The sequence below is a fragment of the Larimichthys crocea genome, chromosome XIV (assembly GCF_000972845.2).
Source record: "Larimichthys crocea isolate SSNF chromosome XIV, L_crocea_2.0, whole genome shotgun sequence".
Lineage (NCBI taxonomy): Eukaryota > Metazoa > Chordata > Actinopteri > Sciaenidae > Larimichthys > Larimichthys crocea.
In genome coordinates, this window is record NC_040024.1 from 1,333,500 (window position 1) to 1,394,447 (window position 60,948).

General features: G+C 42.5%; 5 protein-coding genes across 10 annotated transcripts; 3 read left to right on the forward strand and 2 right to left on the reverse strand.

The window, feature by feature from the left end:
• The first annotated feature begins 4,003 nt into the window (after window positions 1-4,003).
• LOC104919668 (equilibrative nucleoside transporter 2) lies at window positions 4,004-14,864 on the forward strand. 3 transcript variants are annotated; one of them, XM_027288007.1, is made up of 15 exons: window positions 4,004-4,270; window positions 4,871-4,980; window positions 5,243-5,407; window positions 7,621-7,674; window positions 8,388-8,469; window positions 10,067-10,212; window positions 10,374-10,513; window positions 10,608-10,742; window positions 10,987-11,084; window positions 11,390-11,459; window positions 11,835-12,010; window positions 12,112-12,214; window positions 12,317-12,402; window positions 12,557-12,756; window positions 13,075-14,864. In XM_027288007.1, the coding sequence occupies exons 3-15, from the start codon at window positions 5,346-5,348 to the stop codon at window positions 13,184-13,186; spliced, it is 1,464 nt and encodes a 487-aa protein (XP_027143808.1). In that variant the 5' UTR covers window positions 4,004-4,270; window positions 4,871-4,980; window positions 5,243-5,345; the 3' UTR covers window positions 13,187-14,864. The 3 variants fall into 3 exon arrangements, with proteins under 3 accessions (XP_027143808.1, XP_027143809.1, XP_010730035.3); XM_027288008.1 differs by lacking the exon at window positions 5,243-5,407; XM_010731733.3 differs by lacking the exons at window positions 4,871-4,980; window positions 5,243-5,407.
• A 715-nt stretch (window positions 14,865-15,579) lies between these two features.
• On the reverse strand, window positions 15,580-34,635 carry LOC104919667 (serine/threonine-protein phosphatase PP1-beta catalytic subunit). The gene is made up of 8 exons (XM_027288017.1): window positions 34,489-34,635; window positions 20,942-21,073; window positions 20,627-20,857; window positions 19,115-19,219; window positions 18,827-18,898; window positions 17,560-17,711; window positions 17,334-17,468; window positions 15,580-16,155 (listed from the first exon to the last, which is right to left on the reverse strand). Exons 1-8 carry the CDS (start codon window positions 34,538-34,540, stop codon window positions 16,051-16,053), a joined length of 984 nt encoding a protein of 327 aa, XP_027143818.1. The 5' UTR covers window positions 34,541-34,635; the 3' UTR covers window positions 15,580-16,050.
• A 2,671-nt stretch (window positions 34,636-37,306) lies between these two features.
• Window positions 37,307-50,682, forward strand: rela (v-rel avian reticuloendotheliosis viral oncogene homolog A). 2 transcript variants are annotated; one of them, XM_027288016.1, is made up of 11 exons: window positions 37,307-37,487; window positions 39,374-39,409; window positions 39,665-39,810; window positions 41,649-41,794; window positions 43,760-43,851; window positions 45,271-45,405; window positions 46,063-46,167; window positions 48,070-48,285; window positions 48,396-48,476; window positions 48,580-48,663; window positions 48,809-50,682. In XM_027288016.1, the coding sequence occupies exons 1-11, from the start codon at window positions 37,481-37,483 to the stop codon at window positions 49,630-49,632; spliced, it is 1,872 nt and encodes a 623-aa protein (XP_027143817.1). In that variant the 5' UTR covers window positions 37,307-37,480; the 3' UTR covers window positions 49,633-50,682. The 2 variants fall into 2 exon arrangements, with proteins under 2 accessions (XP_027143817.1, XP_019126229.2); XM_019270684.2 differs by having other exon boundaries at window positions 37,308-37,487; window positions 48,806-50,682.
• A 6-nt stretch (window positions 50,683-50,688) lies between these two features.
• cxivh11orf68 (chromosome XIV C11orf68 homolog) lies at window positions 50,689-53,461 on the reverse strand. 3 transcript variants are annotated; one of them, XM_027288018.1, is made up of 2 exons: window positions 53,370-53,461; window positions 50,689-51,948 (listed from the first exon to the last, which is right to left on the reverse strand). In XM_027288018.1, the coding sequence occupies exon 2, from the start codon at window positions 51,902-51,904 to the stop codon at window positions 51,161-51,163; it is 744 nt and encodes a 247-aa protein (XP_027143819.1). In that variant the 5' UTR covers window positions 51,905-51,948; window positions 53,370-53,461; the 3' UTR covers window positions 50,689-51,160. The 3 variants fall into 3 exon arrangements, with proteins under 3 accessions (XP_027143819.1, XP_010730032.1, XP_019126230.1); XM_010731730.3 differs by lacking the exon at window positions 53,370-53,461 and adding an exon at window positions 52,431-52,581; XM_019270685.2 differs by lacking the exon at window positions 53,370-53,461 and adding an exon at window positions 52,033-52,410.
• On the forward strand, window positions 52,831-60,717 carry drap1 (DR1-associated protein 1 (negative cofactor 2 alpha)). Its single transcript, XM_019268039.2, has 7 exons — window positions 52,831-53,070; window positions 53,696-53,768; window positions 54,105-54,198; window positions 54,467-54,592; window positions 56,472-56,562; window positions 56,931-57,019; window positions 59,455-60,717. Exons 1-7 carry the CDS (start codon window positions 53,029-53,031, stop codon window positions 59,630-59,632), a joined length of 693 nt encoding a protein of 230 aa, XP_019123584.1. The 5' UTR covers window positions 52,831-53,028; the 3' UTR covers window positions 59,633-60,717.
• Window positions 60,718-60,948: the final 231 nt, after the last annotated feature.

The window sequence follows — 60,948 nt, forward strand, 5'->3', positions numbered from 1 at the left end:
ACTCCAGTCAGCATCAGATTAGCATGGTCTCACAGCAGCAATGACTTGCATACTCATTGTTCTTGCAAAATCTGTTAATACTAAATCTACCTCAATATATCCTCCACATGTCTGAAATTTTAATGTCCAATACATTTATACAATTTGATGAATTTAAATGGTGTTTATTTCCTCCCACAAAGACAATGATTGATATGTCAAACTGTGTGTAATTCTTCGTAAGTGGGTCAGGTGACTTTTCCTGTTGATAACTATTTACATTTAACAATACCATTGACATGCATTATTTTCATAGCTCAGCCATTGTACACAGGACAATGATATTTAAAAAGCTGGATTCTGCTTGAGGTTGCCTCTTAAAGGAAGTTTTATCTTGCTACTGTCGCCAAGTGCTTGCTTATGGTGGGAATTGTTGAGCCACCTGTTTTATATGTAAAGTATCAGGAGATAACTTATGTTATGATTTGGCACTACATAAATAAAACTGAACTGCATAATGCATAAATGTCTGTGACATTTCACAGATCCATAAGTTCGTCAGGGTTAAGACTGACACACTTTATTTCTTTTGGGTGAGTCATTGCTCACTAAATGCTAACGCCCTTCCTCTGCTTTCCTCTGTGCCATTTTAAACTCTGCTGTTTGAAGCTGTCTTTCACACATTGCCTCTGTTGTGAGAACAAATATGTTCCACCGATGATGTATTGCATGTTGAAGCATTTTCATTACATTCTCCAAGACTCTTCTTGTCTTGAAACATTTGCTGAGCCCTCATTTGGAGTGTGATTTTTCTAGGATACTTTTTAAAATTAAAATAGGCTCTTTGAAGATTGTTTTAATATATGGGAGTTCAGTGTTTTACAGGATTATATATTATTATATATCAAATCAGTGAATAGTATTGGTGTATTATTATTGCTCCAGTTGTGGTCTAAGCATGAGCTCTTTGTTTCAACAGTTGTAATTGCGGATAGGATTACACAATATCTGGCTCTGACTACTCTTCACAGACCCCAGAGGTAACATCGTTGGCCAAGAAAGCGTCTGTAATTCAAACATGTGTTGCAGATACACTGCAGACATTGAGGAAATAGCTTGAACACAGGCTTGATGAACTCAACCATTTGAGTTTACTGCACCTGTACAACCCCTGCCTGTAGCTGGTGGTAACAGCCACAATAATGACTATAGCTAACTATGACATGATCACAATAAAAATAAACCACAGCACAGATACAAACTTTTCCAGCCACCACATCCAGACAAGAGTATAAAATGTTGTGCATCAGGCTTAACACAATGTTACAGCAGCAAACAAACCAGCTGTCTATTATCAAGCTAATATCTAGAACAAACATACTAGGACTATTGAACCGTTTTTATCAAAGTCATTTAGACCAACTGATAATAACTGCAATCATGGCAGAGATATGACATGTCATAGCATAATAATAATGTGTTATTAATAACTGTTAGCCGTGTTCCATAGGCCTTGTTTACCTAAAGCTAAAATACCCACAATGAGCTGATGACCTGATATGACATTGCACTATATTTTACTGGCTGCAAACATAAAATGAATCATTTATATGCACCAGAAGGCGTTTAGTTTCAGTAACCGAATCAATGTTTCGAGATAATGTAGCTGTTCAGTGACTCATCACATTCACATGTCGACTACCTTCAGCCAAGATCTACAACAATACGTCATGTTATGTACATTGCATAACAATAACAGGACAGAACAACTGACAAACTGCAATTACCCCAAACAGTGAACGCAAACAAGAAAGTTTTGTAAAATGATTTCGATGAATTTTGAGAAGATCATTGCTTTAGAGATGAGTTTTCCAGATAGATTTAGGAACGTTTTGTTCAATTCTCTGCCTGTTAATCAAGACAAAAGTGTTTTCTTTTTTCCTGATACTTGTTCTATGAACTCTGTTGTTGGTTGTTTAAATTCAGCTCTGTGTATATAGTTTGTGTTCTGCTCTTCATCATGTGACATTTATTTCACTTTATATCTTAAATAATAATCCAAACTTTAAAAACGATAATTTCACTTAGTTCTTAATCACAGAAGTTATTAAATGCTGACTGCTAGACTAGGTGTATAATTTTGAAAAAAATAAACTTTGGCGACCCCTAATGGCTGTGTATGGTGGTGAACCAGTGGTCTAGAAAAGAGCTCACAATAACAGTTCAGTTCCCACGTTGTACCAGTAGGGGGCAGAGAAGACCAGCAATTCAGTGTCCTCCCTTCCTTCCTAGAAGTACTAGAAGTACCCTCTTCTACTGCTACTTGCAAGAAGTTGAAATGTTGTATAACTCATGTAAATACTCATCACAGGTATTATATTTAGATTTTCACACTACATTGTGAAATCTAAAGTAATCGAGGCTGTCAAGGCAGTTCTCTGCTTTAAATTACTTATTTATGTAACTCTGCAATTACAGTGTAGAACCATAAGAGTGAGACAATAAAATAACTTTTATAACAACTCCTACTACTACTACTGTCTGGACTGCATTGTAAATTGTACTTATCAGTGAATAGTCGTCTACAGTTCTACTGGTGACTCAGACTGGATTATTGTGAGGATTGATAATCTGCTCGGACTCAGTAGTGAAACAGACGCCGTCAGGGTTTATATGTAAAGTGGTGACCTGTTGTTACCCGGTACAAAAGCAGCAGCCGTCTGGAGGTGTTATTCTTAAATGAAAAGAGACACAAACACAGAAAGTGTTCTGGGCAAACCATTTTCAGATTTGGGTAGCTGGTTATCCACTGCAGACTTTGTCTCCTACCTACATGCCCTCTTAGGAACCATGTAGTTAAACAACCGGTGTCTGTCAAACAACAAGAATGTGATAGGTGATTGGTGATAGAAGATAGTACATTTATTTTTCAGCCCGCATGGACTGTTAGACAGTAAACATGATAAGAGCGAAAGATAATTTTTAACAAAATAATACACCATACATGTCAAACAATGCAGAACAGAATTATAAACACAACCTCGCGCTTTAGAAAGTCAGCCTAACAAACAATAGAGTGTATATAAAATGCTGTGATGTTTTTCTTTGTTTGAATGACTTTCTACATTGTAAATTAACACTGAAGACATCCATCCATCCATCCAACCATTATCTGTAACCACTAACCCTCATCAGGGTCACTGTGGAGCTGGAGACTACACTCAAAACATTTTTTTGGCCACTTATACATTTTGATTACATAAAAAATGTCAAAAACACAGTTTCACTATAAATTAACTAACAAACTTAATGTGAAGCAAGTAATAAGAATTATGTAATAGTACTAATAAACTCAAAATGACTGCATTCATTTTCACTGTTGGGTCTGGACAAACAATTTGGCTTTATTAATAGTGAATGCATAAACCGGGCTACTACTACACTTCAGTGTAGTGGAAGCACATTGAGTTTATCAATACTATTACATAAATCTTATTACTTGCCTCGCATTAAGTTTATTAGTTAGTTCATATTAAACCTATGTCATTCAAATGGATGGGAATTTTCTATGTACCGGTAATTGAAATGCATAAAATTAACTTTTGGCCAAAAAAAAAAAAAAAATGTTTTGAATGTATCCCACCTCACTGAAGACATCAAATTATGAAATAACATATACTTTATGTATAGATACGCACACTTATGTGTGTGTATATGCTGATAAGATATAAACTGATACTTATGGATAAGTAAAAGAACAAAATAAACAAACACAGTGGCTATTGTTTTTTTCAATAAATATTAATGAGTCTTTTTCACAGCAGCAGCCGTTTCGACATGAAATGGCACAGTAAGCACAGGTCAAAATAGCTGCTGCTGCTGTGACAGGGCTCTGTTGTTGAATGTTTTTGGACTCGTCGCCTCGCCTTCGCTGTCAAATGCCCGCGAAAACCAAACAAAAGTGGCGGGTGCAGGTTGGTTGGACCTCAGACTACGTAACTACGTAATGCGGAAGTAGTTTTTTTTGTTTTTTTCTCGCTCGAGGGGGGGTGCCAGGGAGCTGCCACACACGCGCGAGCTCCTGAACGAGCCGTGATGACGAGCTAACACCTCCTCGCGCTGGCTCATAATTAAACCATCGCTCGCGCCACGTGGATGTAACGAGGAGGACGCGCGGCTGTAGCTTTGTCTCCCTCGTTGGAGGCTTTTGCAGCGCTTGGACATCACGGGAGCTTGTGTAGACGGCGGGGACATGAAATTACTGTAACAAAGAGACCGCGTCTTATCCGAGGTGAGACTGCCTGTCTCTGTTAGCTAGCACGGGCTGCTGGTTGACGTTAGCGTCAGTGTTACATGATGGTCAGGATGAGTTACACTGAACTACTGTGTCCTAAACCTGCTCCTCTTAACACCTTGACAAACGTGGTGTTGTTCATTTAATTTAATACGGTTTGTTTACATTTTCTTTACTGAACAGAACAGGTGTGGTGGTGGTGGTGTTGTTGTTGTGTTGTGGCAACATAGTGTGTTTGACGTAGTAAGCTATAACTTGACGTCACTCTCCACGTCGTGACGTGTGGTCCTCATTAGAAGAGACTTGGTCATAGCCTCATGCACCTGTGCTGTAGTCTACAGTGTGGCGAACACATGGTCAGTGTGTGTCAGACTGGATTATGGTGAGGAACAATAATCTGCCGTGACTCAGTAGTGAAACAGAAGCCCTCTGTGGGGGGGGGGTGTACAGGTAAAGTGGTGGCCTGTTGTTACCTGAAACAGAAGCAGCAGATAAACACTAAGTCCAGAGGGTTTTTCATGTGGCCTCGTGGATGAGCGTGTGTAGTTACAGGAAATGATAACTGAATTTTTTTTTTCCCCCCCGTGGGACGTGCAGCTTTGCGTACCATCAGGAAAAGAAAGGAGACACTCCAGTGGTTGAGATTTGGAAAACATGAGCCAGAGTGATTGGAGCATGTTTGAACTTGAGTAGTCAGCTGTCTGAAGGTGAACACACACACATACACACACACACACAGTGTTTTAGGTGAATCAGTTTATCCTCTGTCACCCTGTCAAACAGCCGGTGTCTGATAAGATGTGGATGTGCGTAAACATCTTAATTGCACTGCTGGATTTGAATTAGATAGACGTCAGTGTCGTAATTAGCCTGCAAAAGCAAATGTTCATTCATGATGTAAAGATGTTTCACATGTTCTGGGATGTGTTTTTTTTACAAACAATGAGGCTTTTGATGTCTTTCTGACAGAGCAGGGAGACCTGGATAATAACCAAGATGAAGAAACGGCTTGGAACAAGTTCCAATCCATCAGAATCGCCTTCCTCCAAAGTTTAGCAATTCCTGTTTACGGATGTCGGCATGTTCTGATGCCAGTGTTCATATGCTCGTAGTAATCAGGCCAAACTGCTACAGGCAAGTAACAGGCGCTTAATAAGCACATTCCTAGAGAGTCTGAGAGCTCTAAGAGTGTTCAGGTCACTTCCATGAGTATCCTGTACTAGTACTAAAAACAGCCTGGTCAAATAAGGTGACGACAGACTGGACAGGTCGTATTCAGGCTACCTTTTTTCTGCTGTTTCTACACTGCTCAGACTCCGGTAATGAAACCGTTGCACTGAGAGTTCATCAGAAATCCACAAGGCGTCTGATAAAGAAACTGAACAGTAAACCAGGGTGGATAATGGCATCGGTATCACTAAAATCTTCCTAGTTCCAGCATGATTTTGTGATGTCAGTAGTTCAGGAGCTTCTCATGGTCAAAGAGCTTAAAGGTCTGCTCTCAGTGCACGTACACAGAGTACTCCACCAGTTTAGCATTGCACACCTTTCACACTGTCAGACTCACAATGGACAAAAAGATTCAAAATCAATAATAATACTGCAGTGCCCACATTCCAACTCGGCATGTTTGTTATGCTATTAATGGTTAAAGTATTATTCCTAAACTCAAGCAGAGATGAGGAGGTCCGGTAAGCTCCACGCCCACAGATCAAGTGTCATCACTTGAGGCAGTTTCTCAGATTTCACACGGCTCTCTCTGGATACACTAAAGCGTGAAACTCCCTGGAAGTGGACTCTGATGTGTAAGATTGAAGGAGAAGTCAGCTGTTGTGTTCTTGTTTCCATCCACACATTTAACTGTACGCAGAGGTTGCATTCTGACATCTTTTCCTTTGCCCCAGGGTGGTAACCTTTTGAAATCACCCTGTCCTAAAGACTGGGCTCTCTGGATAACCAACCAGTTTGTTTCCTGGTTTAGAAAGGAATTCAGAGACACAAGATCTGTTCTCTGCTCATAATACTTTAAGAAAAACAAGATTGTTCGCATTTTTTTTAACTCTTATGTCTGACCTTGTCCTTGTTATGAACACTCAAAAACTTCCTGTAGTTGGCCTGCTTTCCATTAGCGGTCGGTTAGCATATATGTGACATGTTTTTGTCCACGTCAGACTGAGGACGGTGTAATATTAATTCTCCCGCTGCTTTGCTCTCATATTAAGCAGAGGAACAAAGCTTTGAAGCTGCAGCAGGCAGTTCTAATTGAATTGTAGCCGAGCACCGAAACTATATGACCATGAGAGTCATCCTGCCTTTTATTCTCTTTGATAACGTTTGATGAAATAAACCACGTTCACATCACTTTGCCTTTGTACATGATTTACTAGCTAGCGCTAATTAGTTCTGCTCGGCTGCCTCAAACATGCTTTCTGGTCTGACTGTAATGACTTTGGACTGAGCAGGCCGCCTTTGAAAACCACGTTGAGTCCTGTCTCACCGAGGCTGTGCAACCAGCCGTCTCACCGGGCCGAGGACAGGCTATCATAAGTGGTAACATTGTGTGCCGACCTGTGTGCCGTGGAAAATGAAGGGTGTTCATTACGTGTGAAGGATGTTGACCTAACTGAGTGTTTTTTAACAGTAAATGACGTTTTGCTGCGCTCTGAGAGTGACGCATGTTTGTGTGTCTGTGTTACACCTGCTTTTGTGTTGTAGGTTCTTTTGGCAAGTATCAGGAAGTGGGCCACGCACTGGCAAACAAATGGAGACCAAAAAACAGCTGAGTCAGTGCAAAAAGAGAATGAGTCTATCAGGCCACATCCTCCTCCACAGCTGCTAAACACACACAAACAGTTTCTACATGCGAGTGTAGCTCTGTTCTGTGTCTAGCCCGATCCTCCCAACACGTCCAAACAAGCAGAGCACACATATCCGATAGTGGCAGTGCTGTGGATGGGGCGAACAGCGTCCTGTGACTGGGTCAGCTTCTTCTCAGTATTGTTGGGTTTTCTTCCCTGAGTGGTTGTGTGTACACAGGGATCAGAGCTCCGCCCCCTGCATTCTGAGATTTTTAGTTTCCCCTAATACTCAAAGGTCTGTAACATACCAGGAGTCGAGGATTAAAGACCTGATTATCCATACATGTTTCCCACACACACCTCAGAGTGAGCTGAAGGATTTCCTTTGAGCGGCCTCTTGCCAGCTCCTCGCGGCCTCTTGCTAGAATGTAAATGGATTCCTGCATCTCTAAGCAGTGAGACCTTGGCAGGAGGAGTGCCGGCACACAACAAACATCCTTCTCTCTAACGTTTGAAGATGTTGTTGACCTGTCTTCTCTCTTGTTGCAGTTTCACCAGGACCTCCTACATCAGGATGAAGGGAACAGGTGCCCCTCAGGACCGGTGAGTAAAAATCCAGTTGAACTCTCACTTCTGTTGTTTGCTCTCGATCACAGTTCATCAGACTTTTTGTTTTGTCCCACACAGTTTCGCTGTGGGAAAGTTACTGACAAAGTTTCATTTCAGTAAAGTTTCATTTTAAGTCTAAAATAAGCTCCCTTTGTACCATACTTAATATTCCTTGATTTCTTTTGATTGACACAATTACTGATGTGGTTCAGTACTGAAAGAAATGCTGCTTGAGCAGCTGGTGAATTCAGAAGTGCACCCATCAGCTAAATTCATGCTTTTAGTGCGGTACAGTGATGTTTGTGCACCGCGGCTGCTCCTTGTTTCTGCAGTTGTTACAATATGTCAAACTGAAATACAGAAAATAACTTTTCTTTTGTCGCCATCCACTCTGATGACAACATTGCCTCCCTGCTACATAATAAATCAAGCCCTTTGTCACCAGTTGAATGCAACAATAGCAGACGTTGAGTTTGCGTCAGCAGGAAGTTGATACAGCTGTCAGAGAACGAACAACTCAGAAGTCACACTGATATTAATGACTGCATTGTTCAGACAGTTTACATCCTGTAATTACCTTTTGTGTACAGTAGTTTTTACTGTTAGTGGCTGGATGTTAAAAATGTGTTTTAAAAAGTTTGATTTCACGAACAGATGAAAGATTCTAACTTTATCTTTTCAAATGTTTCTTTATTTTCCATGTCCAGTGGCTGCTTGGTGGGAATCATTTTCTTCATTCTGGGCCTGGGAACATTGCTACCATGGAATTTCTTCATGACCGCCTCTTTGGTAAAAACACAACAATGACTTCATCCTTCTGAGACCTGCTTTAATGTTTTAGTACATAAAACCTTCTCCACAGTCAATAACTCAGTTGTATCATCTTCCCCATCAGATAAAAGTCTTTCTCTGGAAATTGGTGGTCACTTAAATGTATTAAAGACAAATTGGCTGTTTTAAATTCTATAAAAAAATGTCATTCAGTGCATGTTGTGATAGATTGGATAAGTCAGACTGGTATTTTGTACCATGTGGTTAAGTGGGTGTAGGGTGTTAACATGTCATGACCCACAGGGACCCATAAACCCACACAGTCATATGACTTTGGGTAATTGTGTGTGTCTGTGTCTGTGTGTCCTTGATTGCTGCTGAAAGCATTGCTACTTCACTCAGAGCTATTTTCAGCTGATGAAGCTGTTGGCGTCTATCGAGAAATGAGAGCAGCATGCAGTGCTATCAGTGCTTTGTCCGTCGACCTACCAGGATCTCTGCTCTAATCAGCTGGATGTTATGAAAAGCAGCATCACGTGTGTTGTCGTGTGTCGGCTGCTAATGCAGACTCCTTAACAGTAATTATTATCTGCCATTTACAACAAGATTACAAGTCTGGATTGTTTTATTGTTGCTTGACTCCATATTAGATTGTTACGGCATATATAATGATACAGTTATCCTTAGCTGAGCAGGTAGCAAACACTTGCAGGGCATCAGGAGCATTCATTAGGAGACTTCTTTAAGCTCTGTTTGGGTTTCCACCAACAACTGAGGGAAACCTGTCTTACCTCTGTAGCAGCTTACTTTGTGTGTCTGCTGTTTGTTGGCTCATCAAAACGTTTTCATGAAAACCTGCCTGCTCTTTAAAGTGACAATGAACCAAAACAATGAGCTGAAAGACACCAGAACGCTCTGTCGAGCTGAGAGTTGGGTTCTAGTTGTTTGTTGGTTTGTCACCGTGAGCATCATCTGTCACATTAGTCATTGGACGCCTTGTTAACACGTAACCTGAACTTTGTAAAACTGAAAAGAGTCGGCCATTAAAGTTCTGTCGTACCCCATTCAAAGCGGTGACAGCTGTGTTCCTTAACAGAAGTACTATTATTGTTGTTATTATTGCAGTCCAGGAGAGGATAGAACACATCATCTATTTTCTTAACTTAATTTCAGCTGTTCAGTGGACAGAGTCTGAGTTTAAAATGCCTTGGTAAATGAATAAGTGTGTGTAATGAAAGGTAATCCACATGAAGGCACACGCTGCGTAAAGAAGTGATCTACTTAAAGTAAACAGTATTACCTAGTGTGACTCTGCAGTGTGGTTACGCTGCATGCTTTTATTTGTTTTTAAGTGCTCCTGAGGGAGATTCTTTTTCTCTGTCAAGGTCAGTTAAGACTGACCTCTTTGGACGCCTGTGTTTATAATGCATTATAACATGTTACACTGTGTTTATATCCATGTTTAATTATAGGTCAAAGCACATTGTGCTGCATTATAGATGTTGGCATCAAGAAAATGATAATGAATTCTGAATATTTGAATGCTTACACAGCCACAGTCTAGCACATGGGAACAGTGAATCTAACATCTGTCATGTGTCCTCCGGGTTGTCAGTATTTCCAAGGTCGCCTGAACACAACAGAATGGAGCAACGGCACGGTGGTGATCCAGAAAGAGTACTACTTCAACAACTGGATGACCCTGCTATCCCAGCTGCCCCTGCTGCTCTTCACCCTGCTCAACTCCTTCCTCTACCCGAGGTCAGTGACGGGTTTAGAAGTTTTGGTGTCAGAGCTGTTCATAAGAAGTTCAATATATCCACTCTGTGTTGTGTGTGTGACCCTGTGTTGTACCAAAACATTCCTCAGCAGTGTGACGTGTCGTATTTAAATGGCTGATGTGTGTGTTTGCTGGGTTTCAGAATCTCTGAGTCGATCCGCATCGCAGGCAGCCTGGTGTTCATCCTGCTGCTCTTCGTTCTCACAGCAGTGCTGGTCAAAGTGCCCATGGAGATGGACCTCTTCTTTTCCGTCACCATGGCTACTATCTGGTTCATCAACTGTAAGTCAGTGCGACTGTGTGTGTGCGTAAAAGCCTGACAGAAAGAAGTTGAGCTTGTAACAGTGTTGAACGGAGCGCTGCTTCCTCTCCTCAGCGTTTGGTGCCGTGCTGCAGGGCAGTCTGTTCGGCCTGGTGGGTCAGCTGCCTCAGAAGTACAGCGCCGTCTTCATGAGCGGCCAGGGCCTCGCTGGAACCTTTGCTGCCATCGCCATGCTGTTAGCCATAGGCAGTAAGCAACACACACACACACACACACACACACACACACACACACACACACACACACACACACAGGGTGCCTAATTCCCAGTTGCCTAGTAACAGGACATTCAAAATGGATCTAGTCAAATCCACGTGACACCACCCACCATGCACACACACACACACACACACAACACAACACAAGACACACTGTTTTCTTCATGTCTCGCTCCCAGAATTCCTTGTTGCCTGACTTGTGTTCTCTCACTCAGGTGACGCAGACTCCGAGTCAGCAGCGCTGGGTTACTTCATCACGCCGTGTGTGGGAACGCTGGTTACGCTCTTCAGCTACCTGCTGCTGCCCCGCCTGGTCAGTCAGCTGTCCCGGCTCTGCATACATTACCCACAATCCATTCATCCTCACCTGAACTAGAGCAGCCGCTCCTTTTTTCCATCTGACAGCTAACAGTCGCACAGATGCTTCTGTTTGTGTTTGTGTGACCTGAAAAACTTGCTGGCAAACTGTCGCATTTAAATCCAAGCTAAGCGGTGACAGGAGCTCCTGCTGCCTCACTTAACTCGTCCTTAGTCTAAACATGTGAACAGAGGAAACGGCATCGTTCGTGTGTTTATTTAAGGCCTCGTTTGTGTTGACTGTGTTGTGTTTACCTGCAGGACTTCGCTCAGTATCATCTGAACAAAAGCACCAAGTATGAGGAGGGCACCACAGACGAGCTGCTCAAAGGTGAGTGACTCCGTCACACACCACGTTTGCACCACAGGGACACTTTGTGTGCTCTCGAGCTCCTTAACATGAATTAAGATGAACAAACAGTTTGTCTGACAGTGAGTGAACATCTGTGCTCACCACTCCGTGCTTCAGTCTGTTTGAATCACACCAATTCAGTGGAACATTATCTCGTTACGCCTGTTAACCCCCTATTTTTCCAATTAGAGTCCTGGTGGTAGCCAGACAAAGACAGAGTCTGTTAGACTCAGAGAGACACACACACACACACACACACACCAACTCTCCCATGTTTTCTATGAATGAAAGCCTGAAGACATAGATCCTTCACTGTGTGTGTGTGTGTGTGTGTGTGTGTGTGTTAAATTGCAGAGAGCAGCACCGCGGAGGGCGGCAAGCAGAATGGCCACGCCAATGGCTCAGCTGGGGGCAGCCCGGTCAAGACGGAGGAGGACCCCGACGCAGACAAGACCAAGTGTGCCATCCTGACACTGGAGCAGGACAACAAGGGCGAAGCCAAAGCTTCAATCATAGAGGTCTTCAGAAAGGTGAGTCCTGCTGTGAGCCGGTGTCATGTTACACTCTAAGAATATTTCCATAAGAAAATCAAGTGTTTGTAGTCATTAAATGTTTTGTCTGTCATTTTCAGATCTGGAAGATGGCATTCTGCGTGACGTTCGTGTTCACTGTCACTCTCTCCGTCTTCCCAGCTGTCACCGTAGACGTCAGGACGTCATTCCCAGGAAACTGGGGTACGACCTAACTTCACTTGAGTGATTTAGATTAAATGTCTGCTACATTGAGGACCGTCATGTTGGAGACAGATGGTGAAATCGTCTTCATTCTCTCCTCAGAGCGCTACTTCATCTCTGTGTGCTGCTTCTTGACCTTCAACATCAACGACTGGCTCGGACGGACTGTCACCACCTTGATACGCTGGGTGAGAAGTGTTTCTCCTGCTGCCACAAAGACAGAGAAGTCTATCAGCCTCCAACAAAGTATCAAGTCTGTTGTACACACAGGGATGTTTGTTCTTGTGCTGACAGTTCAGTCTTTAACTAATATCATTTCATTTCTTCTCCTCTCCTCTGCAGCCTCGTAAAGAGTCTAATCTGTTCCCGGCACTGGTTGTCTCCAGGGTGCTGTTCATCCCTCTGCTGATGCTCTGTAACGTCCAGAGTCGCTCCTACCTTCCCGTCTACTTCTCCCACGATGCCGCGTTCACCATCATCATGTGTCTCTTCTCTGTGTCCAGTGGCTACTTCGTCTGCCTTTCCATGTCGTATGCACCACAGTGAGTACAAACAAGTACAACTCTCTGCTGAATACGTGTGACCGTGATAACTTGTGTCAATAGTTGTTACTGTAGACACAAGGGAGCTGAGGATCATAGCCAGAGATATGTAGCTCATGAATTACTCATGCGTGTTATGCTACGGCTCGACAAGGTGTGTTCAGAATCACGCGCTTGTTGTGGCTGGATCACAATGGCTTGAGTGTTCACAGTAACTCAGCAGTGTTGCGCAAGTGTCAAATGAACTGTAACCACTGGCTGCATGAAGCAAACGTGAAGTCTGATGTGTGTGTGTCGTCTCGCCTGCTCTCTCATCAGGTTGGTGGAGCCCAAGGATGCAGAGACAGCTGGAGCTCTGATGACCTTCTTCTTAGCCCTGGGTCTGTCCATCGGAGCCGCCCTGTCCTTCCCCCTCCGAGCTCTGGTCTAGACACAGACACACACACACACCTCTCTAAATAAATACATGAAAACACAGCTCATGAAGTGTCGTTGGTCATGAACCGATGACGACAAAAGATGATTTGAGACTTTTTGTGTTGACTGTTTTTGGTTTATTAATGTTGACTCTTGGCCGTGCTGTGCTTTAGCTTTTGGGTGCAGCTGATCACGTGTAGATAAAGGGACACCTTAGAAAGACTGACTTATTTTATTTTCATATGCTGGAGTCAACAACAACAAAAAAACTTTGTTACAACTTGTTTCTGCTTTGTTTGTTTGGTTTTCATGAGTTTTGGTGAATCTACTTTTTGTTAGATGACTTACTTTAGGTACTTTTTTTAATTCTTTACAGCGAACAAAGAAATATAAATGTAATATTGTGCTGTACATCACCATTGGAAGTCTAATGACACGATCAGATTACTGAACGGGGCCAACTCATAATTTATCCACGCTCACGGGACGTTTTCCATCGCGTCCCAGCCTCCTGTCAGCGTCAGCACTGCCATCTGCTGGTCTGCACACTGCAGCACTGCAACAGTGAGACACCTGGCGACATGTCAGAGTTCACGATAACAGGTTTTGTGAGTGTGACGACATTCTTCAGCTGACGTGACCTCTAGTCTTTGACTGTTTTGTAACTAAATGGACTAATGTGACGCAGCCAGTAAAAATCTGATGAGACGTGAACGTTAGAGTAAAAAGGGAGAAAGAAAAGCACTGCTGATGAATCCTTCTGTTTAGTATTGTATAGATATTGTATGGGCCAGTTAATGATGTCAAATAGTATTGGATTTTGAGACATTACCAATGTGCCAATGACTTATAATAATAATTTTAGTTTTTTTTTTTCTCTTTTGTAGTGCATAAACTTGTAAAGTAACTTATTCCTCCAGTTTGATGTAGATTTCTTTGTTTTAGCCACATGAGCATAAAATGTATATTCAGTGAGTCTTTAAATGATTTTGATGACTGCGTATGAGTACTGTATGAGCTGTGCCAGCTGCTGCTCATAGTGGACCGAGTCCCAGTGATGGGACGATTATCAAATTGTGACTTCCTCTCTGCTGCATTCACATCTATCTGAAATTCTCTTCAGCTTCAATACGCATACACGTATGTTTAAGTTAATAGTTTACAGCAAACTGTAAAGCAATGTAAGCTTTTAGCCCTGCCAATCCTGAAGTTGACATGTTGTCAATGCAAACTAAAATCTGAAGTGTTTTCAGCAGGAAGCTGAAATAAACCACATTTCTTCCAGAATGTTAACGCAGCCTCAGTAATGATGAACAGCAGTCACTGTTTATCCCATTAAAGTATCAAACATGGTGTATAAAGAATGTAGACTGACATGAAATGACGTGTTCTCATTTTTCTCAATTCTACTAATAATCAGCCTTAATAACAAAAGTTCTCGTTGTGTTCCTGTCACATATGACTGACTGTAAATACAAGCTGTCTGCCCCCTTGTGGTCATAAGCATGTACTGTCAAAATGCACAACAGGAAGTCCTCCAACCAGATAACTGCTAGAATATCCTGACTCGATGCATTCCCACATCATCCCAGCAGACCACGTCACTTGAGTTACAGTAAAGGGAATTGATGCCTGTGCACATTGATGTATTTTTGTAGATCTGCCAGTCAATAAATGGATGATGATGACCAGCTGTGAGTTTGTTGTCATTTGTATGGAAACATCAACTAGAGTTACAGCAGATGCCAACGCAGTGTCAGGGTTTTAAACAGTCCTGCACACTCCAAAGGGTGAGGCTGTTGAGGTGAACACCCAGGTATTTGTATGCTCCCACCATCTCCATATCCAGTCCTTGGATGTTTACCTGTGTGGTTTGCGGCTTCAGTCATCATGAAGATGGCAGCATTTTGGTTTGAAAACATGTTTGGTCTGAGCTCTCTTTTGCTCATCATATCCTGAACTAAACTGAGTGATTCTTTTTATCATGTATGAATATTTCCATTATTTTATTTAAATGTATTTTACTGAAGTTTGTTCTTGATGATTAGTCAACATTTTCTTTGTAGAAGAGGATTGAGCTCGGAAAGTTTCTCCAATAACTAGATAAAGCGGTTATCGTGTCTGGAGAGCACGCTCTGGATTGTAGAGATTTAATCAAAATATATACTTACAACAACTGAATGAATATTAAATCTAGAGTGAAAAATATCTATTAATAAAATGAAGGACAGTTATTTAAAATAACGAAATCCAAGTTTAACAAATCAAGAATCATAACTGGCTAACATCACGTTAGCCTGGATTAGTTAAACCCAGGTTTATACAGTAAGTAAAGCAGCTGCTTCTTCACCTTTGTCGTGCTGTTCACATGCGTCACACGTTAGAAGAACCACACGGAGCGCTCGGTTGGATTCATTTCCTGTATTATTTATTGAAAACCCAGCAGTCGTCATTAATACCTGTTGCGCCCATACAGGCAGGGGGGAGTAAGGAGATGTGGTAAACTATACTAGCTGTCATTCTGTTGTCAAGAAAATACAAGGCGAAAGGACAAAGAGACAAAAACAAAAAACACTCCGATATGCTACAGAATGACACCTTTGAAAAATGTTACACAGATGCAGAGAAAAAGAAGCACTGAGGAAGAAGAGGAGAGCGTGACAGCAGTTCAGAGGGAGATAAGAAGAAAAATGAACCTTGCAAATGAAAGACAGATTTTGGGCGTGTCTCTTTAAACCGGTCGCGTTCCGTCCGTTTCCTCCTCTGCAAAGTGTTGCTTCGACTTGTTTTGTGTAGTGAAAAGCCAACAGGAGACAATCTCTGACAATCATCTCTCCCTCCATCATTCTCTGCATCTCTTCCTCCCTCCGGTCTTCTTCATCGTTTCTTTGGAGGTTGGGCTGTGCGGGGAGGAGTGACGGGCCGACCCGAGTTCATCCCTCCATACTGGTACTTGGCTTTCTTCTCAGATGGCTTCAGGATCTAGGAACACACACAGAAAACCACATTAGATTCAAATGAAGCTTGAAATTCATCTTTAGACAGTAGTTTGAGCTTTAATTTAGTTTAAGTCGTTCATTTTAGTCTTCTCTACGGTTGTGAGTGTGAAATAAAACATGCGTCTCTAATGAGGATTTTTTTTGTTTTGTGGAGCAACTGGTCTGTTAACTTAGCGGAGATCTTCCCACTTCTGTGGGAGAAGGAAAGAAAACCAAACCTCTGGACAGCTTTGAGCTGCTCCCAGCAGGATCAACGCCCTGCAGAGTTCTTGAATGTGTCTTGGCAGTTTGTGGGTCATAAAGGTCTTAAAGATCCCTGACCTGTGCATCGCTGCACCTCTGTTCTCTCTGATTTACTGAGAGGAAATGTCGTACATTTTAGAATGTCTGATAGCCCATCACAAACATTTTAGTTCAGTTTCAGCTCTTTGTCATGTTTTGGTTCATGAAATGAACGCTGCCTCAGAGTTTGTTCTTTTACCACGAGATGTTCATTAGGGATTAGTGGTGCAGGACACGAGTCTGATCCTGGGCCTGTGTCTCAGAGTAGGAAATCATTTCTAACTGGCCAAAACTTGTCTAACTAGTCTGAGCTTTCAGGAAATGACTCTGATCTGTGCTCTGACGTTTCAGAGAGCTGCTGGAGGCCACCAGGAGGTGGCGTTCAGGCTCCAGCTGCAACCAGTAGTTGCTTAACTATTACATTAATGAGAGATCAAGTCATTTCAGCAACACCAATGTGAACAGTATTTATTTTAGTTTTTAGTCTTTGTGAAAATCCACTGAATTTATTTGAGTAGTGGACAAAATGAAACACTTCAGGACAACAGCTTTGTATAGATATGTGTAGAAAACAGTTTTCTGACATTTTATGGACCAAAACATGAATTCATTAAGAAAAATGTTCCACAGATTAATGTTGAGTTGTAGCCGTAGTTCAGGCAGAGGTGTTCCACAAGTGGAGTCACACTTTTGTTCAGGTGACTTAAAGTTCTGGTGTTGTGTTCAGACGAATGCTCAAAGTGTGTGTGTGTGTGCGTGTTCCTCGTGACTATAATTACCAGAGGTAACCAAAGACAAACGAACACATGGTCGGCCGGTGAGTTTCAGGCTGTGATGGCTCCAACAGAGCCGAGTCAGGACTTTGCGGTAACCTCATACCTGGAAGGAGCACATCAGGGTTTCATCCACGCTCATCATGCCGCCGGCGTTGTCGAACTCCCCGCAGTAGTTGGGAGCTGAGAACAGAGTCACCAGCTGCCTCTTGGCAAAGAACTCGTAACCGTCTTCTACCACCTGGGGGCGTCAGACACACACAGAGGAGAGGTGATGAATGATTTCTACATCTTCATCTCTCTCTATTGAAATCATGATGTGCGTGTTGTACCTGGTGGGCTCTGCAGATGAGGTCCAGGTCGTGGCGGTTGAGAAACTTGCTGACCACGTCGGCTCCGAAGGTGAAAGAGACGCCGCGGTCGTTTTCTCCCCAGCCCTGGACGTCCTTGTCTGGGTCTGACCACAGCAGGTCACACAGGAGGCCTGGAAGCCAACAAACACTCAACGTTAACCTCATGGAGTGCAGCCTTCACGTCACATTTACAGTAGGTCAGGTATTCAAACGCACAGGCTGCCCGTATGTATATACACACACACACACATTCTTCACCTCCAGACAGCAGACAGTCTCCCTGAAAGACCATAAGAGGATCTGAGAGACAGCGGCTGCCAGGCTCTGAACACTGGAGGCCTTATAAGGACAAGAACAACCAGGTTTGGTGACGAGGGGGCAAAGACTCACTTCCACCACTTTACACAGAGTAGCAGTGTGTTGAGTGGACAGTCTAATCTACAGCAGTGTGAGGTCACACAAACATCATCCTAAATAAACATGCGTCCTCCCTCAGACACCCCCTCCTGCAGACGTACGAGTCATCTCCCGTGTTTAGATTTGATATAAATCTTTTCACTCCGCAGCTAAAAGTAGAGCCTGATTTGCGTCACTGTGAATTTTTTGGTCAGTTCTCTGGGAAGCTTCAGACAAATACAGGCTCAGATTTGTTTTTTGATCCGTCAACCTGACGGGACGACGTGCTAAAACTCTTCAAGTCAGCAAGTGGAGAGTGAACGCAACTTCTCTCACAGCGAGTTTTATTTATGTAAATGCAGCTCCACTGTTCGAAGCTGTTGAAAGATCATCTAGAATATTTTTTTATAGTGTTATACTGTAGTCTGTAGTTTGAGACTGATGGAGGAGAGTGGCAGTGTGGAGCCTGTAGCTTCTTTGACAGCATCACTAATTTCAGAGCTGGGTTTCACTTGGTGCTGAAATCAAAGTATCTGGATCATGTCTGATCCTGACGCCGTGGATGGGCTGGAAGTTCTACTTCAGTACTCTATTACAATTAACACATTTTTACTGAAGTGAAAAAACAGAAGCATCATCACAAACTGTTACGATCATAGGATGATCATACGCTTAGTATAAAGTACCTCAAACTGTACTGTCAGGCATCAATGGAGGCAACATAAAACAACAGAGATAAGCTTCCTATAAGGAAGTGATACTATGACACTGTGTGTGTGTGTGTGTGTGTGTGTGTGTGTGTGTGTGTGTGTGTGTGTGTGTGTGTGTGTGTGTGTGTGTGTGGACCTACCTGTGTCAGGCACGTCTGTGGGTCTCATGATGCGTCTGATCTGCTCCATGGACTGCAGGTCTGGAGAGAGACCTGTGGACATGCAGTGTTAACACATATGAGTGAAGCTTACATATACATATAAATATACATATATATACACATTCAGGAACTTTATCTTTTTATCTTTCACACTTCAGATCACTGAGTGCTGAGCTTTGACAGTGTACAGCGAGGCGTGAGGACAAAACACGAGCCAAACATCAGAGAAACAAAGAGCAGAGCCGGCGGGGAGTTTAACGCGGATACCTCCGTGACAGCAGAAGATCTTCTCGTCCACGATGGCAGCGATGGGCAGGCAGTTGAAGCAGTCGGTGAACGTCTTCCACAGCTTGATGTTGAATCTGCGTTTACCTGCAAAAGTCAACAGAGCGGTGACTCAGCGAGCCTCGCGGTCAACAACAGTTTGTAATGTTTATACGAGCTCAGTGTCGAGATGGTGTGTGCGCGCGATCCTCCTTCACTTGACCGGACCACTGCTTTCACCCCATTAATCACACACCTGTTATTACTACAGGTTAATATATCATGTTTAAAGATGTGGAGAAAGAAAAGGTTGGCTGGATCAGGAGAGTTTGACTCTTAAAATATGACTTTGCAAAATAGTTGCTGTCTGTTTGAACTATTAAATCATCTCAAGGCGCCTCAGACTTATCTGGTGACATTCTGGAGGGCCTCAGTTGTGAAGCACTGGATTAAAACTACGTAATCTTATAGAACCGTTCAGATGATCCACTAACTCCACTGGCACTAACTCCACATTTTAGTAATATATCGTTTAGTTTTTCACCAGTTTTCAGTCCAGGATTTTGTGGGCGGTCCTTAAAGGGTGGCTCGATGACACGCTGAGGCCACCCTGAGCATACCCCTGCACCCCTAGCAGAGAGATAGAGATGAATTCATCTCGCCCAGAGTGTTTCAAAGTTAGTCATGTCATTTTCTGAACTCATCTGACACGTTTCAGTCGCTTCAAAATGGCTGCTTGACTGCTCCAGCGAGTAGGCGTGGCTTCAGCACATTCAGAGGACACGCCCCCACAGTCCTGGAGCTGAGAATTCATTTTTACCTGATTTTGACACCTAATTTCATAAACTTGTTGATATTTTTAAATCATTCAAATTTGGCTGGACGGTTAATAACACTTTCTTCTTTGGTCTGACAAACTCAGATCACACATTTATTCTGACTTTACACAGACTTTAATGCTTGCCTACAAAGTAGTCTCCGGTTCTGCACCCTCTTGACTTCTTGACATGTTACTTCTTGACCATTGCGCTCCTCCAATGAACGCTGCCTGGCTCTGCCACCTGTACACTCAGGGTAATGCAAACTTTTCCCGTCTGTTGATCCCCGTTGATGGAACGTTCTACCAGTTCTTACCAGATCAGGGGCGTCCCGATCTGCCTTTAAGAACCTCCAGCTCTTCATAGAAGACCTCCTCTCCAACGCTACCAACAACTGGACATGCTGAATCTCTGAATCATGCTGTCATTGCTGCATGTCCTTCTCACACTGTACCTTGATTCACCTAAATGATTAAATGTATATAAAGTAGTTAAAACCAGCTCCACCTTGAGAATCTACAACCTTAAAATGTTCATTAACATCTTCCCCAACCTCTCCCCTCTCCCCCAGAAAGTCTGCTTCTCTATCGCAACCACTGTTTTGCTCACGTCTGTGTGCTGATTCGTACGTTTTTAGAACTAGATCTACCACGGCGGCCGAGAACGGAAAACACGTGCACAAGCGCGGAGCACTCACACTCATCATAGAAGCCGTAGATGCGGTTGATGGAGGCACACTCATGGTTGCCCCTGAGCAGGAAGAAGTTCTCGGGGTATTTGATCTTGTACGCCAGTAGCAGGCAGATGGTCTCCAGAGACTGCTTCCCTCTGTCCACGTAGTCACCCAGGAACAGGTAGTTGGCCTCCGGCGGGAAGCCGCCATACTCGAAGAGCCTCAGCAGGTCTGTGTACTGTCCGTGGATGTCACCTGAGAGGAGGAGAGAAGGATCAGCAGGAGATAATGAGGAGGCACTACAGTGTAGAGGAACAAACATAAAGGAAGGTTACTGACCACAGATTTTGAGTGGAGCCTCGAGCTCCAGGAGGATGGGCTGACTGAGGAAGATCTCCCTGGATTTGATGCAGAGGCCGCGCACCTCAGCCTCCGTCATCTGGACAATCTTCCCTGGACGACATCCTCGTACTGATAGAGGAGAGAGATAGAGAGAGAGAGAAAAAAGAGGGAAGGTTAAAGGAAGTGTGTGTTTGAGCATCATTAACAACGTTATCCAACTGCCCCCATCAGAGCGCAGTCCATCCTCTGTTGACGGTCATGTGACTGTACACATGGTCTCCCACAGGGTGAGCTTTTTTGATGAACTTCAAACTAAATATGGGCGACAGGGTTTAGTCAACAGACGCAGGATGAAAATAGCCCGTGTGGGCATTGTTGATGTTGTCGGGAGAGTTTTGCGGAGACGTTTCCTGTTGTGTAACTGAGAGGAAGAGGGGAGGGAGGGAGTCACCGCGGTCACGTGACACAAAGCTCATTTAAAGTAAAGATAAGATACAAATAAACGGTTTCTGGCTCCTGCAGGTCAGTGATGGGAGACTTTAGAGCCTGAAGGTGACTTATTGTACCGTTTTAGTCCATGAAGCGTGAGCTTTCATCAAAATGAAGGCTGCAAAACCTCTCCAGTATCTCGTGGTTTATTCCTGAAACTTTTTCCTCCGTCTTTCCTGCATTTGGGCGGCAAACCTCCATTTAAATCAGGAAATACCCGATTAAAGTCAATGTGAACAAGACTACAACTGTGACCCGACATTCAACACACAAAGGACACATTTCAGTCAGCAGCTAAAAACAGTTGAAGTGACATTCACGCTGTAAACTTAGTGCTCAGTTCTGATTTACAGCTCAGACCAGTTGTCATATGGAAGTAAACGTGGAGGCCACAGAAGAGAGTTCAGAAGAGAGACACATTTTTATTTATGTCTGATACGATACGATCCCTCAAGTTTTGGTTAAGCAGACGTGACAACCCAAACAACAGCTTTGAAAAAAATCTGATTCAACGTGCTGTGTGTTGTTGACACAGTCATCAAAGTGTGTTTCTGTAAGCTCCTACAATTTCTTCCATTAAAAACACAGAAAAAGGACAATTTTATAGAATAAAAAGGGTGTCAACTAAACCAGAAAAGAATCTGCAAATGAATCTCTCGTGACGATAATGGCTAGTTGCAGCCTTAGACTGAATCTAAAAGAAACCAGACGACCTCTTGTGAGGAAGGAAAGGTCACAGGAAACATCTGGGGAACAGCTGACGAGCTACTGGTTTCATCTTAACAAATTAAAATCATTGTGTGAAAGTTTTCTATGAGCATCAGCACCGTAATGGAACTCAAAGCACGTTATATATATTATTACTGTAGCATGGATGACGTGCACTGAAAGGTTAGCCTGCTAATTTGACTTCAATTATTCTGAGTTTTGGACTTTTCAGAGCTGGTCGTTAGTAGTAGAGGTGTGAACGTGTGATCTTGAACATAGCTTAACCTTTTCAGATGATATTATCAGTTTCCTGATGGAGTTCATCCTCAGCTCAAGGAAAATCAGGAGAACGCTGGAATAATTTTCCAGGACATCTCGTTTACCACGTCTGCTTTCTTTTCCAGATTTTCCAGGATGCACGCCATAACACAACACTGAACTTCCTTTGAATAAAACAAAAGAAAACAAAAAAAAACAAAAAACACTTTTTCCAGCAGTGTTACAGAGCTCACACAGAAACATGGCTACTGTCGGGCATTTTCAAAGGTCTGTGTGTTTGTGAGTCCATGTTTTCACTTTCCCCGCAGTGTTTCCTCGTTCTTGCCTCTGCCCTGTATATTCCCTGTGTGCCGAGATGAATAGCAGCGTCACAGACGCCTCCACTTTTCCTCCAGCTTTTGGTGAACCACAGAACTGGGCCAGAGCTGACTAAGACTGCTGCTGCTGTCAGATGACACCGCAGGAACATGACGGAAACCCTAGCATGCGTTAAACACCACCTAATAGGTGAGCAGACGAACACCATTTCACTCCTTGCGATCGGAGGAGTTTGTTTTTCAAAGGAGGAGTGTGAAGGAGCGGCGATGATGTGTGTGTGTGTGTGTGTGTGTGTGTGTGTGTGTGTGTGTGTGTGTGTGTGTGTGTGTGTGTGTGTGTCACATTCCTGCAGGTGACTCCTGTCTGCGCCTCGCGGCTCTGGAGGTATTTTACATGCAGCTTTGTTTTTTTAAAAGTGTCTGTGCAGTGTGTGTGTGTGTGTGTGTGTGTGTACGTACGTACATGTGCAACATGACCCTGCTATTTCTGCCCAGAGACCTTTGGGGATACACACTCTGCCTCCTTCAGCGCAGCCAAACACAACCTGCCATCACACACATCCCACCTGAAGGATCAGACCGGGGCTATATTTAGACAGGAGGGGCATCTAAAAAAATAAAAAACACACACACAGCGAGCAAAACTGTGTGGAGGTTTTTAAATGCTAAACGACGTAAATCCTCCTGTGGTTCAGAAATATGCACACCTTGTATTATTTGGCCTTTATGCTGAGCGTATCCGTGTGTTGTGTGCTGTGGACAGAGTGATTTCACACCCCTCCCTTTCGGCTCCGTGGTGACGCGTTTGCAGGTCTGTGCTGGCTCAGCTGACAGGGAGGGGAGGGAGTCCTGATATAGGACGGACACACACACTCAGACACAGCACCACTTGCCTGGGAGGATCCCTTTTCATCATATGGGTAAAAGGTAGCTGGGAACACAAACACTCCTCAGTCTCCTCCTTCACAAAACACACACACACACACACACACACACACACACACACACACACTAAGTGACCTTGACTTCCACTAGGAGCTTGTGGGCGACGTACCCCAGCATCCTTTACTCCATCACCACTGCACTGCAGCTTCTCCACCCGAAAAGAGAAAGTGAGAGATACCCAGAAAGATAGATGGAGAGAACAGGAGGTGGTACCCACATCTGATTGCCATGGCAACCCAGCAAGACCAATTTTCATCCTGCAAGGTGTGGAGTGGGGCTGCTGTTTCTCAGGGAGGTGGGTTGGTGTGTGTGTGTGTGTGTGTGTAGGAGAGGCTGATTTGCAGATAGAGTGGCATCGCCGCCAAACCCATGCCCTGCATACTAACATGTAGTGCATCTGACAACAGCGAGGGAGAGCACACCAGAGGCCTGCACAGACACACACACAGAAAACCAACAGCCTCTGTAGTATTAGAGCGGCGGAGGAAACGTTCAATATATCATCTTATAACATTAAAATAACGTTTATTCAACCAGAACTCACGGCTGTTTTCACCGTTTAAGGTCAAAGAAGAAGAAGATCACACATTTAGAACAATATATAATCTGTGACTAGACAGAGAGGGCAAAGAGCTGCTATCATTTGCATTGTGGGAGGTGTAGGATCCTGTGTTTTTGCATCTCTGCCTCTCACTTTGTATTTTTAATAATTTTGTGCGAGTTTGGTCATGTGAATATCAAGTGGCAACTATGCCAAAAACTGCAGCTGCCCAAACGTCCACTTAAGGCTGGTTACAGAATGAGTCAGTCTCCATAAGCCCCCATGTAAATGAATATCTTTGACCAGCACAAGCCATTCATGCATGTCAGCCTGTTTTCCGATGTTTTAAAAACCAAATTCATTTAAAAAATGAGCCGTAAACGGATTATTTAAATATATTTTGTTTGCTCAACTCTCTTTACAGAAAGCCTGGTTTAGCTGCAGCAAACTATCAACTCTGTGTAAACCAAAAGTCTTAGAGACTCACAAAGACACCGACAGACAATCCAAACAGATGCTCAGTGTTTATCAGTCTGAGACTGAACCAGGTCCCTGGCTAAAACAGCTGTGGAGCTTCACTTCACGACAGCCTCGTCTGGACTAGAGGAAACTGTTGTTCCACTCTCGTCTCCCAGCTGCTGCTCAGGCGAGATCAGTGAAAATCTCTCCACGTTACAGTTCATCTCTCCTAATTTGGTCACGCATCCGTCCATCCGCCTGAGCCTTGAAGTTTGGGTTTGATCTCGCGCTGACCTCTTCAGACTGAGTCCTTCTCTCTCGCTCGATCCAAAGGAGGTCCCCACACTGCGAGCAGCTCTTCTCCTCGTCTCCTCTCTCCCAGACCTCCTCCTCTCTTCATCCATCTATCGTTCAGTTGCATTCTTGGCTGAGGCTGAACTCCCGGGTCACCGTCCTCCTCTGCCTTGCCAGAGTAGTGTGCTGACATGAGAGGACAGCTCTGCCTCGTAACCCCACCCCCCCGCACCCCCGTCCCCTCTCAGACTGATTTTTGCATTCCAGACGCAGACCTCTTCAGACCGCTACACTTTTGGCTGTACGGGGCTTCAGCGCAGCCCGGGATACACTCTGGTGAGAGCATCTGTAAGACGCATTAAAAACTGAAGAAAATGAAATGAATGTTTAAAAAAAAAAAAAAAAAAAAAAGGTAACATGGAACCTCAGTAGGAAAGCACGCGTCAGGAAACCAACAGAACCAAACACCATTTCACTTCTCAGAGCTTCAATTTGCACCTCAAGAAAGAAAATGTAAGCCTTCAGCTGATTATTCTCATTACTGATTCATCTAGGGATTATCTTCTTGCTTGGAAATGTGGCTTTAGAAAACAGCCAAAGATATTCACTTTTCCATGATACAAAAAAAAAGCAGCAAACTGTCACATCGGAGAAGCTGTAATCACAGAACGGCTGAAACAACTAGCCGATTATCGAGACGGTTGCAGATTTTCTGTGAAAATGACTCATGGTTTTCAGCTCTGGAAAGGTCATTACTTGTGCGAGAAGGTCATTTGATGCTCTGTGGAAGCAGGAACAATGATGAAAATGATCTAAATGTGCTTTGATAATTCATCGCTTGAGCAATTTTTCAAGCAAAGCTGCGTCTCCGTCATCGGAATTTCCGGATTTTCTTAGTCTAATGTTAAAGGAGAGTAAATATCTTTGGGTTTTGGACTGTCATCTGTCCCGATGACTACATCGTGACTGAATCACGACTAAACTGTCTGTGTTGACATTAAAATGATTTCGCTGTGCTATTCTCGTCCTTGTTTTGTTTAACCGTCCTCTGCTAACCTTTGTTACACAGGGTGATGTTTCTAGGTACAAATGAGCCGGTGTGTTCCCTGAATTGAAGTGCGGCTGGCTACAGTTGGCAAGTTAATTCTCCAAACATTTGGGTGCCCAACCCACCATTGTGCTGCACTGAGTTGTTACAACACACAAATCAAACCAGCTCGAACTCCAAATAACTCGGGTAAGTCGATAAAGAGTTGACTTTTTCTTCTTTGTGGGTTGTTTTAGTCGAAAAGTTTGACCCCGAACAATGAAATAAACTTTCTATCTACTTAAGATTCTAATACAGATAGTCAGCCACCAGCTTGACTTGTCAAAGGAAGGAGTTTGTTTTCCAGCCATCATCTCTTCTGCTAAAAAAAAAAAAAAAAGGTCCAAAAAGGTCAACTATTTTTCCATTTATTTAAAAAGAGCAGAGTTCACTTGAACGGAGCCAAAGAAAGAAAGAGAGAGTGAAAGATAAGTCAACTACACACTGATTGCTTCTTCAAGGCATTACCATATATGGGCACTACTGTATGGAGGAAGGAGGAAGTAGGCTCGTTAGTCAGGACAAAAAGAGGGAGTGCTTGAGGAGGCTCTGTTGTTGCATGTGATAGAAAGAACAAGACTAGTCAGGCACAGGCCTGGGACTCCGTCAGCAAGAGAAGGTGCACAACAATGTGGCGGCTGTCAGCTGCACTGGCAAAGAGCTGCGTAAGCCCGTTCACACCGACGTCAGCGCAATATCATGAGCTTAAAAATAGGGCTGACCCCCCCCCCCTAGAAGTCAATTATTCAACTGTTGAGCTTCAGCTGCAACAAAACAGTTCCAAAAGTAAAAACTACATTTGTGATGTTTGGACAACAGACAATCAATGTCAGCTATCAATAGTACTTTTTGGGGCTCTCTGTCAGAAATGGAATACAGTATGCATAACCAGGGATCGACAGCGCGAGCATTTCACTTGCACGTGTGAAAAATGAATTCAGAATTATTCATAACCCGAATATTTTTAAAGGTCTGTGCTTGAAGAAAAGGAAAATAAAAGTTTCGCTGTAATTTATGATCCCACGTGCAGCCTCTTCGGTTATTCCCCCGTGCTGCATCAATGAAACGCGAGTGGAGAGGATCCCAGGTGAAGCCGATGAGTCGACTGCAGCTATGCTAATTTCTGCATGCGCGATAAAACTTCCCCCAACTTGAGACATTTATCAAAACGTGCCCTGGTATGTCTTCGCCATGGTGCGCTCTTTAGGCTAACTGTTCTGAACCCAACTGTTTGGCCTAATTAGCCGTGTAGCTTCAAATTTGGCACTTTCTTGTTGACTCTCTGGCTGAGACGGCAGCCTCCGTGTCCAGACCAGCCTCCCGTCTTTGTACCAGTAAGTACCTGCCGAACACTGAATCCATTGCTGTCATTTCCACGGTATGGTACGGCTCGGCTAGACTCTTTTTTTTCATGTGATCCTCTGGTATAAAAAAAAAACAAAAAACAGTTAGCGTTGAGCTCTGATAACTATGTTTTAAGTGTATAATCACTTGTTTTTTGCAACCCCAGAATGAGCCTTTCATACCTACAGGTGTTTTTTATGGCCAGCGTAGTTTCTCCTTTTTGCTAGGAAGGAGAGGCTGAAGTGAGGGGGTTGCAATGCAGCAACTAAATCCTACATATTGGTCTTTTAGACCTGAGTTAGCTGAACTTTACTAGCCACCTGTAAACAAACATATCTACCCACCCTTGAAGACAGGAGGCAGGAGCAGTCACACATCCAGCACGCTCTTACCGACAGCATTTATCTGGAGTCGTGTCGTAATGTTCACTCTTGTTGCGTAAAAATGTGTTTTCATTTTTGTCTAATTGCCAGGCAAAGATAAAGAAAAGAACTTCTAACGGGTCAAGCTGAGCCATGAATTTTAAGCAGGTATGACTGTGCATGTTTTAGTTACTGCTGCACCTCGCAGCCCCAATAAAGATGCCTTGTCAGACCTTTTCTAGCACTCCACCTCCATTCTCTATTCTTTCCAACCAGGCACGAAGCCAGCAGCTCCCCTCCCTGCTCCTTCCATCTAACCCTCTCCCACACTGGGGCGATGGAAAACAGTGACCCCTCAGTGAATGAGGAACACAAAGTAACTCTGGCGAGGCGGGCGGGAGCCAATCTTGAGGCAGAAAAGCGGACTGCGGTGGCATTTCTGCGCAGGCTTTGAGTTTTCAGTGGACGTTTTGTTCGCCTCGGAGTGCCTCGGGGTTGAATGGCCGTCTTTGTGGGGCAAAAAAGAAAGGATGAAATTGAGAGGAGAAATAAACAGGAGGAGCACGGGTACAGTGGGAAGAGATGGAGAGGAGAAGAAAACGAGAGAAATGTAGAGAGAAGCTCGAGTGGGGGGGACACAGAAGGCGAGGCAGTGAATAGAAGGAGAGGGGAGGGGAGGGTGTATTGGAAAGCCTAGCTGGGCAGCTGAAAAGCCTGGGTGAGCTCCGTGCCACGTTTGGTGCCAGGGGGTGAACGCTCCCCGCCGCACAGGCTCCACCATTGTTGTTTCCATAACAGAGTGCCACGCCAGCAGCCTGAACACCACGCAGCAGCAGTCCTCCACGTCCGACGAAAACAAAGAGGGTGACGCTGATATGAAATGTATTCTGGAAGAGCACAACGGATTCTAAACTTCATCATAGTTTGATCCAGAAAAAAAAAACTCATTTGATTTGTCATGTAACTCCTACAAGCTGCTGAAAGTAGCATCACGGACCAGAAAACAAATTTTAAGGTCTTCACTGTTCACTCTCTTACACACACACACACACACACACACACACACACACCTAATAAATGGCTAAAACTCTGGGATACGTTACAGCACACGCTCCATTAAAGCCAGAGTATTTCACTTTTGAGAGAAGCAAAAACACGACACAACTCTCACAAATGAAAAGGTGAATTCATGAGCAATAAAAAACACCTCTGCCGAGGTCAGCGCGCTCTGGAGTTTTACTGCTACAGCCGTACATGGTCTGGTATGACCACGGGCTTATGCTGGCTAATGTTGGAGGATCTATAAGTGCCTTTCTTCAGTTGGGTGACACCCTGTGAACTAAATAATTAGTCAAATTCGCTCGATACTGTCTAATTAGGTCTAGTGCAGAACATAAATTGTCAAGTGTTGAGCTAGAGCGCACTCTGGTTGCTCACCTGGTAGGGCGGGTTGGATATCTGTTGCTGCCTGGTGACGATTTAGATTTTCATTCGCTTTTTTTTAAATGCAGATACCGATTTATAGATTAGCCCAAATGTGTCATTCTTTCATATCAGGCTGCTAATCGGAGTCCAAGTCCTGGCCTGGATTGATATTGGTTATCTGGATATCTGGCAACACAGAAACATTAGCCGTTGACCTAAATCGATGTCAGGTGACAACGGATGGGTTCTGAGATTGCTCCTGTCCAACGAAGACAATAAAAGATAATAAAAAATGATCTAACGACAACAAAAGAAAGAAAGCAGAGCCTCTAATAAAGTCATATTAAACTAGTATTAATCAAACATGTTCAACCATTTGTGATGGCGTCTTTTAACAGGTTTGAACCCAGCTGTAATGTTCCTCCACATAATCGCCGATATCAGTCATTCTATGTAATTGTACCTTTATTATGTGAATATGTTTCTGTACATGATGTTAAAGGAAATTGGGCTGCAGTGTGGAAAGTGGAAGCAGATCGTCTAAAAACGTTGCAGCCCAACGGTCGGTGACGATTCCATTTGAGGAAATAAACACCTTCGGACAGCTCCTACAGAGAAACGCTCTTTAGGAGATTTTATGGGCTGATACTCTGGCTGGCGTCTTTACCCATAAACCAAAATGACAAAATGGCTCTGAAAAAAACACAACTTTCCATCCTGCCTGCACCCCCCCTCCCATACTGCTGGCTGATGTATGGGGAGCCGTGGTGTGGATTGTGCAGATAAAACCTCCAGGCCACCTGTGCTGGCAGGCCAGACAGAGGGCCTGTTGTGGCTAAGAGCCTGGGCCAGCGTGGGCTTAGCATGTTGGGAGAGCTGAGGGCCTGTAATAGCTGCTTCGCTGGATAACTCAGACACAGTGCTGCGATAGTAAAAAAAATAATGAGGAGGAGGAGGAGGAGGAGGGAGAACTCCACCAACAAACAGAACAACTGTACACAAACATGCAGGGGGGGGGGTTGTGCGGTGTTGCTTAGGCGCCGTCAGCTCGGGGACGCTGTGACGGACCGTGGTGATCCTGCTGTGAAATGTGAAACATGCTACTGAGAGCTGTACTAAAACAACAGATGACTGATTGATTTCCCACAGCGTCACGCAAACACTGTGTAATGTGGCCGTGATGGTATCGATTTGTTTTCTCACCGCGGTGACGGGACATCACGCTCCTGTGATTAGACACCTAAACGCCAATTAATAAAAAGGACCGGCTGCCTTTGGATTGGGATTAAAACAGCAGCACTTTGAGTCACCGTGCACCATGGAGACAATAACAAGCTCAATCCCACAACAGGAGTCATATTACTGTGGCATTACAGCATCACTCCCAGCTGTGCATGTGCAAACAATGCGAGAGTCCAGTGGGACAGAGCGTCGACACGCAGCCTTCACATGCAAACTCCAAACATACACACACACACACACACACACAAATCCCCCGTTTTGGTAAGTTCATCCACCGAAGCCGCCGTTGTGTTTCCTACCTTTCACCTCTGACTCACAGGACGATGGCCACAGGACAGTGAGTGACGAGTCATTGTACAAATGAAACCAGAGAGGCCAGGAACCTGCGTGATGAGCCCGTCCAGGAGGCTGCACTGACTGTCAGTCGATCAGCCTGTTTGGCTTGTCGGCAAGACGACGCCTGTCACCCAAACAACTGCTTTGAGATGTGTGTCTGTGTGTGTACACATGAATTGTGTCTATTGCTTTCCATTTTGTGTACACCTTTTCAACATTCCTCTGAACTTGAACTTTTAGTAACCTGACAGTAGAAGCAGTCGTCCATGAAGTATGAAAGAAAACGAAGGACAGCAGCAGGAGGTGTGTTATTTGTGTAAACCAATAGGAAGAGAGAAAGATGATTAGCTTCTCAGGGAGGAACATGCAAATTTAATTTCAAATGTGTTTAAATTTGCATAAATTTGGGCGTCCAAGCTAACAAAAAGCCTCTGCACTGAGTGGTCTGCCACCCACACGTCCATTAGTTTATACGTTTATACGCTTGAAGGAGACAGCTTCACAGAGCTGCCAGCATGTCTTTAGATTCTTAGCCTTGCTGCTAAATTAGGACGGGATTTCCCATAAACCCGTTGGCCTGTCCGATCAAAGGTTTCCTTCAGCCTACCATAAACACGCTGGAATATTTTAGGAATGTGAATTTTTTTGGAATGGGGAGTTAATTTACTGGGGTTAAAATACCACGTCACATCATCAGCATTCAATATTAAGACGTTACTGGATTGTAAAGATAAACAAACGGAGCTGAAAGTCTCCCTGTGTGTGTGTGTGTGTGTGTGTGTGTGCCCCCAAAAGGGTAGGTTAATTTCTACCATGGACAGCTGTGCCTGTTGACATTTAGTAGGAGATCAGAGAGCTCTACATATGCGCGTCTGCCTGCATGAGTATGGTTGAACTGAAGCGACGGATCGACCTCCGATTGAAGCGGTTAAGGAAATCCCGTCCTACTTTCTGGAAGAGGTCCAGGAACGCTGTGGAAAGTCGCTGACAGGCCGTTTCTTAAAAGTTTAGTATAAGGAAAGCAGGCCGTGGATGTGCTCTAGTTCAGTGAAGTCAGACAGTTTTGTGAGGGCTCTTTTGTGTTGCTCAAAGGTCAGGTCTTAAAATAAAAAACGCTCACGGAGACAAACCGAGACACAACGGACACTTTGAGCGCGTGCATTAGTGTGTATATCTGCTTCTGTAGGATTCAAATGTGTCTTCGGGAGCCAGGCTGATATCAGGTCACATTAGCCCGTCTGCTTTAGACTCCTCATGGTCGAAACAACACTCACCTTTTGTGAGAAAACGATTCTAAACGTCACATATTCGATGAACTATAAACTTATTGTCATCCTGTGTCTTGATGGAAAACCTCAAGGCATTGTATAGATAGATGCTACCCAATGTATAGTCACATTCTTGTTTCCTGGACATATCTTTGAAGCCAATATGCTCATTATTTGCTGTTTTTCTTCATCTTCTACGATAACTGAACACATTTTATGAGTTATGAATATGTCAACTTCAGAACTTTTCCACAAGGAATTCCACCGAGAGCGAGCGATGTTGGATTTTTCCTTTTTTAACGTGGAAGCTGCCCAGAACAACCACAGTCTGATCTGCTGGTCGCCGAGGAACAGATCTAAAGCAGGCCTTGCTCAAAGGCACCTGAGTGGTGGTAAATGAGGGAGGTCACAAGCTCTCTTCTCTAACCTTTAGACCACGAGGGCCCTCCTTCAGATTTAAATCTAGAATGTTAGAGAGTAGAAATCTATAATTTTGTTACAACTGAGCCAACTTCTTCTGTTAATGAAGAAGCTCCAGAACAGACGATTCAGTGGACTTTCTGTCAACTTCAGAGCATTTTATTCAACTTCTGTACGACCTGTATTTAGGATTTGAGAATTTTTGTAGAAAACTTCTTTAAAGAATCAATTTTTCAAACTTCTATAGCTAAAAAAAACTATGTCTAACTTTTGTAACTGGCACTATTTGGTGGCCAAATTTCAAACGGGTTACATTTACATCAAACTCTGGTTTCGGCCTCCGGAAGAAATCATTAATGTCGAGCCTGCCTCTCAGTCGATGTTCACACCAAAAGAAAAAAAAGAACGAGCCAGCCGGATACACTCTGGCTGTAGATGGAAAGAGAAAGTAGCTGAAAGATGGATGGTTGGATGTATCCATGGCTCACATCTGGAAGCCTTTAGAGTTAGATCCCTCCAATTTCCCCCACTGAGGTTTCCTCACCACTGCATATAAAAACCTAAACATGTAGTCGGGCTAACTAGCTGCAGTACATCCTCGCCCAGCTGGCAATACAGGCTCATACTGCTGTCACTGTACAGCTGACACACACACACACACAGTTAAAGAGCAAACAAGCACAATTACGTAACCAGTACCGATCAATCTGGATGATTGGGCTGTACTGACATGTTGATCCACAGCGTGCCAAACTGTTTGTATCCGCGTGCGACTTGACTGAGCACAATCAATCTGTGTGTGTGACGGACCATCGATCACCTCGCCTGCCCACATGTTTACTGAAGACACAGAGGGACACTGTCTCGGCATTGTCAGGAGAAGAGACAGACAGCAGCTCGCCTCTGTCAGGATCCCTTATTTAGCTCTGCTAGGAAAGTCATCCGCCTCTACCCAACACATAACAAAAGGTGTAGGAGCAACAAAAAGGCTTTCTTCGAAAGTACTGGAATAGTTTTGTGCCTCGTTAACAGACTTAAAAACTCCTGGTAAGATTATGCTAGATCAAAACACACAGAGTGTACTTCATGAATAAATATCCCAAAGCACCGGCTATGGATTTAGAAAGTACATGGGGGGAAAAGGTTGACCAGAGTTGCTTACAGGATACAAACTGTGCGGGTTTATTTAAAGTGTAATATTCTCAAGGCCTGTGGCTTGTGTCAACATTCCCATTCAGCAATATTCCCATATAAACAGTGTGGCTGACCTGCAGTCAGCTGAGGAGCCCTGTGCCGAACCCCATTTGAAAATCAGACATTTTTTATTATGATTGTGTCAAAACCACGCACACACACGCTAAAACAAACATTTTAGATATGTTTAGGAACAAGACAACTGTGCTGAAGTTTTCGGCACACTCCATTCATTTAAATGCACTTTTCTTTTTTATAAGACTTCTGGCACAGATAGGCAGCCCGAGCTTGCCGCCCACCGCGGTGTATTTTGTTGTAAAGAGCCTGAGGAGATATGAGATGAGGTGTCCCCTCACGTAAAAGCTTGTTCGCTGGTGTTTCACGTACTGCATGCCTGAGTGATGACACCAATACTGATGTAATAGAAGCATTGCGACATTATTCACAGCTACATTACATTTGTATAGTTAGTTTAAGGTTGCTCTGACGTCCCCCCCCCCAAAACTCGACCTGTCGGGGTCCAACCAACAGTCCTCTAACTACAACTTTGTTACCGCTACTTCACACTGAAACACTCATATTTAAAATCCACCAAAAACACTAAGCGTCATTAGGTGTGAATTCGTGCCAACTTCACTAAAATGTGTGCCTATGTTTGATTCGTATCACCGACAGACGGGACTGGTCCTGTTCACTCCTACACCGGGACAAGCTAGCTAAGTCCAGCGGGCCTTTTTCTCGTCGACTCGTGTCGAAAACAAGCCTAAATAAGCTTTGAGAAGTGTACCCGCCAACAACACGATGATATAAAATGTAATTTGGTGGCGAACTCACCCTCTAAAAGCCTGGAAATCAGCGAGTCGACGTCCAACTCCCCCTCCGCCATTTCTGTTACGAACAGCTCTGCCCGCCGCAGTCTGGAGCTGGCAGGGCAGGCGCCGCCTCGCTGCACTGAAACGCACCGCCAACCTCCTCCCACTCACGGGCCTCCCATTTACCACTATTACGCTGCGTTCAACGCACCTGGGATACTCTAGCTTCTATCACAGGAAGAAGAAAAGTATCAAGTGAAAGGATGGTGATAGTGATACTTACACTTAAGACTCAAGGTTCACTCCCTAGCTTGTTCTAGAGCAGTCTTTCTTGGTGGATTGAATTCACTCAAACTAAAACAGTTCTATTTCCAAAGTTAAGCATTAACTTTCAAGCAAATGTCCTAAACGATTTACATGAATGTGCTGACTTTTCAATTACATGTAATGGTCAGTTTTGGAGTTATTGATAAAATAGCTTTGGCTAAGTCACTACCACATTTTATAGTGTGTGTGTCAACAACCTTTATGACCTAGTCATAATACCATTATCACTGTCAGGTGCATTTATTTGTAATATTTAAAACAGCTGAGGTCTTGGTTGATTATGATTCCATTATGTTAAAACGAATAACTGAATTGACTACATGATATATTTATTTATTCATGTATGTTTTAATTTGTACACAACAGTGGTGCAACAAAAACAAAACTGCATCTATAAACAACAGTAACGTCGATGTTATTCACCGTCATGAATATGTGAGTAGGGGCAGAAAACACATGTATAAATCATCTCAAACCAAGAGATGCCTTTGCCAGCATGCACTCAATTACACCTGCATTACTTAAGACCGTGGGTGGAAACGAGAGCACCCATGGGACCCGCATTAAAACAGGTGGGCAACACTGACACCCAATACAATTTGACACAGTATCCACTTTATTAATTTTTCTGTCTTGATTGCATTTTATGTTGTTTTCTCAATCTGAACTTCTGATTTCCGATAGCGCCTGAAGGCATCAGTAAAGCCAGTGACTTTGCAACAGGTTATTGTAAAGTTTTAATATAATAATAATAATAATAATAATAATAATAATAATAATAATAATAATATCTTTATATATGTATAATACACTGAGTAGATAGCTATTGCAACAAGATGCAACAAGAAGACCAACGCACAATGAGGGGAGACCCTGATTTATTCACCAACAGCGCCCTCCTCTGGTCAGAATATGTCAGAATGTGAATTTTATTTTTAATAAAAAAAAAAAAATCTGATTTCAGCTTATTCAGTTAAACAAATAAAACAAGATAATAAGAATTAATAAAATATGTAGGTGCCGTACATGTTATGGTGACTACTGATCTTTGACCACAAGCAGAAAGGAAATTTGTACACCTCAAGTTTCCGTTCTAGGTCAGTGTGATTGCTTGTTTTAAGAGAATAAGACACATAAAAACACTTTACAGCTGTGTGTTTACAGCAGAATTATCTTGTAGTGGAGATCAGAGATCCAGTCTCAGACTCTCTTCCAGGTTATGACTAAAGCCAGAAGTTATGTTATTGCCTCTCCCACTCACAACTTATTTTTCTGTTCCTTTCAAGTGCGTCATTTGGGTATTTCCGCACTGTTTGAGTGGGTGATGGCAAGTTGCACTGCAGGCAAAAGGCGAACGGGTGCAGCCCCGTCAAGCTGGACGGAGGAAAACACCGGAAACAAACGACATTTCTTCAAAATAATAGCATGGTGTAGCTGTGAAGGTATAGGTCTACAGTAGTGTATGAGACAATTAGTGTTTCATAACTAATTAATTAAAGAATACATACATATTTAACTATAACTAATATAAATGATCGTAATTATGTATTAAGTAGTGTAGAAGTGGATTTATTTACACTATAAAACATGGTTACAATTATTTTTACAACCCCAGAACGTCCAATAGTAGGCCCAACCTAAAATGAGCCTGTGAAATATTCCCTCAAATGACCAAAAGAAACAAAAGAAAGGAAATAATAAATACTGGAAACCATCTCACAGATGTTTCGAAGAAATAAAAAGCTTTTTAAAAAAAAGATAGAAAAAAAATGATTATCATCTTTAGCATTGTCATTTCCTGTCCTTGTCTCTCTAATTGCACTGAATTAAAACACAAAGCATGAGCCACAGCGGTGTAAGGTAAACAGTTGAACAGACGTTTTCTGAAAGGTATGATTCAGTAGCTTTTAAACATCCGCCAGATTAAGTCATTCGGTTCAGTTCTCGAGTTAGTCACTTTGCTAAAGTACTTTAATATGAAAATGTCAAGTTCTAATTACCGTGTTAAGGGAACTGCTGATATTTTAAACATGGCATCCAGTGATAGTGGTAGTTTCTGTTTGCCTCACCCTCTTCTTCTATGATGGATGCAAATAACGCCTCATTTAGAAGCAGTGTTTAATTTGTCCATTATGGGCTACTGTAGAAACATGATGGTTTAAGATGGTGGACTCTGCAGAAGAGGACCTGCAGCGTCTGTAGATATAAATATTGTGAAACCAGAGCCTCATAAATCTGACACACCGGACCTTAAATGTAGATGAGTAGTACATTTTTGATGTTGTGATGTAATAATTTGATTGTGACATCACTGAAACAAAAAAAAAAATCATAAATCAAAAATTCAAAACAGCTTAATGTAATTTAAAAACGGTATATATAGAGTGTATTCTGATGAATTATTTACTGTTTCAAACAGATAAACAAATGAACGGAAACAACAGTGTCGGTGCAGATGTTGTCCTCGCGCGTTGCTGCTCGCGCCGGAAGTGGTGCAGTGTGCTCGCGTGCAGCTTCACAGCTGTGGGTGGGGCGAAGGAGGCGACAGAGCAGCTCTGTCAAGAAGTTTTTTTTAGGACTCCACACTGTCGTGTTTGCACCGTCTTTTAGCTAGAAAAAAACACAAACAAACTCCGGGCAAACGGCGGTGTTAGACGGAGAAGCGTGAGCCGGACTCGGACACAGCCATGGCGGGTAAGTGGAGCCGGGGGTTAAGGTTTGCTCCGCGTTAAGAGACTGGAGGTGAAACCGTACAGGGAGTTGTTGTGCGCGCAGGGGAAAGCCCCCGCTACCATTGGGCTCTGCGCTTACAGGAGGAGTCTGGCTGTTGTCGGATAGTAAGTTAACGCGCAGTAGGGAGTTTGACTTTGTGCTTTTTGTTTGGTGAAAGTCTGACGTTACGTCGCTCGTAGTGAGTGTCGCAAACTCACCTGGCGTGCCTGAACCAAACAGCGTCGAGCTGCCAAGAGGCCTCATGGGCTCTCACTGACGTGACTCAAAACTGCGCTGACAAATCTGCCAATTTATCACTCAGCTGACTATTTACGGAAACAGGCGGCAGTAAACAACAACTTAAAAGCTCGTCTGTCATTGTAAGCAGTGTCTAATGACTTCGGCTAACATGTAACTAAGCGAGGAGCGTTCATTTTTAATTAAACCTCCATCCTGTTGTAATTGGCTCCTCGCCGCTCATAACCGCCCACCACAGTTTTAGTGAACGGAAATTATAGAAATGACACACCATTATCTTCACTCAAGCTGTGGCCAGATACGGGCTGTTTATTGGGAAGTGTGTATGTATTGTAAGTGTGCCCAACCTAAACACGCACTGTATTAACACACACGTTTTAACATAGAGGAGGTGATTGATGATCTAACATAAACCACATCATAAAAAGTCGGCAGTGTGTGTGTGTGTGTGTGTGTGTGTCAGGGTGATTGAAGTGACTCTCACATGTAGCCTCAGCTGTGTACTGGTGTCTTCTGAAGGCCTAATTGTAGTGATGTGGTAGGTATTTACTTTCACTTTCACAACATCATCCCCATTTCACAGACAGAGATGTCTTTCATAAATAATCAATCAAGTGCAAGTGGCCTTCATGCCTCATCTCTATATAATCCATGTGAATCTTGCATCATAGGGCCGATTGCTGAAGCTGTTTCTTTTGGGCAGAAGTTAAAAGTCTGACATGGACACATTTCCACATGCTATTAGTTTGGTTTGAGGATACAAAGCAGGCATGTCCCGACTTGGAAAACATCCGCCTTGTCTTCAAATTGTCCTACTGGCTGATGGGTGCAGCTCAGCCCACCTGATCTCGTGTCACACCTCCCTTTTTATTTTATTTTTTTCTCTCGGTGAATCCCAACAACTCATTTACAGAGAATACCTGAAACCAGAGCGCTGGCTGCTCTTCACTCCCAACAGAAGGCTTTCTCTCTACAATGCGAGTAATCTGACGCCAATATTACACCCTGCCTGTCATTGTTTGCTCAATTCTCCATTTCTTCTTCTTCTTTTTTTTCCCTCCCTTGGTAGGCAGTTTACAACGAGCGATTATATTTAGCTGGGAAGCCCTTGTGTCTCAGCATCCCTTGACCTCTTTGGACACTGCGCCATCTTAGTAGATTTCCACCCTGACCACGCCACAAATGACAAACTCTTACTAAACCACAAGAATGTGCTGAAGGCAGCGTTTGGTTTTTGTGTCATTCCAGGCTGCCACTGTGTGTGCTGCGCAGGGCTGCTGCTACCTTCAGTGTGTAAAAATATAGGGACACCTTGCCAGAGGCCTCCACGCCTGGGGAGCACAAAAATCGAACTGTGGGTGGGAGTATGGGGGTTAGATGTGTCACTTCCTGCATACCGGTGAACTTTTATGCATCAATTAAATGATAGACATGGAGAAAATGAGCTATGAGGTATTTGCCAACAGAAAAACACACAAAAAAGTCTCCGTAACCATGGCACAACGTCTTGTGAACTTGTGATTTTATTCATTTGTAGATGCATATCCATTAATCCCTTTAAGATTAACAAGTGATTGAAATGTCTATATCTTGTTTCCTGTCCACCACAGATGTGTACGGATGGAGCATGACCACACTGAACCCAGGTAAGAAACTGCTCTGTCTGGGTAAATCAGTGCTCATATTGACCGACATGAGTAAACATTTCAGCATCCTGTGTTCTTATGATCAATGACAAAGCATTTTTTTGTGTTGACACTCTGACTCAGTGACGGTGTTACACAATCCGGATACTGTGTGTTTTTTTTGTGTTTTTTTTTTTTTTGTATTTGAGGCCCATTCATCTTCTTCTTTTTCTTCTTCTTCTTCTTCTTCTTCTTCCGCCTCCACCCGTCCAACAGTCCAAACAGCAAACCCCTTCATAGAGATCATCGAGCAGCCGAAGCAGAGGGGCATGAGGTTCAGGTATAAATGTGAGGGACGTTCAGCCGGCAGCATCCCCGGAGAGAAGAGCAACGACACCACCAAGACCCACCCAGCCATCAAGGTGAGCAGGGTGCAGCTCACTGAGCATGACCCATAAATGTAGCTACGATGACACATATTGGTCTCTTTGCTTGTGCTTTAAAGCCAGTGTTCCAAAGGTCACCTCTCCACTCCATGCTTGATTTAAGGTTCACAGTATGAGGTGTTGGACAGTTAGTCCTAAAGCAAATCATTTCAGTACTTCACTGTGCGCTCTGGGAAAGTTTTCTATTAGTTTTTTAAAGTTTTCTGACATTTGTTAAACAAAGTGATCAATCTGTTTGTGAGAAAACAACTAGTAATCAGTAATATGAAATAGTTACAGCCCTACTAAAGTCCCAAAGTGCTTCATAACAAAAACAATCAGCAAGTAACTGAAACGACAAATTACAATTAAATAAAACCTGGAAAAGAATTGATTAAATAACAAAATAAAAGAGCAAAAATCAAACCACAATTGTTTGTTTTTTAATAAATAAGGTCAAAATATATTATATATTTCTACAGAGTGACTCTTTTCTGGGTCTCTTTGTTTTCTGTGATAGTAAATTTTGTGTCGTTTGGACAAAACAAGACACTGGAAGACATTTTTCACTCTTTGCTGACATTTTAAAGACAAAAAGTGATCATAAAAATCATCAGTAGATTAATTGATTGTGAAAATAATCATTAGTTGCAAGCCTATAAATAATCTTTACTCATGCTTTTCCACTGTGTTCAAAATGTGGCCTAAGTATGGAACCAAACTACTATTTCCAGGGTCATGAATATTCAGAATTTTTAAAAGATAATGCAAAAATAAATTCACAGTCAGTCAGATCAATGTACAATATGAGAAGATGTACAAAATACAATGTAAAGCCATAGTTTGACATCTGGCCAAATACACATATTTTCTCGATAAGATTATGACCACTCCCGTGTCTGTACGTTACATGTGCAGCTGGAATCAGCAGCTGCTTAGCTTAGCATGAAGACTAGAAACAGGGGGGAACTGCCAGCCTGGCTCTGTCTTAAGGTAAAGAAATCCACCTTCCAGCTCACTAACATGTTATATCTTGAGATATAACTTGTTGATTAGTGAACTTCAGAGTTGCTGGTAGGTGGATTTTCCTTCTTAGCACAGAGTCAAGTGTCTAGTGGTTTCCCTCTGTTTCCAGCAGTTATGCTTAGCTCAGCATTCACTCTCGGCAAGTAACTATTCTTTGGAAGGGTTTTTTTTTTTTTCTGAAGAAGCAACAATCAGCACCTCTCTGATGCTCATTTGAGTGAAACCAGACTGTTAAAAACCTCACTGAAGTCATTTCCTGTATCTATGTCACATAGGTTTAGTCAACAGGTCTCGAGAATGTTGACTGTGAATTGAGTGAAAAGTGAAGGTGAGCACAGATTATGACAGGTTCTTTCGCCTCACAGTCACTGAAGCAAACATTTGACTCATTTTTCACCAACCACACGTGAACACATCTGAATATTCTGCCACTAAAATGGCATTTTTCAAACTTTGTTCGAGACCTGTCTCAGTCTCCACAAAACAATCCCGTAAGATCTGCCAGCAAATTTCTCTTCTCTCTGTCGGTGCTCATAAATCGATGATCTCTAACAACTGAACTAAACAGGTGAAACAGGAAGTGTATACCATTTCTTATCAATGCTGCAATCTTTCAGCATTCTTTCTCTAAATCTACTAGCTAATCAACATACAAATAGCTTTGTTATTCTAAGTGTAATGAGCTGTTGTGTGCTACTAATGTGGACTTAGCAGAGCTTGCTTTCCTTTGGAGCAGTGGGGTGCCCTGAAGCATCCACCCTCAAAATCACCTCATGGAATCATTAAAGTACGACGTATTCCTCCGACAGGTGCACAACTACACCGGTCCACTGCGCGTCCGCATCTCACTGGTGACGAAGAACTCCCCGCACAAGCCGCACCCCCACGAACTGGTCGGGAAAGACTGCAAACATGGCTACTACGAGGCCGACCTGCAGGAGAGGAGAATACACAGGTAGGTGTGCGTGCGACATTAATGCAGAATTTCCACCAGTTTTCTCGAATATGTATGAGCGTAGTCATGTCAGCGTTTCAAAAATGCCGCGGGGTGAACTGCTGCCCCTTGCAAAACAAGGTGGCGTTTGTTAGAGATTGACCTAGATAAGATGTGTTTACTGTCGCCTTGGTAAAACTAGTTGGCGGATAGTTGGGTTTGGAGATGAGTAAAATATTAACAGCATAAAGTACCTAACAACAGGTCGAGTCTGCCTCTGCTCTCTTTCCTGTGTGACAACCAAAAACTGGCACTGATTTAGAAAAGAGTCATTGAAGCCCTTAAGGTTTTGAGGAATGAACTGATGACATGCTTTTAATTACGTAATATTTGAACCCAGTATTACGTAATAAACCAAACTAACAGAGGGAACTATGTCTATCTTTATCACCACTGTGACGAAATTCAAATATACAGTGTCTACTTCCTGCTGCTGCCAGTGTTGTGGTACACACTGAGTAAGTGTACTGATTTATATTAGTCATTAGTCATTTGTTTTTCACATTGAAAGATAGGCACTGCATTAATTAAAGCATTGCATTACAATGTGAGCTGTAAACGGCTGCTTGACACCAAACCAGAGTTACAATACAGCTGTGTGGTAGTTCATCTCCAGGTCTAGGCAGACAGGAGTCTACATGACAAAGACATCATAGTAAATATAGTCAAATAATGTGACGAAGGCAAGAGAAGAAATTATTTCCACAAAACATAACTTCTTATTCTTATGCTCTCATCATAGTTTTATATGTTCCACATAAAACTAATGAAAACTGAGAGCAGAAAAATGCTTATTATATTATATAATTTTATATATTTATCTATTTATTTATTTATTTATTTATTATTTATTTTATATATATATATAGCCTAACGATTAAGTGATATTACACGTGAAGGTGTGTGTTACTGTCATTATTGGCACGACAGCGATGCCAGTAATGACAGTAAAGCACGCCTCACATCGTTTCATGTAATTTCTAGCACGCCTACCTTCAGAGGTCAAAAAAAGGTCACACAAACACCCTCCTTCTCACATTTTAATAAATGATTTGCCATAATAGTCGAAAGTCAAATAAAGGTCAGCACGATAGCATCAGCAAACTCTATTTCCGCTACATAAATCACATTTGTTCAACTTTTTCTGTTTGAGTCTATATTGTTTCCCCTAGTCTTTTCCCAGCAGTAGGTCTATGCCCCGCTAAGAGAAGATAGCATTTTGGTGAAGCCAGTTCTAGCTGAAATTTTCACCAAGGCCGTAACAGCCAAAATGTGTAATCAAAGTGTCTGGTCTAAGATTGTAGAAATAAATGAGAGTTTGGATCATCATAGATGGAAGGATCTAGATCAACACAGGCAGATTTGAATGAATACAGCCAGAAGAAAGGCTGTTAACAGACAGGAGCCAACACAGAACACCCAGTACTTCTAATACAAGTTTGGAAATTCTCTGAAGAAAACAGTAGCAGAAATCACAGATTTTATCTTCAAACTCGTCAGTTAAGAAAAGATAAAAGTTTAAAATACTCATCTTAAGAAGAGTTTAAATAATTAAGCTTTATTATATAGCTTTATGTCTAACATATCTTCATCTACCGGGAGTGCAGTTGAAGTCTAGTATTTTTCTTCCACTCCAGTCTTAAACTGTCTGCTTTATTATCTTTAAATGTGGATTTTATGGCAGCAACAGACTGAGGCTGCAGTTAATGGAGCGAATACTCACAGCATGTGTAAACTGTAAATTGGGTGTTTGGCCACTGTGTGTGTGTGTGTGTGTGTGTGTGTGTGTGTGTGTGTGTGTTTGTATTTCTCCTGTCATAAAAATTCATAATATCAAATACTACAGCTACTGCAAATGAGAAAGTTCATGCATGCTTCAGCGGTTTCTGTCTTTTAGTTTCGGTCTTACACTGTATTTGCTTTCAGTTTTCAGAACCTGGGCATACAGTGTGTTAAGAAGAAGGATGTGAATGAGGCCATCACTTGTAGGCTGCAGACCAATAACAACCCCTTCAACAGTAAGTGCTTCAAATGAAATGTACAACACGAGGCAGATGTTAAATCTGTCACTGTGTGGAGAGAGGGATTCTAAATGTTCCAAAGTTTTGTTCAAGTAGAAGTTTGACTCCGTATGACGACTGTGATGCTGTGCTGACTGTGCTCAATACTGTTACGAAACAGCTTATGCATCATAAAGAATATGCCATGGTTCTATTCATGGATTTTAGCTCAAAGAGGAAGCATATTCTCCCGAAAAGGAAACATGGAGTTCTCTGGATCATAGACTTTCTTCCTGCCGCCCACAGAGGGTCTGTGCTCTTTCCCCAGACTCTCTGTGAGGCATCCTGTCTGCCCCTTCAAATGTGGGGTCGCATTATCAGGATAGAAATGAATGTGGCAAAGAGAGCAGAGTTAATTATCTGCATAAAACAGAGCCAGTCTCACTTGAAGACTTAAAAAAACTTCAGTACACTTCTGGACTCCCAGGTGAGCTGCTCTGAAAGTATATTTTTTAGACGTGATCACAGCAACTTTATCTTTGTCGGAAACTCGGTGGCCTCAGCGTTAGTCAGCAGATTTTAGAACTAGTTTAAAAATTGTTGAGTGTTTTAAACTTTTCACCTTCCTGCCTGATACGCTCCCCTAAACTGTAGATCTGAGACTAAACTCTTTAGGATTGCGTCAATAGCAAGCAAGTTAGTCGGCAAACCACAAAAGCCCTTGAGTCAACTTTTCACAGAAAGGACGAGGAACAAGGCAGGAGGCAGGAAGCGCCCCATATTCTCTTCAAGCAGTTGGAGCCTTTGAGCTCCAGGAGGCGCTCTACAGTCCCTCTATGTGACTAAAAATGTATTTAAGAAGTCCTTCATCCCAAGTGCCATCAATATTCTCGACTCTACAATGTGACTGATGATATTTAAGCCACAGACACCGACATGAACGGTATAATGTGACCTTGCGTATGTGTTTGCTTTACCAACTGCTTGTTTTTTTTGTGTTTGATGAGCTGAAGACAGATTTCCACCCCGGAGGTTGTCACGATGGCAGAATTTTAAAAGGCAAAGAAGGAAAAACAATCCTCGGAACATAAAATTGGATAATTTTCTTCTATTTACCAATTAACAACCTGAACACTGTGATGAGAAAATAATAATAATAAGGTCAATGATATTGGCAATATTGATAATGGTATTTTCTTTTGCTTAACAGAAAAGTAGCAGCAGTGAGCACTAAACACAAAATGGAGATAAAGCCAAACAAATCATTGAAAGTACACAGTCACAACAACAGCAATAGGAAGTGCAATTAGTTGCCTTCACCTCTGGCTGATATTTAAGCACTGATAGCGTTCATAAGACAGGATGCAGTGCTCTACTAGACTGGTGCATTGCCTTGATTGTGCACTCCACCCTTTCCCTGCTGTGTCTTGGCTGCAGTTCCCGAGGCGAAGGTGTGGGAGGAGGAGTTTGACCTGAATTCAGTTCGGCTTTGCTTCCAGGCCTCCATCACTCTGCCTACAGGGGAGCTGTTTCCTATGGAGCCCGTGGTATCGCAGCCCATCTATGACAACCGTGAGTTAGCAACAAATACACACACACACACACACACGTACATATGCAGTTTATTATAGTTCAGTTTAATGTAGGTCTGCTGATGGGGAGTATTAAGCTGTCCCCAGGACTTTTTGGCAGTGTAAGCTGATAAACCTTTATTGGATTTAAATCAAATAACAATGTGTGTGTAGGCTCCCTGTAGACACACGATTTATACATTATAAAGTTCACACTCCAGCATGTGCATCTCCTGCAACCTTTAATTCACTGACTTCAAAACACTCTTTGTTCCTCTTTGCATTAGAACTTTTTTGGTCAGCCTGAAGGTATTTACAAGAACTGGCCTGAATAGTCACTTTCATTGTCTAAATAGGTTTGCAGCACTATGTGTAAATATGGTCCCCATTTTTGTTTCACTTTCAATTTTACTGTCATACTTTTGAATAAATAAGAGCGGCGTTATCAAAAAGCATGAATAAATAACAGCTTCTTGTGCATTGACCTGAAAAAATAAATAACACAGAGGGAAGAATTGAATTGTTTGGCTGCCTAAGCTGTGTAGTATTGACTTGTCAGTCACGGCCCAAATTCCTCTGCATGTAAAAGGCGTCTGGTGTTAATCTGCAGCCTTGGTGTTGTATTTGTTTGCACATAATTACCTTTTGTGTCTTACAGGCGCCCCAAACACAGCTGAGCTGAAGATCTGCCGCGTCAACCGCAACTCTGGAAGCTGCAAAGGAGGGGATGAAATCTTTCTGCTCTGTGACAAAGTGCAAAAAGGTAAATCATGCCTGTACAGTACATGCATAGAAACACACTGCAACGCTCTGCTTTCACATTTAATGTTCCATAAATAACAGAAGTGATGAAGCAGATGCAAAGCTTGACATACATCTAGAGCAGCAAAGGTGTAAACTTTTCACACCCACAAGATAACAGCATTACACTGACAGCACACCCACTCTTTGTGAACGGTGGAGCCAGATATAGACCCCAGGCTCTCGTAATGAAGTGTACTACATGCGATGATGCGATTATCTAACTGAACGTTCACTCTGGGTTTCTGTGTTCCTTCAGTGGAGATGATGAAACAGCCTCATGAGTTACAGTAACACATTCACAGTCAGTTTCTGTTGATATCTTCACATGACATTGGTTTAAGTACACACAAAACTGCCCAGTCTTTTTTTACCTGAAGCGACCCTTGCCTTAAGGCCACAGAGGAAAGAATTCCATATCCTAATACAACTTACACATGCTGCTAACAAGACAACGTTGATGTTTGAAGGTTAGCAAATGCTGATTTCAAATTCAAGCCACAGTTAATACAGTATTTGTCTGGACATACAATGTGTAGGTAAATGCAAACTTCATTTTAAAGTGACACTACATCAGTTCTGAAACAAATGGATTCTTTAAATTCTAAGCATTAAAACACACCCTTTCTCACTTGAACACACACTCTGCTACAGCCTTACTGAAGCTTAAAGAAGCTAATATTAGTGAAATTTATACGCATATCTGTGTAAGGAGGGAAGTCTGAATTTTAACGCATCACAAAGTTACTATTAATGGAAGGGTGTATTAGTTCTTACAATATTTTAATTTTGTGGTACTCAGTTTTAGTTTTATTGTGCAGTAATTGTCCTTTTTGTTAATTCTAATAATTTTCTTTTAATAAATTATGGATCAAATGACTACATTTAATTCTCCACAGAGAATTATCACCCAACCAGCAGCTTCATGCAGCCTTTTAGCCCCCTTTAGCTCATTGTTTTGGTTTCTATCCGCAGCATGTAGCTCCTTTCAGGGGAAAAAGCTATAAAAACCAACTGAGCCAACAGCAGATAACGTTAGCAGCGTCTGCGTCTGATGTATAACAGCCGTTTGGTAACATGTTCACGTAACTTATTTTGAATCTAAAAAACCTAGATAACCAACCATGCATACAACCAGTGTGAAATGGTATTTTTGGCCACCATTTTTGCATGTGAGGTTTCGTTGCCTGTCATGGTGTCGGCTGTGTTACGCAATGCAGAGCAGTCATGTTATCTCTACGTGTGACTTTCTTCCCTTATATGGACGTTTACTTCTTATTTTTCCTATTTTCTAATAAAATAATAACACGACTAACCACTGTGTGTCTGTGCATGCTACATCCTTATACCGCATGTGGCGCTTTGTTAATCTTTTAAAAGGTTAAATGTGGACTTTTGATACAGCAAAAGTCCACATTAAAGTCAAAAACATTCAGCCTCCCTGAGCCTTGTGATCTGACTTTTTATCTCTTGTGTTTTATTTGTTGGCACAATCTCTTCCTAATTAACATTCCAAATTAAACAAAAAAAATTTTTTTAATAAAAATAAGTTGTAGAGGGTTTAACTGTTGGTCGTGATTCTCCTGCAGGAGAATGTCATATAGCTAGTTCAACGACAACAAGGGCCATCACATTTTTACTTTTAACATTTCTAACTCTTTTACTTGAAGTTGAAGACAGCTGAGGCTCATTACTAGGATTGCAAATCACAAGTAAAAATGATGCAACACTCAACAGTTTTAACAAGAAACAGTTGAATTTGTATTGGAGCCGGAGTGGAAAATACCTCTGAATCATCTGATGTTGATTCCTTTGCTCAGCTCTATTAACTTAACATTTCCCATTTCCCGTTCCTCCTCCGCAGAGGACATTGAGGTGCGTTTCTTCCAGGACTCCTGGGAGGGTAAGGGCACCTTCTCCCAGGCTGATGTCCACAGACAGGTGGCCATCGTGTTCCGCACGCCACCGTACCGTGACACTAACCTCTCCGAGCCCATTAGAGTGAAGATGCAGCTCCGTCGGCCCTCTGATCGCGAGGTCAGTGAGCCGATGGACTTCCAGTACCTGCCTGCTGAACCAGGTAAAACAATCCTGACGATATTTAACATTTATTAAAGTACCCAAGAGATGAATTTGTTCATTTTCTAACTGTTTTTTTGTTGTTGTTTTTTTTAACTATGACCCCTGTAGATGAATACAGGCTGAGTGATAAGAGGAAGCGTACAGGGGACATGTTCGTTAGCCTGAAGCTGGGGCCCATGCTGTCTAGTGGTACATTAAAGCTTCTTTTTTTCTCTCTCTCTCTGTTGTTAATAAAGATTTGTCTTTATATTAATTTATCAATGTAATGTAATCACATCTTTTGGATTTTCAGTGTCCATTCCACAAGACAGACGACACATAAGCACGGCAAGGAGAACGGTTACAGCCAAGCCTCCGTCAATGAACGCACAAGCTGGTAAGTCTGAAAAGAATCCCCATGTGTAGCATGAATAAATGTAATAAGTGATTTTAAACTGATGATTTGTGGGTAATTTCCTGCACAAGGACTTCCAGCAGTTGACGTCAAATGGCTTGTGGTTTGTGTTGTGTGTCTACAGCAGCTGTGGTGCCCCCTGGTGCCAGTGGAGCGAAACCCCAGCCCTCCTACTCATACAATCAGCCAGGCCAGCTTTTCTCAGTGCAGACAAAGGTGGAGGCCTCCCCTATCTCTGCGAGCCAAACATGGAGGAACATGGATAGCTTGAGCCTGGGCAACCAGCCCAAAGCCACTCCAGTGTCCAGTTTCACTATGGGCACCACCACCTCTACCACCATTTCCACTGTCAGCCAGGAACTCTCAACTGTCAACCTGTCAGACCTTCATGAATTCTTCCCCACCATGTCCTTGGGCATGGTCCAGGAGCCAGCAGCATCTCAGGGAAGCACGGCCTCCTCGCAGATCAGCAGCTCCTTCCCCCTCCAGGGCTCTCAGTTCCGGGTGGACCCACCGGTCGATGATGATATCCCAGAGTTCCCTAGCTTTTCTGAAGTCCAAGCTCCCAGCACACTGGAAAACCTAAACATGGATGACTTTGTGGACCTTCTGAACCCCACCCTCATGAGCGAGAGCGGAAACGGCTTGGTTCAAGCCTCATGCCAACAAGCTGCCAATTCCTCCTCCTCTACCGCTGTCCAGAACAGTGGGGCATGCCAGAACTCTTCTGACCCCGCAAGTAACCCAGGAAGCACCTGGATGAATTACCCCAACAGCATCGTCAACTTGCTCCAGAATCCAGAGGGCATGATGGATATGGCGCCCAACAACAACCACCAGCCCCACGTGCTGGATGACTTGGATGAGCTGATGTCAGCTGACGAGGATCGTCTTATTTCTATTCTTCACAGCGGAAACCAAGCTAGGTTTGTGTCAGGACACCCAACTTAAGGTTTGTCCGTATGACGTCATTACGGACATATTTGCAACGACCACTTTTGTCTGCTCCTTTAGCCTTCAAAACTAACAACTCCTTTGTTGTCAGGGAAGACAAAAAAGGAAACAAGGTGGATATGAAGGGCTGTAAGAGACAGAATGTAGCACCCCCTGCGGACAGGAAAGAGACTCTGGTATTCAATTAGAGGGGTTTTCCAGGCCTTATATAAAGTTTGTCTGACAGTTGATAAACCACAGGACTGGACATAATCCCATTGCCCTTGTTAGCATCAATCATTAACATTTTCCACCACTGTGTCAGCCAGATTTGAGATTATCGGGTTATCAACCAACAAACATGTGGTCCATAAAGACACATCAGGTGCTGAAGGCATCTGTTTAAATGTTTCTCTGTTGAACATGTTAAGCATGTTTTTGTACTGTCATTTTGACAGTGGTCAGTGATTATCGCTGTCTTTAAGTCAAACTCCTAAGTCAGGTCTGCCTTTTTATTTTAAACAAAGCAGGTATCGTTGTCAATAATTAAATTAGCGGTAAGGCTATGCAAACGGTGCCTGTTGTCCCTTTAATTAAATATCCCCGTGTTTTATTACTTTGAATAGAATGTTTGTTTGAAATGTTTTCTGAAGGTCAGCAGTAACTGTAAGAACTCTTCTTTATACAGGTGCCTTTGTTGAGACGCAACAAAATGTTGTACTGTTTTGAACCATATGAAGGTCTACATGTAAATAATCAAACAAGCAACATTACTTAACGTTAAGTACATGCTCATAGCAGAGAAGCTGTATCAGATTTGATTTGTGTCTGGCGATACCATTTCCTCTGGTGTCTCTACAGTTATTTTTATGAATTATGGCTTAAGTTTGACTTGACTGTCCAGACCTGTAGGTCAACTTTCTATACTCTAGTAAAACGTGCTTTGGAGATGAAATTATGCTGTTTTATACTAGTACGATATACCGTATGCCTATTTTTCTCTGTAATGATTCAGTCTGTCAAAATTCAACAACACTTTTCTTGGCAATAAAAAACACAACATATTAAGATGGTCTTCAAAAGTAGACTTTATTTGGCAGCTCTGTTGTCTCCATTCAGTACAAACCAAATAATAATAAAGCCAAACAAATGAGACAAATGTGATTTATAAAAAAAAAGAAATTCTTCATTGGATGCAAAGTTTCCTCTGAGCACATGCACACAAATCAAGGATTTCTTGAGCCACCTGTCGGTCAGGTAAGTGTTAGCGTGTTAAACAGATCCTCGAGAATACAAAAACATATGACTTATGAATACGATATATTCAATACAGAAAAAAAAAACGTGACAATTCAGGTCACTCTGAATGTATTACAGCATGAGAAGACGAGAACAAAATGAGATTGTGCTTTTTTTTTTTTGCCAAAGGAAGAACTTGAGATCAAAATTCAAAACGACTTCAGTCTGTCAGTAAGTTGTGCTGCGCGATCCAGCCGTCACCAAGTGCCTCTTCATTTACCCGTCCTGCCAAACCGTCGTCCTGGGCTTATGTTACTTCAAGATTGGTGACTTTGTTGATGATGTGTGAACGCCTGGGTACGCACTCCAGGTCGAATTTGCTCTCGTATATGGTTGGACAAATCTTCCAGCGGTTGTTTCTGTAGATTCCAAGGTATGTGTACACATCTGGTTTGTAGGACAGAGGGCATTTGACCCCTGTGGCACGGATGATGGAGTCCAGCCTTATAACCTCACTCTCGTCAGTGAAGTTCTGGTTATAGGCACAAATGACCTGCTTGGCCTCTCCCTTTGGATTATGGGGACTGACTTTAACAAGGGAGATCTTGCCATCCAGAGCTGCTCTGGCCACGCACTCCCAGGCATGGTCCAACTTGAAACCAGAGTCCAAGTGCATCAACCACTTGCCAGTAAGCACTCCATGGTTCAGGGCCAGCTCCTTCACTGTCTGGAAGCTGGCAGGCCGGCCACAGGCCAAAAGTTTCTCCCAGCTTTCCTGGAGACCCGTGACGTCCCCGGTGCTGGGGTAGTGGTTCATGCCCAGCACCGCGATCCACCCCACAGGGCTGACACCACCTTCCTCATCACCGAATCTGTACACTTGTGAGGGCCTGTTGCTCTCCAGCCAGCCTTCAAACTCAGACCTGGGAGTTCTTCTCGAGTCAAACACGATCCAGGGGTCCATGTCTGCAGCCATGGCCTCCGCAGCATAGGTCTCTGCAGCAAAGGGGGTCTCCACCTCGCCATCTACGGGGCCCTCTTCTTCCTCCATAATGCAGTCCGAGCGAGGCTAATAAACAAGTCCTGGAGCTTGTTCTGTTGAAAAGAGGAAATGTGTGATTTAATATTCATATTCAAACCTGAGCTGTAGCCTGCGTGTTAGCTTTAAATAGTCCCTACCTCAGCTGGACAGCGTGCGGATGTTTACTGACGCAGCTAGCCTCCTGCTACATTAGCAACACTTGCTTAATAATTAACGTTTGTCTCCCACAAAAATAAGTTGCTGTAATTTTTTTTACGTGTGTGTCGTTTACCGTAACAGTTACCATACATTTAAGCACATATACTCAGCTACGCGTCGAAAGCTTTGTGTCGCTTGGCTCTTGTGTTATTGTAGCTAGCCGTCACTAGCTAGCCATTTTACCAGTCGCCCATGTTCGTCTCGACAAACTCAGACACATTATCTAGTTAACAGGCAGCTGTTTGTCACAACTCACGTCCGAACATACGTATATTGCGTCTGCTCGATAGGAATTATCGCAAACAAACCGTGGACGTCAATGCTGAAGTTAACCTACCTGCAGATGTTGAAGTTTGTTGCGCGGTGTTGTTCCGCTCGGCGCAGCCAGCAGCCCCCGCACGGCCCCCCGGTATCAGAGAGCCACACGCTTTATCTCACACTTTAACTATGTTGCTGCTGAGTGACGCACCGCGAATATAACTTGTTCTTTCGACGAATGCGGCACACAAATAAAGTATTGAACATGTATTGTTAAAACAAAAAGTTGTTTATTTAAAACGTACTGAATTTAATTACGTTCCCAACTGCTCATAAATGCCATTAACCCAGTTTGCTCGATTCAACTCATTTGTTGTTGTTTTTGTATACTTGCATTATTACCAAAAAAACAAATAATAATAACGTCCTGTAAACATTATATTACTGTACAAGTTGTGGCGCGTCGTTATGTTTGAGCCGACGGCGCTGTGACCCTGCGGAACCCGAGCTGACCCTGCCAGGCAACAGAGTGACGACGACGTGCTAACGAGTTAGCCGGTTAGCCACCGCTATCTAGTGTGTGCGCGGTGGAAGGGTTGATTTATGTATGATATAGAGTGATACTCCAGGATATACTGTGTTTTATTTTTAGGTTAGCCACCCAGGTCAGTTTAATTATGCCCAGCAAAAAGAAGAAATACAACGCCAGGTTCCCTCCGGTAAGTTTAAACTTCGCTGAACCGGTGTGAGGAGCGACTGGTGTTAGCACACTGTGTGACGGAAAGCTAACTTCTGGAGCTACCTTGAATGGGACTCGGCCTGTTTTGTTTGCCGAGGAGCTAACTAGCTAACAAGCAAACCCAGGCCATTTATCACTCCAATGTAAATTACACTAGCACCATTAACAGTTACACGAATGTGTTTGGTGTCATTGAATTCGCTCACTTACTTTGTAGCCCAGTGTTTGTTCGTGTGTGTTTTAAGGCTGCGTAAGTTAGCTCGCGAGTCCATCACTTACCGTTGTTTTTAGCACGAGAAGCTAAGTGAAACTGAACCTATGCAAATATGAGCAAAAGTGTTGCTTGTAGGTGCAAATTTAACAAACTTTGGAGACATTTCCAGCGCAAACTCTGCGATCAACACGTCTGTAAGGAATGGCTTTAAACGTGCATCATGTTATCATGATCCAGACCATTTAAACATGTGTTTGATTAAAGGTTTCATGGTTTTCATATCAAGAAAGCTATATTGAAGTGTATTTCTATTTTTTTTTTTTTTTTTTTTTTTTTTAAAGCTGTATTGGGTCACACATTTACTAATTGTACTCACCTTTTCTCGTTGCAGGCAAGGATTAAGAAGATTATGCAGACAGACGAAGAAATAGGCAAAGTTGCTGCAGCAGTACCTGTTATTATTTGTATCCTCCCTATTTAATGTATGCACTGTGCACGTTTGCAGGTTTTGATCATATTTACTGAATACTTTATGCTTAAAGTGGTTGTAGACTTGACTTTCTGCAGCTTTTGGACTCTTCTGTTGCTGCTCAAAAGATATTTGAATAAGTTACTTTAAGTTTTTGGAACTTTTTTCTTTTTTTTAAGACTATCGTGTCAATGTAAAAGTTATGTCTGTTTCATTTATTGTAACGATTGTGTCCCAAGCAGAATGTTTTTTTTTTTTAAATCTCTGAATCTGTTTTAGTGAAATAGTTAGCGGACTCATAATTCATAATTTTCCTTAACGGAGACTTCAGCGAGAGCGCTGGAGCTTTTTTTGGAATCGTTGCTTACAAAGGCTTGTCACGTCACGCAGTCAAGGAATGCAAAGACAATGACAACATCGCATCTGTGAGTTTCTGTTTGTGTGAGTTTTGATAAAGAACCTGTTCTAAGCTGCACTGTGCTTTGAGAGTTAACCTCTGCTCAGTTCATTCACACTGACATACCGCAGACATTAATGTAGACACTAACTGGTTTGATAGTATTTCAGGCCGTAAGTGACAATCTATGATCCCTGTTTATCTCTTTGTCTATTTAACATGAAGCTGTCTTTTTACTCAACCCACAAAGTCTGCGAAGAACATACTCATTTAAAGGTCTGTGTTTGTGTTCACAGAAAGCAGTGTATTGAGCTGGAGCAACAGTTTGATTTCTTAAAAGACCTGGTGGCAACGGTGCCCGACATGCAGGGCGAGGGGGAAGAGAACCACACCGAGGGGGGAGGAGAAAAGGTCCCGCGCAGGTATATCTCTCTCACACACACTCACTTGTTTACTTTGACAGTTTTGGGGACTTTACATAGACTTGTTGAGTCACAGCATCTTTGAATACAATGCCAGAGTCCCTGCGGTAGATTTCCATCCTGTGTGACGGAAAGCTAACTTCTTTAGGTAGCTTGAATGGGATTCGTCCTGTTTTATTCCCCTGAGGGCTAACTAGCAAACGCAAGCCATTTATCACTAAAATGTTAATTACACTAGCATCATTAACAATTAAATGAACATCTTTGAAAAGGTCCCACACAGGTAGATATCTCTCACATACTTACTTCTTTACTTAGGTCAATTTCTGGACTTTATATAGACTTGCATTTATTTCCTGGGGCCTTACCTTAATCGCTGACCTAAAAAATCAGCTTTTCCCCAGTTGGAGTGTTTGGTCCCTGATTGAATAAGCCGTCCCCAGTTAACTGATCTTTTGTCTGAAATGTGTCCCCGAAAGGATAGCTAAGTCACACACACACACACACACACACACACACACACACACATACACATCAAAATGTTTGTATAGCATCATGACTGCCAAGAAATGAAACAGTCAACACTTCAAAGCTGACATGCCACACCATCAGACTCACATCAACAAGGTCCTATTTCACACACACAGCTAGTCCAGGATGATCTGATGCGTGTCACTGTATCATGCATCATGCAGCTAAGTTTAACTCATTAATCTTATTTAACACATGGTTAGTCAGTTTATCATTCAGTCTTATCTACCCACAAGGTAACGTGGAAGAAACGAATCACTCATCATGAATATGACATCACTCTTTATATGGACAGGAGAAGGGTTACCTTTGCCATTTCCAGGAACAGCTACTAGTGTGAATTGAAATTGACTAAAGCGATACGTTAGTCATCCTCACAGTGTTACCTAAACACCATTTCCATTTAGTTTTGTGATTCCAAATTAATTAGGAAAAAAACACAAGAGGGGGCACATTCTTAGAGCTCCGCAGAGCGAGAACTAATTATTGGAGATTGTAGAGAAGAAAACAAAGTATTGACTGTCAAGTCAAACACTGCAGCTGCAGCTAAATCGAAGCAGAGAGCCTGGCAAGAGAATTACACATAAATTAAACAAGTTAAAAGACTTTTCATGAAAGAGTGTGGCTGATTCCATTGTGATTTAATTTAAAGTGGTCGTGCGCTCTTAATATTTAGACAAGTTGCCTCAGCTGCAGGGATGAGGCATGCAGAGTCACGGCATCTTTGAATATCAATGGCTGGAAGTAATTTCCAGCAGTCACATTATTCCCTACATCAAAGTTGTCACCGTTTATCTGAATGAATCATGGGGGGTAACAGTCCCTGCAGATTTATGCTTCACAATCACAGCCTAATCTGTAATTAGTTTCAGAAGCTATTAAAGTATGGCTGGCTATGAAGCTTAAAAACAAAATTTCATCGTTTTTTCAACATCTGTCAATGAGTGTTTGTGCATTCTCACTATTTTAGGTGTAAAACTGAGTCTTTGTCCTGTGCTGTTGTTCAAAAGGGTCCTAAGGGTCATTTAAAACTCAACATGCCCTAAAAAGCTAATCACCATGCAATACATCTGTTTAATAACTGTAATCGTTACTATTATGTTTTCTACAATGAATGGAGCAACAACAGATTGAGGGGGGTTGCATTTGTGAATGAATAGCGAAATCATTTTTCATGGCAAAATGAGGTGTGTGATCAGTTGTTTGCTTTCAGATAAAACTCCAAACTGATCGAGGAACTTGTGCAGAGTCTTGCAGCATGATGACTCAAAGCTCTTTAAAGATTACTCTCCCTGAAAGCTGAAACAGTGAGTATTTCACACAACGTCTTGTTCTGTCTCCTCTCCAGGGGTCGAAAACCAGGATCTGGCCGTAAGAATGGAGGGGCTGGCACCAAAGGCAAGGACAAGAAGTTGTCTGGCACGGAGTCGGAACAAGAGGTGCGAGTCAATTTTGCCTGCGGAGGCTAATTGCTATTGATTGTTTTATGGAGTTCTGTTTGTGCCTCCTTCCTGAGCACACAATGGGACGTTTTGAGTGCAGGGAAAAAAATTTTCTCAGCAAGTGAATAATATTATGAAGAGAAATTCTTTTCACGCAAAGTATAATTTCAGAAAACAAACATCTATTTGCGTGTTTGATGTTAACCACATAATTGAGGTAAAGAGGGCAAATGAGTAAATCTGCAAATACATTTATTAAGACAATATAGTTAATTCTTTGCACCATAATCATTTTCTACAGAATCTAATTCACGTATAAATCAGTATAATTTCAGTGATTTTAACTGGTGTGTTTGTTGAAACAGGACGACTCTGAAGACAGCGAGACCGACGGAGACGAGGAGGACGGCTCTCAGTCAAGCACAAATCTGCAGGCTGCATCCAGGTTCCACAGGTATGATACAGAGAGAGTGTTTATCCAGACTGTGTTTCATATCATTTATATATATCTCATATATCATTATATATTCTGTGTATGTATGTGTATATATATATATATATATATCTATATATATATATTATGATATGTATATGTATATGTATATATGCTATATATATATTATATATATTATATATATATATATATATATATATATATATATGTATGTATATGTGTGTGTGTAACTTTATTTTTATTTTCATAATAACATCAGAACAGTTTTTATTTCATTCTAAATGATTTTATTTCAGAATATATCATCAAGTTTTTCCCAGTGACACTTTGTTTCCTAATATCACTTTTTTCGTGACCCAGCTTTCAGCCAATCACGTGCCTCCTGCCTCAAACAAACCCCATTGAGATCACCAAATGTAGCCAGTTAGATGTTGGTCACAAAATGAACGGTGCTGTAAGAAAGTCATTCGCTGCTGCAGTTAAATACCGGGCACAGTGGCATTACAAAATAAAACCAGCCTTGAAAAATGGCATTTAGAAATAGAAAAAATAACTTATCAACATGTATTTATTTGTATGGTTTTGGCCTCATGGCCTTCTAGAATTACCTAAAAGAGAAAGAAAACATTTCATTCATAGTGTGTCAAACACTGACTGAGCTGCCTTTCTGTTGTGGAGATTCTTTTTTACGTCAGATCAGTTTAAAATCCCCTTTTCCCCTCGTGGTGCAGGGTGAAAGAGTTTAAACAAAAACCTTCGTACGACCGCAGCAGTAATCAGACCAGCTGTCTCGCCTGTGATATTTTCAACTTTCAGGCGTGCCAACAGCGCGCCCACAACGGTCCGTCACGGGTTCGGCCTGTGTGAAAATAGAAAACTCTTCTTTCTTTCAAACATTTTCCCAACTCGCTGTTGCTTTCTCTTGTTCAGGTGCCAAAGATTGTGCACACATTTGACTCTTGACTAAAAGGTCCCGCCGTGTCAGAGTAAAGCCAAAGGCAACATTTACATGAAAGTCACCATCACATCCAGGATTGTTTCATATTCCATGTCTGATAACAGCCAGTTTGCTTTCACACTGCTTGTTCCTGAACACCTCTAAATGTGCCTCAAGGCTGCAGTCATACTTGAATATACATCATTTATATCAAATGTACTTATTGACCACTTATGAGGTGAACCATTTGACAGTAATCTCTTTCCAGAATTAAAGTGAGACATGTAAGTTTGGCTGAACAGCAATCACAGTGGCCACAAGTGACATTTACAACATACTGATAAATGCTAAAACATGATGCAACAGTAGCACAAGAGCTCGAGTCATTAAGTCGGCAAATGCACCATGTATTTTGAATTAAGGAAGTTTTATCTCTTACCATTTCCACTTTTCATTTGAGAGAGAGAAAAACAATGTTATTTCTGCTCTCAGAATGTAGCAGCAAATCATAACAGATGTCTGTGAAGTCATTTGGTTTTAAATGTGGCCACTGGAAGTCCACTGTTCCTTTTTTATCACTTTAAAAATGTGTGCCACCATCTGAAATACAGAAGTCTGCTGCTTCTCCACTCTAGAATGCCGTGTCCCTGTTCCACACTACTTTCCCATCATTCTTTGCTTGATATCACAACTCGCCTCCCTCCATTTCTAACTTCAGTCTCATTGCCTCCAATCAACTGGGAGAGGGACTTTATTACTACCTGAATCTAACGTTAAGTGTAGCCATGCCAACATTCTCTATGAAGACAATGAACAGACTCTAGCAGCGTCTATCTGGCAAATTATTCTTATTACTCTGCCTTAGTTTAGATCAATGACGGTATAAAGAATGGACATCATATTTGTCTCCGCCATGTTAGCTGTCCTGCCTCTTCGGCCTGCCAGATAATCTAAAAGTCGGCAAAGACGTGGATCTTTGTCAAACCTAAGGCAGGACAAATGACGTCTGGGTGCTCAGACAAGCCTACTCTAACAGCACCGACCTGTCAATCAAAGTGGCCATGCTCTTAATTCTGCATAACTTTAAGCCTTAATATAATGTGAACAGGTGAGTTGTATATAAATTCACCCTCAGTACAGTTGTCACGAACGGGGAAATTAGCTACAGAGACCAAAACTGTTTTTTGTACCAGGCTGTAAACATGTTTATTTCTGCTGTGAAGTTGGACATTTGAACATGGGGACTTATGGAGACTGACTTACTTCTGGAGCCAGCCTCAAGTGGACATTTAAGAAACTGCAGTTTTTGGCACTTCTGCATTGGCTTCCCTTCACAGTCACAGAGATTATTGCTTGGTTTCCGAGGCACTGATTGGCTTATCGTTAGCACATCAGATACATTTTCTTTTTCAACCCGACAGTGCAGTTTGACGCACATTGTGTCATTTCCCGTTTGTATAAAATTATTAAATATGTGTGTCTGTCCCCCCCCTCGCAGCTCAAACGCACCCCCGCAGTACATGCACATGGGCAACATGGTCTCGATGGGCAGCATGGCTCCAGCACAGCCCCAGGCCTTCGCCCCGCACCCCTCCATGATAACCGTGGCACCGCCTCCCCCAGCCCCCGCGCCGCACAAAAACGAGGATGACGACGATGAAGACTATGACTCTTAGCTCCCCCTTCCCTCCCTTTCCACACACTCACACACGCACACAGTCTTTCAAACATAATTTTTTCGATTTTCTTAATTTTGTTCTTGCGGCGGGCGCTCTGAGCAGAGGAGGGAAAGACTCTTCACCGCAGCCCACAGACAGAAACGCCTTCAGCAGCCGGCTGTAGGAGACACCGCCGCAGGAGACTGAAGCCTGGTTGTAAATTATGTGTTTTAATTTTCTTTTCTTTCTTTCTTTCTTTTTTTTTTTTTTTTTTTTAAAAAAGGGTTTATTTTATTGTAGAGAATCCAACGAGGATGTTTTTTAACCAGTCAGTCGTTCTATTTTGACTATTAAAAAATGGCAGTCGTCACTGTTTTTTTTTTTTTTTTTTTTTTTTTTTGCCATGAGCCCCCCGCAGGCAGGATAGGTGTGGTTTGTGTTGCCTTGTAGCTTATTTTCTTTTGGCACTTTCCTTTTCTTCCTCAATCCTCTGTAGTGGACATAATGAAGTGAACACATCAGTCACTTAAACCCTCAGGTCGGCTGAAATTCTTCAAGCGGTAGTTAAAAAGTCTTATTAGAGCCTCTGATGCTCACGCGAAAGGCAGCTAGTCGAGGTGAGCTTGGGGGGGCGACAGTCCGTGACGTATCTGGAAGGAGATCAGCACTTGTCGAAGGGAAGAGGTCACCGTCTCACCCATGAAGTGTTCTATTACTATGTTATCGATCGGCTATGAAATGCTGCTGTTAAGATGCGAGCCCGACTTCCCGGCTTTGTCACAACTTGCTCGTCTGTCCAATTGTCAGGCTGTAACATAAACAAGGAAGCAGGTGTATTTTTACTATAGGTTAGCCAGCCACAGCTTATTTTGAATTAGTTTCTATTTTTAATTCCCGTTTTTATCAAAAGAACTGTTAGACCTCCACGACTACAGCCCCTGAAGTCAACCATATCAGCAGCTTAATGATATTCATCATATTCTGTTTGTTGTTTTGGAGGCTGTCAGAGGTCAGCTCCTCTGGCTGTTGGACCTCGTAAATTATTTTATACGACCATCAAACCCCCCATCAGAAGTATACTGTGACACTTGGACCATAACTTTGTTTTTAAAGTCTCCTTTGTCCTCTCTTATTTCTATTCTGGCCACCACCTCCAACTTTTTGATTAACTTTCCTTTTTATCTTTGACATTTTTTTCCCCTCTTTTAGCCTCTTTTTAAATGTATCCATTGAAAGCAAAGATGGGGCTCCCATTTATGTGTCAGTCTCAGTATGAAATGTTTCTGAATAGACAGTTGAAGTTGACACTGTATTGTAAACTTTTAACATTCTTT

What these genes read in the sequence shown, in the direction of transcription:
- LOC104919668 (XM_027288007.1), top strand. Translation starts at nt 5,346, where the DNA reads ATGTCGGCATGTTCTGATGCCAGTGTTCATATGCTCGTAGTAATCAGG. An exon ending in TCTTCATGACCGCCTCTTTG is followed by an intron (nt 8,470 to 10,066) that starts GTAAAAACACAA and finishes CCGGGTTGTCAG; the next exon opens with TATTTCCAAGGTCGCCTGAA. An exon ending in CATGCTGTTAGCCATAGGCA is followed by an intron (nt 10,743 to 10,986) that starts GTAAGCAACACA and finishes TCTCTCACTCAG; the next exon opens with GTGACGCAGACTCCGAGTCA.
- LOC104919667 (XM_027288017.1), bottom strand. Translation starts at nt 34,540, where the DNA reads ATGGCGGAGGGGGAGTTGGACGTCGACTCGCTGATTTCCAGGCTTTTA. An exon ending in GGCTCCACTCAAAATCTGTG is followed by an intron (nt 20,858 to 20,941) that starts GTCAGTAACCTT and finishes TCCTCCTCTCAG; the next exon opens with GTGACATCCACGGACAGTAC. An exon ending in GATCTTCTGCTGTCACGGAG is followed by an intron (nt 18,899 to 19,114) that starts GTATCCGCGTTA and finishes GCATGTCCACAG; the next exon opens with GTCTCTCTCCAGACCTGCAG.
- rela (XM_019270684.2), top strand. An exon ending in CAGGAGAGGAGAATACACAG is followed by an intron (nt 41,795 to 43,759) that starts GTAGGTGTGCGT and finishes ATTTGCTTTCAG; the next exon opens with TTTTCAGAACCTGGGCATAC. An exon ending in GGGGCCCATGCTGTCTAGTG is followed by an intron (nt 48,477 to 48,579) that starts GTACATTAAAGC and finishes TTGGATTTTCAG; the next exon opens with TGTCCATTCCACAAGACAGA.
- cxivh11orf68 (XM_027288018.1), bottom strand. Translation starts at nt 51,904, where the DNA reads ATGGAGGAAGAAGAGGGCCCCGTAGATGGCGAGGTGGAGACCCCCTTT.
- drap1 (XM_019268039.2), top strand. Translation starts at nt 53,029, where the DNA reads ATGCCCAGCAAAAAGAAGAAATACAACGCCAGGTTCCCTCCG. An exon ending in GGAGAAAAGGTCCCGCGCAG is followed by an intron (nt 54,593 to 56,471) that starts GTATATCTCTCT and finishes TCTCCTCTCCAG; the next exon opens with GGGTCGAAAACCAGGATCTG. An exon ending in GCTGCATCCAGGTTCCACAG is followed by an intron (nt 57,020 to 59,454) that starts GTATGATACAGA and finishes CCCCCCTCGCAG; the next exon opens with CTCAAACGCACCCCCGCAGT.